At 35.3% G+C, this 72,089-nt stretch overlaps 3 protein-coding genes and 1 pseudogene across 17 annotated transcripts in view; 2 read left to right on the top strand and 2 right to left on the bottom strand.

The window, feature by feature from the left end:
• The first annotated feature begins 31,942 nt into the window (after positions 1-31,942).
• Positions 31,943-33,343, top strand: LOC145607165 (leucine-rich repeat extensin-like protein 6 pseudogene; annotated as a pseudogene).
• Positions 33,344-35,181: 1,838 nt separating this feature from the next.
• On the top strand, positions 35,182-42,097 carry LOC145606616 (glycerol-3-phosphate dehydrogenase [NAD(+)] 2, chloroplastic-like). Of its 15 annotated transcripts, none has more exons than XM_081662414.1 (15): positions 35,182-35,304; positions 35,518-35,652; positions 35,799-35,861; positions 35,947-36,012; positions 36,599-36,843; positions 37,015-37,151; positions 37,235-37,340; positions 38,023-38,142; positions 38,344-38,413; positions 38,726-39,068; positions 39,921-39,976; positions 40,084-40,252; positions 40,496-40,578; positions 40,818-40,991; positions 41,832-42,097. In XM_081662414.1, the coding sequence occupies exons 5-8, from the start codon at positions 36,652-36,654 to the stop codon at positions 38,122-38,124; spliced, it is 537 nt and encodes a 178-aa protein (XP_081518540.1). In that variant the 5' UTR covers positions 35,182-35,304; positions 35,518-35,652; positions 35,799-35,861; positions 35,947-36,012; positions 36,599-36,651; the 3' UTR covers positions 38,125-38,142; positions 38,344-38,413; positions 38,726-39,068; positions 39,921-39,976; positions 40,084-40,252; positions 40,496-40,578; positions 40,818-40,991; positions 41,832-42,097. The 15 variants fall into 15 exon arrangements, with proteins under 15 accessions (XP_081518540.1, XP_081518541.1, XP_081518545.1 ...); XM_081662415.1 differs by having other exon boundaries at positions 38,344-38,445; XM_081662419.1 differs by adding an exon at positions 37,682-37,834 and having other exon boundaries at positions 38,023-38,413.
• Positions 42,098-45,320: 3,223 nt separating this feature from the next.
• LOC145607916 (protein NETWORKED 1A-like) lies at positions 45,321-54,291 on the bottom strand. Its single transcript, XM_081663512.1, has 4 exons — positions 54,077-54,291; positions 53,317-53,583; positions 47,940-52,135; positions 45,321-46,733 (listed from the first exon to the last, which is right to left on the bottom strand). The coding sequence occupies exons 2-4, from the start codon at positions 53,417-53,419 to the stop codon at positions 45,630-45,632; spliced, it is 5,403 nt and encodes a 1,800-aa protein (XP_081519638.1). The 5' UTR covers positions 53,420-53,583; positions 54,077-54,291; the 3' UTR covers positions 45,321-45,629.
• A 13,938-nt stretch (positions 54,292-68,229) lies between these two features.
• The window catches only part of LOC145608578 (protein tesmin/TSO1-like CXC 2), a 5,020-nt gene continuing 1,160 nt past the window's right edge, over positions 68,230-72,089 (bottom strand). Inside the window, exons 2-10 of the mRNA XM_081664193.1 lie at positions 72,004-72,089; positions 71,180-71,891; positions 70,335-70,756; positions 70,159-70,236; positions 69,723-69,903; positions 69,543-69,638; positions 69,379-69,445; positions 69,111-69,264; positions 68,230-69,018 (exon numbers count right to left, since the gene is read on the bottom strand). The exon at positions 72,004-72,089 is cut by the window's right edge and continues 75 nt beyond it. Of these exons, the coding sequence (XP_081520319.1) occupies positions 68,673-69,018; positions 69,111-69,264; positions 69,379-69,445; positions 69,543-69,638; positions 69,723-69,903; positions 70,159-70,236; positions 70,335-70,756; positions 71,180-71,891; positions 72,004-72,089 (2,142 nt within the window). The 3' untranslated portion in view covers positions 68,230-68,672. The remainder of the gene's footprint in view (positions 69,019-69,110; positions 69,265-69,378; positions 69,446-69,542; positions 69,639-69,722; positions 69,904-70,158; positions 70,237-70,334; positions 70,757-71,179; positions 71,892-72,003) is intronic.

Below are 72,089 nucleotides of genomic sequence, written 5' to 3'. Positions count from 1 at the left end.
TTATCCCTAATCGTTGTCCCTAATTGTAATGTCAATTCCACTTCTTATGAGTGCCAAGCATATTCACACATGCTTTTACGTAGGCGCACTTCAAACGACGCCTACAATTTGGCGACTCCACTGGGGAGGATTATTCTTGGTTATTTATCGATTTGAGTGATCAATATTTAATTGAGATGAGTGGATGAGACTTGAAAGATTCTTGAATTGTATTCCTGCGATTTAATTGGCATTGTCACATATGCATATGCATATTAGGTTACCTATTTTTCCACAATAGTACGAATTCTACATACGTGGCTAGCCCGGGGGTTTAAGCTCTATCAACCCAAAAACGCTCATGGCAATAAGGGTTCATCCGAGTTTTTAAATCCACCCAAACCATGGAGTTGAGTTTGATTTCATCACGAACTCGCGGAGCCGCCCGTTGGCATACACCCTCAAGGGAGGCTGCCTTGCTAACACGTCAAAACTCTTAACCATGGTACCCTTTGACACCCAAATAAGCTTGACCATAGTGGAACATAGATCTTTACTTTAGGTTGCGAACTTCATTGCATCATTCGTGACAATGTGCTTATGTGTTCATATATTTTTTTTCTTCTCTTTTTTTCTTATCTAACCCTTCTTTTTTATTAGAGTCAAGTCATAGATTTTTTTTTTAATTTTGAGTCAACCCGAATTTTTATTCCCGTATACTGCACAAGCGTCAACTCTTTTTGGTCATAGCCGGAGTTCTAGAAAGAGTTTCGTGTCGTGCCACCTATGGATCTATAGTTCGGACTTTTGTCTTTCATTTGGCGTTAGTTTCGACACAATCAGAGTCACATATAAAAAGTTATAATCGATATACTACAGTCTGTCCAGTTTAGGTGTCTTGTTAGCGTTCTAACCTTTTATTATTTTGTTTTTTTTTTCTCTTTCTCTTTTCGTGTCAAGCTAGTCTTAGCCAAGTCCTTTAATCCGTGTCAACTCGTATAACATAGGATTATAGATTTTTATTTTATTTATAATTTTTTTTATACCCATGAGTCCTAGCTCTTCTAGAATTCCACTCGTCTTCCTAGTCCTAACATATGAAATATGAACCGTATCGAGATTAAATATGAACACTTGCTCAGAATTATTGGTCATTGAATTATACATAATTAATACTTTTTTTTTACAATTTGATGTTCATAACATGATCATGTAGTGTGTTCATATTAATTATATAAAATTAAAATATATTATGACTCATTATCAATTTGATATTCATATCAAAATTATGTATGTTCATTTAGCAAATGTATAGTGTTCAAAATTGTAGACACCCATTTGTGTCTCCCCAAAACCAAACCCAGTGATACCTTTTGCGTCGAACCATAATCGAATGAGGTGAAAGTGTGAAAAGTCAAGTGTTACGGTTAGTTTTTATTAAAATTCTCTTCTTTCTGTTTTCGAAAACCCACTCTATTTTATGAAAACGTCCATTCCAGTTTAGTTTGGTCCATGATAAGGGTCCAATAATGGTGTACTTGGATGGAGCTTTAAAAGACCTTTCCAACGATATATTATAAGCCCAATTCCGATGAATAATGAGGAAGTTATGGCTAAAATACTAAACTGGGCCCAAACCGGATTTTACCTACGACCCAATGATCATGAGGAGGGTCCAAAGGTTTAATCCTATTCCTAAACTAATTAGGATTGATTAGAATCTTCTATAAGTTTCTAAAATATCTTAATTATCCTTTTTTGAAAAGATAAAATCATGGAATTTGATTTGAATATAAACTTTCCTTTTTTAAAACTTTCCTAATTCTATTCGAATTTAAACATGTTCAAAGATAGTCATATATTATTTTCGTGCCTCATATTTTTATCCAAATTTTATATGGTTGGATAGATCTTGAAATTATCTTTCCAATGATATAGTATAATATTAATTCCGAGCTATAACGAAAAAGATATGAAAGATATACGAAACTCTATCCAAAACTGACACTCTTTCACTATTTCGGCCATATCTTTTTATCTACAAAATATTTTAATCTGATTCTAATTGAATTAGAAAGTAGACTTCAAGAGCTTTCCAACGACATATTATATGACTTATTTGGACTTCTGGATCAAAAGATATGATAAAAACAAAATCCGCAAAAACTGTCTCTGTCGCCAAACGACAGGTTTGTCGCCTCGCGACAAGATTAATTTCTGGCGACAAGGTCGGTTTGTTAGCGACATAGTGGAGTTTTATTCCTTATCAAAATCTATGATTTTCCGGACTGTTTTCCTATAAATAGGGTCCTCGACCTCCGTTTTTATTCATCAATAATAACTCAATTCTCTTTATTCTTTCTTGAGCAATATATGCTTTCTTATTCTCTCTCTTTCTAAGTCAACCTTTTTACAAATACAATATTCCGCATTCACAAGATTTAGGAACACCTAGCCAAGTTCGAAGTTTCCTTCGCCCTAGACGTGAAAGGTTGATAATTTCTGAGGGTGTCAAAACTTTATTTAATTTGATTTCAATTTAATTATTTAATTATTCTTTATTATTTTCATTGAAGTTTACTAACTTGTGTATTTTGTTATTAGAAAGAGGTACGAGGCTTCAAAGTATGTAATCTTATTACCCTCTTTCAATGTAGAAAGCATGTTTATTATTGTTTTATGCTTTCTAGTATCATGTTAGGATGTTTTTAATGCTTTCTAGTATCATGTTTAGGGTGCTTTTACTCTTTCTAATATCATGTTAGTGCCATGTTAGGTTTAAAGCTTTGATCTTTGATGCTTAGTGACATGCTAGGATTTGTTATTAATCTTGTTAGTATCATGCCTAGGATCTTGCTATTATTATTTTAAGCTTTATTATACCTTATCATGATTATTATTATGGTTATTATGATTATTATTATTGATGATTATGATTATGTTGCTTGATATTATTTATATTTATATTGTTATTGCTTGATCACACCTTTTATGCATGTTAAAGGGAATTTGTACTTGAAATCACGCTTAATAAGATAATTATTAATCTTGTTTAGGCTAATGTGATTTTAATTCAAGTGATCGCCAATAATAGTATTATTTGTGCATTAATATTCAACCAACATAGATAAACAGGTTAGGTTTAATATAATGTTTGTATGTTATTCGAAAAGCGCACATGAATACGAGCAGAACAAAGTAGAAGCCTATTTTATAGGGCGGGTCATTTCTTTTGTAGATCGGATTCGTACCCTCATCCCCGAACCCTGTTTGGTTCAAGACCTTATGGAGTTGATGGTCCTTTTGGATTGTCTTTTGGGTTTACAAGTTTCTAAAACTTGTTGGCGACTCTTTTGCTTTCTTTTCTTTCCCTTTGGAACGCCACCATACTTAAGTGTATGATCACAGTGGGGTTCAAGTTTGGGATCATAATGCTTGAAATATTCCCTACAGTTTTTTGGCGACTCCACTGGGGAGGATTTCTATTTATATTCCTGAAATTTATTTTGGCAATTATTTAGAATGAGCGGATGAGACTCGAAAAATTCTAAGTATTTCATGTGCGTAATTTGATTAACAATATTGTCATATGCATAAAAAGGTTCTCATTGGATAGACCAATGAGTAAAAAACATAGGATTTTTACACGTAGGAAATTTGAGAAATATCTTTCATTACTAGAATAAAAAAAACGCTACGAAATCTGGAAAATTCTAAGAACACAGACACTTGCCAAGGCATGTAGGAACTAGTGTCTAGAAAACTGGGCTTGTCGCCTGTAAAGAGCTTCTGTCGCCTGGCGACAGTTCTGTCGCTTGGCGACAGGGGTTCTTTTGCGGCGACAGTCCCTGTAGTCTGGCGCCAAGTTCTTCCAATACCGAGCCAGGGATCTGCCTTCTTGTTTTGACCATTTCTAGTAATGTTGGCTCGATTCTACTTATTGATTGAGTCCTTTTCTCACTTTTCTGAACCCATATGTGTTCTACATATGGACATAACCCTCTGGGGGTTCCTGCTTCACCTGCCCAATTGAATATCCACTATATGTGCAACAACGGGTACGTGCAAAGTTTGTGAATCCACCAAACCATGGAGTCGAGTTCGATTTCATCACGAACTCGCGAGGTCCCGTCCATTTGCACCAACCCTCACGGTAGGCTTGTGTGCAATGCATACGGACTCATAACCATGGACCCTTTTTGACTTAACCCATATCCTTGAACTTTAGAGAACTAGAGCCATGGTTAGGTTGCAAACTCATTGCATCATTTTGTGACTATGTGAACTACTTGTGCATCCTTGTTTGTGCATATTATATATGTGTTAACCGTTTGTTTGACTTGTGGTTAAGACTAAATAAATTGACTAATGACTAAAGGACTTTGTTTAATTAATTAATTAATTAATTTGAACTAATGAACAAGTCTAAAATCGAGTCATAATTCCTTTTAGTCAACCCGGATTTTTATTCTCGTATACTGCACATGCGTCAACTTGTTTTGGTCATAGCCGGAGTTTTAGGAAGAACCACGAGTCGTACAACCTATGGATCTGTAGCCCCGAGTTTTATCTTTAATTTGGCGTTGGTTTCGTCCTAATCAAAGTCACAGATTAAAAGTTATGACTAAAATACCACAGCCTGTCCAGTTTAATGCATATACGTGAAGTCTTAATTTAGTCTTTGCTTAAGTCTAGTCCCATAGTCTAGCCACATGGTCATGACACAAGTCTTAACATGTCACCTACACTCACTAGTCTTAGCACACACTTTGTACATGTCACCATGACCATGTCTTAGGTCCATGCATGAGTCGTTTTTCCGTCATTTGAGTTAGGGTCCATTCTATTCCTAATTCTTCCATATTTCTCCATCTACATCATCTTTCCACACTCCACATACTTTCTCCACATATATCACTCCCTTCATTCTTTCATGATCTCTTCCCATCTATGCATGTTGAATCGAGTTTGAGTCAATTGATTGACAAGAAAAAGAGTAATGATGAGACAAAATACAAGGCAAGCTTCTCACTAAGATTTCATGCTTTCTTCTTCGTTTTTCAAACCCTTCCCCAATAAGTCTAGCATAGGCACCCTTTGTCTTCCTTAGATTTATTACATAGGTTTTTTCTTTTTCCCTTTTAATAAAATGAGCATTTTAATTTCTTGCATATGATCATTGCATTGCATTGCAAAAAAAAAAAAAAAAAATAAAATAAAATAAATAAATAAATAAATAAAAAATCGCTGAATTAAGCACAAGGTATACCAATGATTTAAGGCACCCCTTGTAGCCCATCATATTACCTTCACCCTTCAAATATACAATCCTTTTTTGATAAAACACTTTGAGCCTCGTCTAACGATAGACCTTTCTTTTTTCAACCTACATCTACTTAACCTTGGGATGGGATGGTGTGTAACTTATGCAAGTTCTAAATATGAAAACTTGAATAATCTCAAAATAAAAAAAATAATACAAAAATAATAAAAGTGTACAAAAAGGCAAGTGTTCCAATGTCTTTGATATGAAAATATCTTTGATAAGAACATGTCTCAGATTGCGTTTCTTATCGAGTGCTCGGTACCGTGCCTGAGAAACATGAATGCCAAGTGAGTGATAGACCGCATGATCGAGATTGCCCACACTTATAAAAAAATGTGAATATGAAAAATGCAAAAGCAAAAAAAAAGAGTAAACAAAAAAAAAAAGAGAGCTAAAAAATGAGAAACCTCAAGCATAAAAATACAAAGATTCAAAAGCAAGGTTGCACACCTTGGGGGCTTATTTAGGGTCTTGAGCCTTTATCCCCTTCTTCTTCTTCAACCTTTAGCCTAACCACGTTACAACCCTTAAAAGACCTTTTTGAGGTATACACACACTTGTGCGAGGTTCGGCTAGAGCTACGTTTGGCCTGATTCCTAACGGATACGTAGGCAACCTCATATTGAGGTGCGGCCATAATAAAAATGCATTCATTTTCACACACACACTTACACCATGATCATGTCAAGGGATCTCCAATGCTTATCCCTATTCACTTAGAGCTAGACTTGGGGGCTTGATCCTTACATCATTAGCCTACCTAGCCTAAGAGTCATCATTATTTGACTCTTATCAAATAATACTTTTCCATACACTTAGCCTTTGCAGCTTAACTTTAGTGTCACTTTCACACACATCACGGATACATGACCAAATAGACTTCCAATTAGGAACCTTTTGTCATGAAATCTTAACATAACGTTAAAGAATGCTTTCTCACATCACTCATCACTTATAATCATCATTGTATCAGGAAGTATAAAGTGCTTAGCCTCCATGCCTAAGTTACCCAAATACTTTCATAATCGAGTCAACTAAGATAGTTTAGGAGGAATTAATCCTTGCAACTTGAGGGACAACATTGAACGCATATACTTGATTAAGCTCATTCAACATGCACCATCAAACACTTCGATTCTTTTTCACGTCTTTCTTTTTTGGGAGAAGGTTGGTACCCTCCACAAAAATGACGACAAATTTTTTCTTTTTTGCATTTTTGAGTCGCACATCACACACGAGTCATGTACATTGAGTCATGTCGTGTCAATTCACCTTGGGTCAACCTCAAGTCAGTCAGTCACATTGAGTCAACCTCAAGTCAATCATTCACCTTAGGTCAACCCTAAGAAACACATCAAGACTTAGGTCAACCCTAAGAAAAACACCAGCAAAGTCTTTTGGCAATTCTTTTGATTTTTACAGGATACAACCATTCACCAAAGCTCCTGTTCGCAGCCAACCGAACGATCGCAACAAGCATTCAAGTATCAAGCTCTTTTGTTCAGAGACGCGTGGACGTATCATCAAAGCTCTTTTGTTCAGAGACGCGTGGACATATCATCAAAGATCTTTTGTTCAGAGACGCGTGGACATATCATCAAGCTCTTTTGTTCAGAGACGCGTGGACATATCATCAAAGCTCTTCTGTTCAGAGACGCGTGGACATATCATTCTATCAAGCTCTATTGTTCATAGACGTATGGACATCTCATTCTATCAAGCTCTATTGTTCAGAGACACGTGGACATCTCATTCTATCAAGCTCTATTGTTCAGAGACGCGTGGACATCTCATCATCAAAGCTCTTTTACTCAGAGACGCGTGGGCATCCTATCAAAAGCTCCATTGTTCAGAGACGAGTGAACAATCCACAAAAAAGGCTCCATTGTTCAGAGACGAGTGAACAATCCTCAAAAAAGACTCCATCAACAACAGCAAGATGGCGTTCTTTAGCTTGTGGAAGGTCGTCAAAACAACAAAACGGTTACTCCAGAGATGTGTGCTCGACGGTGCAAGATACGCGTTTCTTAAACTCTTTTATCTGTTTTTACTAATGATTAGTTTGCAGGTATCGGCGTTATAAGAATGATTTGGAATCGCAGAACGTTCTGAATCATTCTCCGTCCCTATTGATACTTTGACTTTTGTTTTCAAAACCTAAGTTTCTCCAAACTCAGTCAAAGTGGGGGCTTCTGTAGACACCCATTTGTGTCTCCCCAAAACCAAACCCAGTGATGAATACCTTTTGCGTCGAACCATAATCGAATGAGGTAAAAGTGTGAAAAGTCAAGTGTTGCAGTTAGTTTTTATTAAAATTCTCTTCTTTCTGTTTTCGAAAACCCACTCTATTTTATGAAAACGTCCATTCCAGTTTAGTTTGGTCAATGATAAGGGTCAAATAATGGTTTACTTGGATGGGGCTTTAAAAGACCTTTCCAACGATATATTATAAGCCCAATTCCGATGAATAATGAGGAAGTTATGGCCAAAATACTAAACTAGACCCAAACCGGATTTTACCTACGACTCAATGATCATGAGGAGGGTCCAAAGGTTTAATCATATTCCTAAACTAATTAGGATTGATTATAATCTTCTATAAGTTTCTAAAATATCTTAATTATCCTTTTTTGAAAAGATAAGATCATGGAATTTGATTTGAATATAAACTTTCCTTTTTTAAAACTTTCCTAATTCAATTCGAATTTAAACATGTTCAAAGATAGTCAGATATTATTTTCGTGCCTCATATTTTTTATCCAAATTTTATATGGTTAGATAGATCTTGAAATTATCTTTCCAATGATATATTATAATATTAATTCCGAGCTATAACGAAAAAGATATGAAAGATATACAAAACTCTATCCAAAACTGACACCCTTTCACTATTTCGGCCATATCTTTTTATCTACAAAATATTTTAATCTGATTCTAATTGAATTAGAAAATAGACTTCAATAGCTTTCCAACGACATATTATATGACTTATTTGGACTTCTGAATCAAAATATATGATAAAAACAAAATCCGCAAAAACTGTCTCTGTCGCCAAACGACAGGTTTGTCGCCTCGCGACAGACTCTGTCGCCTCGCGACAAGATAAATTTCTGGCGACAAGGTCGGTTTGTTAGCGACATAGTGGAGTTTTATTCCTTATCAAATTCTATGATTTTCCGGACTGTTTTCCTATAAATAGGGTCCTCGACCTCCGTTTTTATTCATCAATAATCACTCAATTCTCGCTATTCTTTCTTGAGCAATATATGCTTTCTTATTCTCTCTCTTTCTAAGCCAACCTTTTTACAAATACAATATTCTGCATTCACAAGATTTAGGAACACCTAGCCAAGTTCGAAGTTGCCTTCGCCCTAGACGTGAAAGGTTGATAATTTCTGAGGGTGTCAAAACTTTATTTAATTTGATTTCAATTTAATTATTTAATTATTCTTTATTATTTTCATTGAAGTTTACTAACTTGTGTATTTTGTTATTAGAAAGAGGTACGAGGCTTCAAAGTATGTAATCTTATTACCCTCTTTCAATGTAGAAAGCATGTTTATTATTGTTTTATGCTTTCTAGTATCATGTTAGGATGTTTTTAATGCTTTCTAGTATCATGTTTAGGGTGCTTTTACTCTTTCTAATATCATGTTAGTGCCATGTTAGGTTTAAAGCTTTGATCTTTGATGCTTAGTGACATGCTAGGATTTGTTATTAATCTTGTTAGTATCATGCCTAGGATCTTGCTATTATTATTTTAAGCTTTATTATACCTTATCATGATTATTATTATGGTTATTATGATTATTATTATTGATGATTATGATTATGTTGCTTGATATTATTTATATTTATATTGTTATTGCTTGATCACACCTTTTATGCATGTTAAAGAGAATTTGTACTTGAAATCACGCTTAATAAGATAATTATTAATCTTGTTTAGGCTAATGTGATTTTAATTCAAGTGATCGCCAATAATAGTATTATTTGTGCATTAATATTCAACCAACATAGATAAACAGGTTAGGTTTAATATAATGTTTGTATGTTATTCGAAAAGCGCACATGAATACGAGCAGAACAAAGTAGAGGCCTATTTTATAGGGCGGGTCCTTTCTTTTGTAGATCGGATTCATACCCTCATCCCCGAACCCTGTTTGGTTCAAGACCTTATGGAGTTGATGGTCCTTTTGGATTGTCTTTTGGGTTTACAAGTTTCTAAAACTTGTTGGCGACTCTTTTGCTCTCTTTTCTTTCCCTTTGGAACGCCACCATACTTAAGTGTATGATCACAGTGGGGTTCAAGTTTGGGATCATAATGCTTGAAATATTCCCTACAAAAATATACATGTTTAAAATTATATTAATTATACAAAATTATTAGTTTGTTTTTTTAATTTAATCTTTAATATCAAGATCTTTTATGTTTATTGTATACATCAACTGTATATTAATTTTATATCAATATATTTTCAAGTTGCTGATTTTTTAAATTTATTAAAATACATGTTCATTATCACAACATATAAAGTAATGAGCCAATAATGGGAAGACACATTGCCATTCCAAAATACAAAAAGGGTAGGAAGAGTGGAAGACATGTGTGCGATCATCTAAAAAGGATAGGGACCTCCATCATCTTTATTTCTCGAAGATGAGAAACAAACAACATATGAGAAATCCTCTGTATGCATCCCTGATATGCCCTTATTCTTAAATTTGATTCTTTCTTTGTCCTCTTCCTATTCCTCTCATCATTTCAATTCAATTTTAACAAATCAAATGCAGAAGTCGTTTTTGAAATTTCCAACAAATCAATAGATCCTTCCAAATCAATAAGAATTACTAAGCAAATCTAATAGAGTTTCATCAATTTCAAGCTCAACCATATCCAATTCGCCGAAAATTTCACAACAACATTGGATTTTAAATAAAGTTGCTGAAAGAGAAATATTATAGATCAGAAAAATGTAGGGGTTTATAGGTACTACGCAGCGGAAATAAACATGAATCATATTCATACAGTACCTAAACCAAGGATCATTGCATAACACATAAAGAACACATAATTATACCTTTGAAGCGTGATTCCACGTGCGATCGAGCAAGAACAATGGGAGATAAAGAACCCCAAGCGTGATTCCTCTACTTGGTCCACGGGCACAAGTTAAACCTCCACTAATGCTAGTTAGTCGTGATTGAACGCTTCAATCAACCTTCAAACGAGAAGAGAGACACGAGCTAACCACAAACCATCACGACAAACACCACGAGCCACCATGAGGGGCGCCGCACGTACGGACGTGAAGGGGAGAGAAGAGGGCCATGAGTGAGGAGAGTGTTTAGGGTTTTGGGGCTTGGTTGCTTCTTTCACAATCTACTGTATGTTGATTGTTACTGCTTGCTTGCAACCCTAGGCATGGATCTTATTTATAGATCACATCTCTAAATAAGAGCCCATGTCAAAAGCCCAAAACCCTTATCCTAAACACACTACTCTAGCCCAACACTCTACATGGTATGTCATAATCTCATGAGGCCCATTAATGGGCCTCTTACTTGTTTAACCCAATACTCTTGCTGTGTGACCTCATAGGATCCATTCTATAAGGCTTTGGTCTATTTAACTAACCCAAAGATCAATTATCATATCTAGCACCAGATATTGACGACCCTGTAGAATGAACTTATTATCTCCATAATAGTGATCCTTGATATATCTAGTAATTGCACTTATCAAAGACATAATTCCTTCAATCTCCCACTTGTCTGAGACAAGTGCACAATATTCAAATTCCTTAAGTCAATGTGTGTCGATTTGATAATATGATTGCATCTCATGTCGTGATCATATTAATCTACAAATCTTTCTTGAAATCTGAGTTAGAATTACAAAAAAAAATGGTTACAATGTAATCCATTTGAGCACGGCCATGCATTTTCTGAATTCTCCCTCTTCAAGGGGCCAAGACACATTCCTAATTAAATAGGTAGACTCTATCCAATCTTGTGGCAACCAAAGCTCCCACTCAACTCATGAAGTAACCAAGAAACATCCTTTATAATCTCCAGTTACGGCTAGACGTTTGAATGTACCACAGTTAAATCAATCATTGAATGGAATCAGTGTTCCACTCATGTCAAAGGAATCCACTAATATATCTGGAAGCTCTATACTTGAACTTCAAAGTAGGTCTATAGTTCGATCATGCATCATTCATGCATGTCCATGTGATTGACCGAGCATCACTAAGCTCCTATAGCCCATGAAACTGCGCTATCCAATCAATCTTAACATGCTAGTCCATTATTGGAAGTCAGTTGTGTCCAGTTTAATGATTCCGAACTAGGAACTTAAATAATATATGAATTTAGTTCACCTGTGGGGTTTCATTCAAAAGGTCATCAACCTAGTGAGCCCATCAATTCATAATTATTTTGGACATTTTATTTAATCTTGAAACCACGATTAAATAAGATTGAAACTTTGTTTCAATTAATAAACATAATTCTGCAAGCTAATGTATTTACTTTTGTAATATGCTTTCTCAAAACATACACAACTAAAATTACATAACTTGCTTCAATCCAAAAACCTTAGTATGACTCTCATACCTTGGTCATGGAAGGGGTTTAGTAAGTAGAGTTCATGAGACATTCTCATAAACATGAATTTTGCAACTTCTAAATCTTATAATCATTTTCATCTCCATACACTAAGAATTTTCCTTCGCCCTTTTGCAAGGAATGAACTTAGGAATTTCTAATTTGTATTCCAACGTCACATTGGATTTCGATTGAAATCTATCATCACTTGTTCTTAAAACACGTGAATCAAATGGATGAGTATAGTCCATGACATGCATGATGCATCCTTTGCGAATTGCATAAGGATCATCACTTACGACGTGGTTCCGGTTCTCAATCGAGAGACTCGCGCCGAGAGGACGAGCCTACTAGCGAGGGAGAGGACGTGCCTTCCACTTCCAGGCTGGGTCTCATGGCAGATTGGGACGAGCGTACTTTGTTCCATGCACCGGTTCACCATCTGTCGGAGCGAGTCCGACGTGGTCTTACGAGCGGAAGGACCCGTAGCCACGGCTCGGGTAACTCCACCATCAGTTCTCTTTATGACAACTTCATCAGTCGTGATGAGGGTCTTCGTCGTCTTTGGGAGTCATGTGGGTTGACTCCTCTTCTACTGGCCACCCGGGCCATGTTTTCATACGATGGGGGTAACCTCGTCGTTCGTTCTTTGGTGGAGTTCTTTTGGGACACCACCAACACTTTTCACTTTCCTTGGGGTGAGATGACGGTCACTCCAGCTGACTTCAGCTTCATCACGGGGTTAGAGTTCCAGTCTACTCCTCTTCCGTTCGACGCCGGTGTCACTGTCTATTCACCGGAGGTTCAGGAGTTGTTGGGGCCGATTGTTGTTCGGGCCCAGGCTGAGGCTCAGTCGGGACAGCTGAGTTCCCAATGTATTCGTCGCTGCACACTGGCTGCAGCTTTTGAGGATGATGCCACCACCCGAGAGCAGCGGGTGCGCATCTTTGTGCTGATTCTGCTGTTAAGGACGTTTTCCCGTGATCGAGGTAGTAGAGTACTTCTTTACTACCTCTCCGCCGTTCGCGACCTTCACTTGGTCGGGACATATGACTGGGACAGCATGGCCTATGCGGACTTTCTACTGGGCCTGCGGCGTTCTTGTCGTCACAAGGCCTTATCTGGAGAGGTGGCCCTTTCCAGCTTTTGGAGGGTCGTAGAGGTACATCTCTTTTCTTTTTGAGATTTAACTCTAGATTAGAAGTATAATCTTTATTGATTTTTGCCTTTTCATAAAGATCTGGTTCTACGAGTATTTCCCCTCACTTGCGCCTGCGAGGCCTTCTCCTCCTGTGCTCCCCGTTGCTGGTAGTTGGGGAGGCCGCAGAGGTCCACCAAAGGTGCTACGCCTTCGAGAGGTGATCCTCTCGGTAGGTTTCTATAACTTGTACTTTCTCTTTTATCACCTTTGGTATTAGTTCCTTATGTAGTGATTTCTTTGCAGGAGCCCAGCCCGGTCTATCGACCTTGGGCTGCTTTTCCTATTCCTGCGCTGGCGGCGCAGTACACTGCTGAGCGTCGTTACTTTCGGGGGACGTACGACGCGGTGGTCTACCTAGGGGAGAGGGTAGCCATTCAACACTCCTCAGACGTTTTCGTAGTTCCTGCTCCTCCACCTCGGCATATGTTTCATTATTCCATGCAGCGGGATCGTGCCAATGGACCCTCTCGGGGTACTCCTTGGAGATCCTATGTTCTCCTCGAGCAGAGTTATGAGGAGGACCTGCTATCGTTGCTAGCGCCGGCTCCTGTCCTTTCAGAGGAGGCAGCGGTATGCTTTTATTCGTTTGATTTATCTTTCTTTAGGTAGCCCCCAAGTATTTTCCTAACCTTTTATTCTTACCAGGCCGGTCCTAGGGAGTTCATTCCCCCGAGGATGTCCATAAGTTACCAGGGCATGTATGGGCCTATCGAGGAGCTCATTCCACCAGCTCCAGAGGGGGAGCAGTTTGTGGAGCGGTCTATTCCCCGTCACAAGACTCGAGTAAGTAACTTCACATATCTTGTCTTTATATTGGCTTATAGTTGTTACTGACTTAGTTACTTTGACAGTTTTCTCGCGAGGTGGTGACAGCTATGGCTAGGTGCATAGACGCCTTCCGCAGCCAGCTCGTGAGGTTGCGGAACCGTGCTACCTGTCGTAGCAACGACGCTGAGGAGGTATTATTCCTTACATTTAGCATCTTTGTCTTGTCTTTTACTTTCATTTGCTAACTTTGATTTACTTTTGCAGGGACAGCCTGTTCCTTCTCCACGCACTCGGTCGAGACCCGAGCCTAGGAGAGAGACGACTAGGTCCGACTCGAGGCGTCATCGGACTACTTCCGATGGTCGGGGTGGTCGTTCTGAGGCCGCCGCTGTAGAGGACTCGGCGTCATCTCCTGAGGACGTTCCGACTGGGCCTACCAGCCGAGGTGGGATAGGTGGTGGGACGTACGAGTTTGGCTCGTCGTCGCAGCAGCCTTTGCAGCCCCAGCCTCTTTCTGTCGGGTACCAGGGTGAGGTTAGGTGGCCTGGCCCTAAGTTGCAGTTTACGCCGCCTGGTGGTTCGGGAGATGGTGATGGACATACTCCATGGAGTAGGACTTTCTATGATACTTTTGGTGTCCCTCACGATTTACGACCTCCGGCACCGTAGTTGTACCTGTATTTTTATTTATTTTGACTTTGTAGGACTTCGTTTATTTTTATTTACATGACTCGTGTATTAGACACTTTGTATATATATGCACTTATTATTTATTAAACATTTTACTTTCCTTTTTTTTTTTTATTGATCTCTCCCCCAAAAAAGAAAAATGAAAAAATGAAGGAACAAAAGTATAATTACTGAAAATAAGCCTAAAATTAATTAAGCTTAATAAAATAAAATAATAATAATAATAATAATGATAATAATAATAATAAGGGTAAAAAAAGGTGTAAGGATAAGAAAGGAGAAAATAATAAGGATAAGTCAAGTCAAAGTCGAATTCGAATTCGAGCAAGTAAAACACGGTTTTCAACGCGTAATAGCTGTCGCTGCTAAGAAAATACTGGCGCCACGTAATTAAACCTGTCGCCACGCGACAGACTTGTCGCTTGGCAGCAGAGTCACTTTTCCTATTTCTCACAGGAGTTGAATTCTGCCGTGAAAAAAGCTTATAAATAGCCCCCGAATCCTTCGTTTTCTGCATAATTTAACCAGTTTATTAATTAATTAAATTAACTAGTAATCATGCCTTTAGCTAAAAGAACTTTTTGTGGATACATGAATGAGTGGTGTCGTCTTTTAACTTCTAAAGAGAAAAAAGAATTAGACTTTTTCCATATGGGGGGTATGTATGGTGTAAAAGGGGTGAGTCTTGACCTAGACTTCATCTATTCTGTCATAGACTATTGGGACATTAATACTCACTGTTTTAGATTTTTTCATGATGAAATATGCCCTTTACCGGAAGAATTTGGAGCCATTATAGGCTTTTATTCCACAGATCTTGCGGTAATGCCTAGAGTAAGTGAATATTATTATAAAGATTTCGAACGTTTCTTTGGTCTAAGGGGTATGGATTTAAAAAATATAGTGCATGGCAATGTAGTTGATTTGATAGAATTGGCACGTTATTATTTTGACAAACCTAACTCTGGATTTCATGTCTATAAAAGAAGAGCTTTCCTCTTTTGCATGTTTAGCCAACTTCTTTTAATTAGTGGTAAAGATAATGAAGGCCAAGCAATAATCATATCTGTTATAGAACAAGTTGAATCCGGGAGAAACCCAATGCCACTAGTTGTTGGAGAGACTATGTTGTGGCTAGATGCAATGAGAAAGAATCCAAAGGCACCTTTTCGAGGTTCTCCAATTTTATTACAGGTATAAAATAATACTATTCTTAATTACAAGGAATTAAAAATATTTTTACACTGTAATACTAATCAAATATATGTTTACAGATATGGCTCATGGAGAGGTTAAAATTTATTAATCCTCCTGATGATATACACAAATACACTCCCAATTGCGTAGTCCGGCGAAAGAAACGATTCTTGAGGATAGGTCGCCGTGAGTGGAGCAAAGTGTTTGCTGCTGGTGATTTTACTATAAACTGGGTCATCCCTTGGTGGAAGATTGAGAAGATGGTTGGTTGTAATAGCTAAGCATACTGTCGTCTCCCGAGCTTATCAAAATTGACTTTTTATTTCCCTTGTAGAGTTAAGAGACAATATGGTCTTGCACAAACTATCCCTACAGGAGATCTCCGCCGTCCTTATGAATTTCCTATGTCACAAGAAGTTGATCGTTTTGACAAATACTGGAGTGGTAGGCCCTTATGGGAGGTGATTACCCACAGGGTTCCACCTTGTTTGTCAAACAGTGTAAAGCAATGGCTTGATGGAAAATCTCAGAAATCCCAAGTCAAGGTTGAGAAGACCGATGTGAAGAATCGTCTAGGTGACAAAAAGGTCCCTGCCAAGGAACGCCTAGGGGAAAGGAGTGAATTCAAAACTCCTTTTATTCCAAGAAAGAAAAGTTCTAATAAAGACAAAGGAAAAAGGAAAGTTGACTCTACGGAAAAGAAAGCTTGGGTGGAGAAGAAACACGGGGTCTTAGCGGAAGGGGAAACTATCTATACTAAAATAGAGTGTAGATCTTCTAATGGATGTCTCCTAGCAAAGGCTATGGATGAAGAGGAAGAGAATGCGGACAAAAATTGGAAAAGAATTACGAAAGAGAAGAAAGATTAGAGCATTGCTTTTCCTTTGATTTATTAGACAATATTAATTTGTTTTAGTTAATTTTTTAAGCTTTTATTTCATCAATAATGTAACTTTTTTTATTAATTAATAAAATTTCAGCTTTTATTTAAATTAACTTTACAATTAAAGCAATGAAAACAATTACAACATTTATTTTTCGGAGAATTAATTCGAGTACGGAAGTCGAACAAATTTCCAGAATACACAAAATTTGCCCAAACACTCGCAGAAACTTGGCGCTGTTATCAGAATGATTGTCGCTGCCAAGTTGCCTCTGTCGCCTGGCGACAAAATTGTCGTCTGGCGACAGAGTCCTTCTTCTGGCGCCAGTCTTGCAATTTTGTAGACATGTATTTTTTAACTCTGGGATGCGAAATTTTGAAAAATTTAAGTGGCCGCACCTTGTCGGGGTTGCCTACGTATCCTTTATTTAAGGAATTAGGCCAAACGTAGCTCTCTTGAGTGTTTTACTCAAGTAATTATGGGTAGTATTTCTTAAGTTGGTCAAGATTTGTCATGTTTGAAAACTCGTTACCATCCATATCAGTTAACTTAGCCGCGCCTCCTGACAGGATTGTTTTAACAATGTATGGTCCGGACCAATTAGGCCTAAATTTGCCTCTTGGGTCCAAAACATTTTTTCTTAATGCTTTTAATACCAAGTCCCCAACCTTGATATCTCTAGTCTTGACCTTCTTATTGAAATGTCTAGCCATGCGGGTTTGATAGCATTGGGTATGATGTAGAGCCTCTAGTCGTTTTTCATCGAGTAGAATTAACTCTTCATACCGTGTTCTAGTCCATTTGACTTCATCAAGTTTACTTTCTAACGCAATGCGTAGAGAAGGTATTTCTAACTCTATAGGTTGTACGGCATCCATTCCATATACTAGGTTGAATGGCGTATTTCCTGTTGATGTTCGGATTGACGTGCGATAACCCCACAGTGCGAAGTGAAGTTTGTCAGGCCAATCCTTATAATTTTCAGTCATTTTTTCGATAATTGTCTTTAAATTTTTATTAGTGGCCTCAACTGCTCCATTTGCTTGAGGTCTATAAGGGGAAGAATGATGATGTTGAATACCATACTTTTGTAGCAATTCTTCACATTCGGCTTGAAAGTGAGTTCCATTGTCACTTATCATTTCATGTGGGACTCCGTATCGACAAATTATGTTTCTTCCGATAAAGAGTGCTACATGTTTGGCGGTGAGTTTAGCATATGATTGTGCTTTTACCCACTTTGTGAAGTAATCTATTGCGACTAGAATGTATTCATGACCTCCTGTTCCGGGAGGTGTAATTTTTCCAATTATGTCTATTTCCCATGTAGAGAAAGGCCATGGTGAAGTGTATGTGTAGAGGAGAGATGGTGGAACGTGTTGCAAATTTGCATAAATTTGGCATTTAGGACATCTTTTTACATATTGATGACAATCCCTATTCATGGTAGTCCAATAATACCCTTCTCACATTATCTTTTGGACTAGCATTTTGCCATTAACATGTGTTCCACATATCCCTTCGTGGACTACTCTCATAGCTCTTTGAGCGTCCTTTTTGCCTACACATAATAAAGCTCGACCTTTAGGTACCCTTTTGTGTAATTCATTTCCTATGAGTACAAACTGGGAAGCTAAAAGTCTTAGTGCTCTTTTTGCTCTTTTGTCAGCATGAGGAGGATATTCTCCTTTGGTGACATAATTTAGTATGTCTGTAAACCATGGTTCTTCTTCATGTTCTTCCTCTTAAATCACTTCATCGTCTTCTATAGCTTGAATATATGCTGGTTTATGCCTTTTTTCTATAGTCAAAGGCATTTGCTCAATTTCCTTAGGAATCCTAACCATTGAGGCTAGTCTTGCCAAGGCATCGGCAAATTGGTTTTCCTCTCTAGGTAGATAAGTGTACTCCACCTTTTCCAACTGATCAGTGAGAGTTTCCAAATATGTTTGGTAGGGAGCTAAGCTTTCACTCCTAACCTTCCATATCTTCGAGATTTGATTAATGATCAATGAAGAATCTCCAAATCCGGAGTTTCTTTACTCCTAAGGCTAAAGCAGTTTCGAGGCCTACCACGCATGCTTCATATTCGGCTGCGTTGTTGGTAACGTCGAAATCTAACTTAATGGATATAGGAACATGTTCTTCTTTAGGTGATACTAGTAAGACTCCTACGCCGCATCCCTTTTGGTTTGAAGCTCCATCAAAATATAAAGTCCATGTATCATCCTCTGCCATCATTAAGCTTTCATCTGGAAATTCGTTCTCTTCCAATGGTGTCGAATCTTCTATTGGAAAATCTGCCAGAAAATCCGATACCACTGATCCTTTGATTGCCTTTTGAGGCATGAATCTTATATCAAACTGGGCCAAATTTACTACCCACCTTGAGATACGCCCGTTAAGTGTAGATCTTTCGAATAGATATTTGAGAGGATCCATTCGTGAAACTACGTAAACGGTATGTACAAGAATGTAATGTCTTAATTTAGTTGTGGCCCACACCAATGCGAGGCACAACTTCTCCAATGGTGTATAGCGTGTCTCGTACTCGAGCATTTTCTTACTTAGGTAGTAAATAGCATTTTCTTTATTTTCTACCTCTTGTGCAAGCATGGCTCCCATTGTTTCTTTTGTGACGGTTAAGTATAACCTTAGGGGTATTCCAGGGAGTGCTTGAGCTAATACGGGGGGATTCAAGATATAGGCTTTGATCTTTTCAAAGGATTTTTGGCACTCGTCGTCCCATATAATTGGTACATTCTTCTTAAGCTTCTTGAATATTGGTTCACATATTGTGGTTAGCTTGGATATGAACCTACTTATGTATTGCAACCGGCCAATAAATCCCCGAATTTGCTTTTCGGTTTTGGGCGGTGGCATGGACATGATTGCCTTGATTTTGGTGGGATCTATCTTTATTCCTCTAGAGCTTATGACGTATCCCAAGAGCTTTCCTAAAGTTACTCCGAAAGCACATTTGGAAGGGTTTAACCTCATGTTATATTTTCTTAGCCTTTCAAAGAACTTTTTTAAGGCTACTGGATGTCCTGGGCGATCTTTGGATTTTACGATCATGCCATCCAGATAAACCTCCACTTCTTTATGCATCATGTCATGGAGTAGGGCAGTCGCTGCTCGTTGGTAAGTGGCACCCGCGTTTTTCAACCCGAATGGCATTACCGTGTAGCAGTAAGTACCCCAAGGTGTTATAAACGTTGTCTTTTCCATGTCTTCTTCAGCCATAAGGATTTGGTTGTATCCCGCGTACCCATCCATAAATGAGAGAAGCGCATGATTTGCTGTATTATCTACCAAAATATCGATGTGTGGTAAAGGGAAGTCGTCCTTTGGACTTGCCTTATTTAGATCTCGATAGTCAACACACATTCGAACTCTACCATCTTTTTTCGAAACTGGGACGACATTGGCGACCCATTCGGGGTATTTAGATACCCTAATAAAACCTGCAGTTATTTGTTTTTGTACTTCTTCTTTTATTTTAAGAGCTACGTCGGGTTTCATTCGACGTAACTTTTGTTTTACAGGTTTCATTCCTGGAATTAATGGTATTGTGTGTTGAGCTATCTCTCTATTAATGCCTGGCATATCTTCGTATGACCAAGCGAATACATCAATAAATTCTTTGAGTAGATTAATTAAATTGGTTCTTTCATCTTTACTTAGTGTTAGTCCGATTTTAACTTCTCTTTTAATGGTTGGATCTTTTGAGATGTCAACCGTTTCTATATCCTCAACTATTGGCGTTTTATTTTCAAGTGTTTCCATTGCTTGAATTATTTATTTGTCATTTTCATCATTAGTTAAGCAATGCTCGTCATCTTTAGATAAGGAAAAACAAGAGGAATACGGGGAAGAAGACATATTATTGAATTCTGAAATCATTACATCGAATAAAGAGATGTCCGTTGGGACTTGATTGCTAACTATCCTAGGAGTAGAAATAGAAGGTGAGGGTTCTACAACTAAAGATTTGGAAGACTCGATAGGGGAAGACTCTGACTCGGACTCTGACTCAGACGATTCTTCGAACATTGGCCCTTGTCCTGTAGTTACTGAAATCTTCCTTCCATTTGTAGTGGTTATCTTCACTGTTTTGCGCCATCCTCGCTCTTGATCTTCTATTGGAGTGATGAATTTCGAGGGATCAAAGCTTTCACTTTGAAGGACCGTTTGAATGAGCGAAGAGTTATCTTTCGTGTATCTTGGCTCATTCTTTTCTCTTCCAAAGAGGAGTCCCATGACATTAAATTCAAAGCAAGGGGGCGCTTTCTCCTTATAAATTGCAGCTGAGATCTCGTCTAGGAAGTAACAATCCAAAAAAATCTCGAACCCTGGTTGTCTTATGCCATTTACAACGAAGGGTTCAGGAAATTCATGACAAGGATAATCCTCTCCTTCCCTTATAAATTGTCCATTTAGAGTGAGAGGATATTGATCCATGGGTATTTCCCTCTTTTGTGCACGAGCATTTTTCCGTGCTTTCGACTTTTCCTGGGCCCACTTAAGATCTTCGCGAGTTGGTTCAAAACCAAGTCCGAAAGTATCCAACTTAGGGAGGCCAAGTAATCCCATATACTTAGCTATTCCTTTCTTCTTTCCTAGAGTCATTCCAGGAAAGTGTCCTTGTTTTCTCAGAATAGCATTAGTTACCATATTTGAGTGGAGGTCGTAATGAAGAGGGGTCCTTTCATCTTCCTCTATTAAGGAGACCTCTTCGCTAAAGCCCCACAAGTCTTCATCATTTTCATCGTGCTCTACATTGATTAGCGGATTTTCCACCGTTTTGATCCTCATAGATGAAGCATCGATGGTGATTGAAATTCCTCCAACTATGGCTTTCACTTGCTGGTGAAGAGATGAAGGGACGGCCTTTAGATCATGAAGCCAAGGGAGTCCCAATAGTAAGTTAAAAGATGCTTTAATGTCCACTACTTGGAATGTAGTGGCATGTTCAATTGCATCCGCCGTTATGTTCATGGTGATTGTTCCTAGTGCTTGACGACGTGAGTTATCGTAAGCCCTTATCCCTTGAGTTGATGGGGATAAATCTTCATCTCTTATTCCTAACATTCTCGCGGTTCTAAGTAGGAAAACATTAATTGCCGAACCATTATCCACAAGAGTCATAGGGACGTTCATCCTTTTACATATTACTGTGAGGTTTAGAGCTTTGTTGTGTTTGTCACCTTCCGGTGGTAAATCCTTATCCGAAAAAGTGACCAAGTTGATTGGACTTGGAAGATCACTCGTGAGGAAGTTAACAAGTCCCTCAGGAGTGGTGTCCGAATCTATGCCTACTTTAGCCAAGGCATCCATGACTGCAACTCTATGCTCTCGGGATGTGGCTAAGAGCTTCCATACGTTCATTTCAACCTTAGTCTTTTTTAGTTGTTTGACAACATCGTTGTCTTCTATGATTGGTATGGGAATTTACTGGATAGTGGGCATAGGTTGTGTTAAAATGGGAGGTTGCATTCTCCCGGACCTGGTGAGGACATCTATGGGCGAATCTTCCTCGTCCCAAATGTCACTTACTGGGTATATTGTTGATAGAGGAGTCTCTTCGATATCTTTGAGGTAGACATCCTCATCATCACTGTCCCATACTCCATTGATCGTAGCATCTTGTGGAAGTTGAACCAGTTTCTTTTCATCAATCAATCGTTGAACTAAATCTTTGAACTTGAAGCAATTCTCTATTGTATGTCCCCCTGATTGATGGTATGAACAATAGTATTTGTCCATCCTTTTTAGTGACTCAAATGGTCTCGGTTCGAGAGGTTGAATTTTACCATTCTTGGAGAGAATTTTGAACATATTAGCGTATGACGTCCCAATTGGAGTATAACATTTGTTATTTTTCTTGGGAGTGTCAATTACTCGAAGAGAAAAGGGTTTCTTCTCCTTGGGTGGAGGTCTATTCTTGAGTAACTCATTTTTCTCCCTTAAAGCCTCATAAGTTTGGAACAACAACTTGTACATTTCTGACAATATTAGTGTTAACACATAGACGTCTTGCTTAGTTGCAGGTTCTTGGTCATGAGATTCAAGAGCATCTTCGAAGATTTCTTCTTCAATAGTCTCGATAGGCTCTATGAGACTAGATGGGTCCACTTGATTTTCTTCGTCAAAAATAGCCAAGGAATCCGACAGCGGTGCGGTGTTGATGCTTGGCTTCTTGCTTGCAAGGGGGCAATGGAAGCTTGTTACTATCGATCAAGTCTTGAATGGCTTCTTTTAGCCTCCAACAATTTTCCGTAGGATGGCCCCTGCCTTGGTGATATTTACAATGTGCATTTGGGTTCCAGCTAGCCGTTCTCCTTTCGATAGGTGGGTCCCCAAATGGTCCAATGGGAGTTATAAGACCTTTTGCGTGTAAGCGGTCAAATGCGGTGTCATAACTCATACCAATAGGAGTATAGTTCTTCCTAAATGGTTTCTTTTGTCCTTGATTGTTGTTCATTGCTAGGACTTCATTTAGATTAAAGGTGCTAACATTGTTTGAGTGGGTGGATTTAGATGAAGAAGGATTGTCGTTCTTCTTATTCTTCCAGCCACTATTTGAATTACTGTTAGCAGCTTTTTGTTTGGCCAGGTCATCTTCAATATTAATACCAATATCATAGACGGCCTTAAAGGTATGTAGATTGCTTTGGTACCTAAGATGCTTAGAATATTTTTCTTGGAGGTTCTTAATGAACATCCTGACAGATTCTTTCTCACTAGGTACTTCAACCATTTTTGCAGTGGTTTCCCTCCATTTATTAAAGAAGGAAGTGAAACCTTCATTTTCTTTTTGCTTTAGAATTTCATGCTCTCTATGATCAGTTTCAATTTGGATATTGCATTTATACCTTTCAATGAAAGCACTTACAATAGACTCCCAACTAGAGGTCTTTTCTTTATCAAGTTAAAAGTACCACTGTTGACATACAGCTTCTAAAGATAAAGAAAATATAGAATGAAATGCTTTCTTATCTATCCCCTTAATATTCATTATAGTTTCAAATGCTCTTAAATGAAAATAAGGGTTATCCATAGCCTTAAATTTAGGGATGTCGTTGGGATTGAACTTCTGCGGGAGAAGGTCCTTATCCACCGAGACCCCTTGTGAGCTAATCCCTTGGAATCTAAAGTCGTTGGACAGCTTGCCCAAGCTTTCCTGGATTAGGTCCATTTGTTTCTGTCTTGCAGGGTCACTTATTTGCAGAGATAAGTTTTGCAATGTCTCAGCCAAGTTGGCTACCTGTCCCTTGACCTCATTAAGTTCTTCTTGACTAGCCATTGCCTTCTTAGCTTTCCTTTTCCTACTAACTGGTTTGTCAAAAAGTAAGACTTGTACGAAGGTGTTGTCCTTGATCAAACGCCCTTCCTTTCTTGTCCACGCGCTGTAAGTTAAACCATATTTGTTTTAATACTTGACTTTATGGTTTAAAATTAAAAAGAAAAGGCAAAAATAGGGTATATATTTTAAGGGAAAATTTAATGAAGTTTTAAAATTAGAGGATTAATATGCGACTTACCCCCCTAAAAAAAATGACGGAAAATACGCATGCAAGACTCTCTAGATATGGTCATAATGTGACAAACATGTTATGTGTGTGCTTTATGGATGTGTGTGAGTGACATGCTTTGACTCTTAGTGTATGACCATTGGACTTTAAGTACCTAGACTCAATTAAAGACTTAAACGTGGTTTGAACCATTAATAAATTGATAAACTGATTAGCAGACTGTTAATTAGACTCGTCGTGATGACTCGAGCAAGAAAACTGGACTGTCGCTAAAATGACAGGACTGTCGCCACTGTTTAAAGCCTGTCGCCAGGCGACAGACATTAAACAGCAGCGCCACAGTCCAAATTTCTGCGCCATTGCTGGAACATCAATCTGGACTGCTTCCAGTAATTTTACTCTAAGTGGACATGCCAAAAGTCGTACTAAGTCAAATTGATTAATTTATTAGCCTTTAATTAATTCAAAATTAATTAATTAGACAAAGTCCTTTTAGTCATTAGTCAATTTATTTAGTCTTAATCACAAGTCAAACAAACGGTTAACACATATATAATATGCACAAACAAGGATGCACAAGTAGTTCACATAGTCACAATATGATGCAATGAGTTTACAACCTAACCATGGCTCTAGTTCTCTAAAGTTCAAGGATATGGGTTAAGTCAAAAAGGTCCATGGTTATGAGTCCGTATGCATTGCACACAAGCCTACCGTGAGGGTTGGTGCGAATGGACGGGACCCCGCGAGTTCGTGATGAAATCGAACTTGACTCCATGGTTTGGTGGATTCACAAACTTTGCACGTACCCGTTGTTGCACATATAGTGGATATTCAATTGGGCAGGTAAAGTAGGAACCCCCAGAGGGTTACGTCCATATGTAGAACACATATGGGTTCAGAAAAGTGAGAAAAGGACTCAATCAATAAGTAAAATCGAGCCAACAATGCTAGAAATGGTCAAAGCAAGAAGGCAGACCCCTGGCTCGGTATTGGAAGAACTTGGCGCCAGACTACAAGGACTGTCGCCGCAAAAAAGCCTTTGTCGCCAAGCGACAGAACTGTCGCCAGGCGACAGAAACTTTTTACGGGCGACAAGCCCTGTTTTCTAGACGCTAGTTCCTACATGCCTTGGCAAGTTTCTGTTTTCTTAGAATTTTCCAGATTTTGCATCGTTTTTTCGATTCTAGTCATGAATGATATTTCTCAAATTTCCTACGTGTAAAAATCCTATGTATTGACTCATTGGTCTATCCAACGAGAACCTTTTAATGCATATGACAATAATGTTAATCAAATTACGCACATGAATTACTTAGAATTTTTCGAGTCTCATCCGCTCATTCTAAATAATTGCCAAAATAAATTTCAGGAATATAAATAGAAATCCTCCCCAGTGGAGTCGCCAAAAAATTGTAGGGAATATTTCAAGCATTATGATCCCAAACTTGAACCCCACTGTGATCATACACTAAAGTATGGTGGCGTTCCAAAGGGAAAGAAAAGAGAGCAAAAGAGTCGCCAACAAGTTTTAGGAACTTGTAAACCCAAAAGACAATCCAAAAGGACCATCAACTCCATAAGGTCTTGAACCAAACAGGGTCCGGGGATGAGGATACAAATCCAATCTACAAAAGAAAGGACCCGCCCTGTAAAATAGGCCTCTACTTTGTTCTGCTCGTATTCATGCGCACTTTTCGAATAACATACAAACATTATATTAAACCTAACCTGTTTATCTATGTTGGTTGAATATTAATGCACAAATAAAACTATTATTGGCGATCACTTGAGTTAAAATCACATTAGCCTAAACCAAATTAATAATTATCTTATTAAGCGTGATTTCAAGTACAAATTCCCTTTAAACAAGCATAAAAGGTGTGATCAAGCAATAACAATAAATAAAATCAAGCAACATAATAATCAAAATATAATCATAATAATCATAATAAAGCTTAAAATAATAGCAAGATCCTAGGCATGATACTAACATGATTAATAACAAATCCTAGCATGTCACTAAGCAATAAAGATCGAAGCTTTAAACCTAACATGGCACTAACATGCTATTAAGATATTATAAATAAGTAAAGGCACCCTAAACATGATACTAGAAAGCATAAAACAACATCCTAACATGATACTAGAAAGCATTAAAAGCATCCTAACATGATACTAGGAATATTAAAACAATAATAAACATGCTTTCAACATTGTGAATAAAATAGGGAGTAAGCTAATCTACTTACTTTGAAGCCTCGTACCTCTTTCTAATAACAAAATACACAAGTTAGTAAACTTCAATGAAAATAATAAAGAACAATTAAGTAACTAAAATCAAATCAAATAAAGTTTTGACTAGTTTTGGACCAAACCCTCAGAAATTATCAACCTTGCACGTCTAGGGCGAAGGCAACTTCGAACTTGGCTAAGAGATTCTAAGTCTTGTGAATGCGGAATTGTATTTTGTAAAAGCTAGTTTAGAAAGAGAGAGATAAAGAATTAAGCTATATTGCTTAGAGAGAGAATAGAGAGAATTGATAGTAAGAATTCATGAATGAAAACGGAGATTCGGGACCCTATTTATAAGGAAATAGTCCGGAAAATTACAGAATTTGATAAGAAATAAAACTACACGCTGTCGCCAGGAATTGACTCTGTCGCGAGGCGACAGACTTGTCGTTTGGCGACAACCTGTCTAAGCGCGTTTTCTCCACGCGGAATCCGATCTTTAATCAACTTGATCTACGGAATCCGTACAGAAGATAAAATACGTAATAATAAATAATAATAATAAAATAATGATGTTTTATTCCAAATAAAAGTCCATTTTAAAATAAATAATTATTAAATCTAATAATATTAGAATTAAAAAGAACCTTCTAGAAACTCCTAGAAAATTATAATTAATCCTAATAATTTTAGGAATAATAATTAACATTGGGCCCTCCTCTAGATCATTGGGCCGTATGTAAATAATTAACCGAGCCCAGTTTAGTATTTTGGCCATAACTTCCTCAATATTCATCGGAATTGGGCTTATAATATATCGTTGGAAAGGTCTTTTCGAGCCCCATCCAACTACACCATTATTGGACCTTAATTACGGACCAAACTAAACTGGTTTGGCTATTTTTAAATAAATAGAGTTATTTTCAAAAACAGAGAGAATAGAATTTTTAATAAAACTAAACCGCAACACTTGACTTTCAAATACTTTCACCTCATTCGATTATGGTTCGACGTGAAAGGCATTCATCACTGGGCTTGGTTTTGGAGAGACACAAATGGGTGTCTACAATACCACTGTAGGGTTTATAGGTACTACGCAGCGGAAATAAACATGAATCATATTCATACAGTACCTAATCCAAGGATCATTGCATAACACATAAAGAACACATAATTGTACCTTTGAAGCGTGATTTCACGTGCGATCGAGCAAGAACAATGGGAGATAAAGAACCCCAAGCGTGATTCCTCTACTTGGTCCACGGGCACAAGTTAAACCTCCACTAATGCTAGTTAGTCGTGATTGAACGCTTCAATCAACCTTCAACGGAGAAGAGAGACACGAGCTAACCACAAACCATCACGACGAACACTACGAGCCACCATGAGGGGCGCCGCACGTACGGACGTGAAGGGGAGAGAAGAGGGCTGTGAGTGAGGAGAGTGTTTAGGGTTTTGGGGCTTGGTTGCTTCTTTCACAATCTACTGTATGTTTATTGTTACTGCTTGCTTGCAACCCTAGGCATGGATCTTATTTATAGATCACATCTCTAAATAAGAGCCCATGTCAAAAGCCCAAAACCCTTATCCTAAACACACTACTCTAGCCCAACACTATACATGGTATGTCATAATCTCATGAGGCCCATTAATGGGCCTCTTACTTGTTTAACCCAATACCCTTGTTGTGTGACCTCATAGGATCCATTCTATAAGGTTTTGGGCTATTTAACTAACCCAAAGATCAATTATCATATCTAGCACCAGATATTGACGACCCTATAGAATGAACTTATTATCTCCATAATAGTGATCCTTTATATATCTAGTAATTGCACTTATCGAAGACATAATTCCTTCAAAAAATTGATGAGATTCAGAAAACAATTACTTGATGTATATTTGACAATTTATCTTGAGGAAGGAGGCAAATGGAGTTTGAGAAACAGAGATGGAGGTGGAATGGGAAATGAAATGGTGAGAAGTACAGGAGAAGAGAAACTAAAGAGATAAAAATATTTAAAACGGTGTCGTATGCGGATGGTCCACCTTATAATTTGCGGATATACCGAGGCATTGGACCAAGTGATTAAATCCCCAAGGAGGAAATTTAGTTTGGGCAGTAGTTAATATGCCCAAACAAGAAGTCCAAGTCGCCCAAAGAGTCATGCCTCGATCAGCCACCTTGCCCTAAGGCGCAGCCGGCCGGGCAGGGCGGAAGAACTAAGTAGCAGCATCCATCCTTGTCTCGCGCCCGACCAGGCGTGAGAGAAGTGTACACGAAGAAAAAGGCGGGCCTGATCGGGAGGTGCCTCGCCCGATCGGGCACGTGTATCTGGAGGAAATTTAAGTGTCATTTTACTTCGTTTAAGCTTAGGATTTGTTAGCTTAGTATAATTACGCTTTTGTTAAGCGAGTTTAGCACTTCTCTTTATTTCTTCTTACTCTCTTTCTCTCTATAACTTTTTTTCTCTCTTTCTCCTCTTAATTAAACTCTTAGATTTATCTCTCTCTCGTTTCTATCTCTACACTCTTGGTTTATGCAATTTCATACTTCCTTCTTTTTGTACTATCTCTTCTCTCCTTTGTTACTTATTTTCTTTTCTTTGATCTTAATTATTATGTCTCCTTTAATTGCTTTGTTTAGTTTAGATTTAATTATGTGCGAGTAGTTTATTTCTAGGGTTCTTGGGGGATCCATAATTAATATGAAGGGATAATTTGTTATAGTTTATTATTGATATTGCATGATAATTTCTTATTGAATTGTTTGAACGCTTTACAATTAGATTATGAGTCGAGCAGATGTGATTGATTGTAAAAATACAGCAATATTGAATTGATTAATCGAGCAGATTTTAATTTGATATTAAAAGCTATTTTCAATATGAACTTATATCTAGTAAATTGCGAGAGCCTGTTAGATCTATGTTGATTAATAAATTGCGAGAGCCTATTAATCATGTTATTTGTGCAATGTTAATTGTTGATTGTTATGTTTTATCCCGAAATATTAATTATTGGTGAACCTGTGACCCTAGGCCTTTTATTATTGATTTCTCCCTACTCTTAATCTCCGTAGTTTTAATCCTTTTTACAACAACAAACTGGTTACTTAATAATTTAGATTATAATAATTAATTAGGATTAGAAGACTTGTTTTCCTGTGGATTCGACTCTACTTCCCTTGGGTTTTATTAGGATTTGGCTCCCTTTATGCATTGCTTTTCTCTCACATTTTCCCAAATATTTCCTACCCTTTACCCTAGCCTTACACTACAAGCTTTTAAAGACCTTCCAATCGTGTGCATAGAGTTGTGCGAATGTGAAAGTGTTGCCTATCAATGCAAGAAATGACTTGACATATTCCGCGTCGACTATTAGGTTGAGTGTATGTCTTTTTAAACACATGAGAGTGTGAGTTGGGAGGGCATTGTTCACATATAAAGGGGTTTGGATGGAGAGAAATCGAGTACATCTTTTACTCGCCACATAAATGAGAGTTGAGTTTGTGAGCACTAGTCTTGAATTATATATGCTCTTGTGGTTTGCTCTACTTGACAATTGTTAGGGAGGATGAGTAATTGGATGGATGAGATTGGTTGATGTTGAAACATGTTTGTTAGATTTGATTGGTTGTTCTTGATATTGATTATTTGGGTGAGGCATGTTTTATTTATTCACTGATGAGCTCTTTGCATAGGGACGAGCAAAGGTTTGACTTGGGGGAGTTTGATATGTCTATATTATATAGTGTTTTACCCTCGTCCTTTGGTCATAATTAGTAGTGTGTTTGGCTCTTTAGAGCCACTTTTTTTACTAATTTGTGTTTTCGTAGTTTTGGTTGAGTTTTGTAGGGGATTGCACATTTCGATCATTTTCCCCGGATTATTTGGAGCAACTACGAGCATTGGAGGAGCACGACCATCCTTCGTCGCCCAAGGCCAGTTAGAGTCATCAAACCGGTGATTAAGGGCTCGACATATGAGATATCGAGGCATTGGACCAAGTGATTAAAGCCCCAAGGAGGAAAGTTTGGGCCGTAGTTAATATGCCGAAATAAGAAGTCCAAGTCGCCCAAAGAGTCATGCCCCGGTCAGCCACCTTGCCCTGAGGCGCACCCGACCGGGCAGGGCGGAAGAACTAAGTAGCAGGACCCCTCCGTGTCTCACGCCCGGAAGCGTACATGAAGAAAAAGGCGTGCCTGATCGGACGGTGTCTCGCCCGATCGGGTGCGTGTTTTTGGAGGAAGTTTAAGCGTCATTTTACTTTGTTTAAGCTTAGGATTTGTTAGCTTAGTATAATTACGCTTTTGTTAAGCGAGTTTAGCACTTCTCTTTATTCCTTCTTACTCTCTTTCTCTCTCTAACTTTTTTTCTCTCTCTCCTCTTAATTAAACTCTTATATTTATCTCTCTCTTGTTTCTCTCTCTACACTCTTGGTTTATGCAATTTCATACTTCCTTCTTTTTGTACTATCTCTTCTCTCCTTTATTACTTATTTTCTTTTCTTTGATCTTAATTATGTCTCCTTTGATTGCTTTGTTTAGTTTAGATTTAATTATGTGTGAATAGTTTATTTCTAGGGTACTTGGGGGATCCATAATTAATATGAAGGGATAATTTGTTATAGTTTATTATTGATATTGCATGATAATTTCTTATTGAATTATTTAAACGCTTTACAATTAGATTATGAATCGAGCAGATTTGATTGATTGTAAAAATATAGCAATATTGAATTGATGAATTGAGTAGATGTTAATTTGATATTAAAAGCTATTTTCAATATGAACTTAGATCTAGTAAATTGCGAGAGCCTGTTAGATCTATGTTGATTAATAAATTGTGAGAGCGTGTTAATCATGTTATTTGTGCAATGTTAATTGTTGATTGTTATGTTTTATCCCGCAATATTAATTATTGGTGAACCTGTGACCCTAGGCCTTTTATTATTGATTTCTCCCTACTCTTAATCTCCGTAATTTTAATCCTTTTTACAACAACAAATTGGTTACTTGATAATTTAAATTATAATAATTAATTAGGAATAGAAAGACTTGTTTCCCTATGGATTCGACTTTACATCCCTATCTATTACTTTGTATTAGTTAGTGGTTTAAGGAATTACTTTTGATTAGGTGATACGAATTTAGTCTATTAATGTTTATTCATTTTGACTCATGTTTATTAAGGATTTGTTTTCTTTTGTCTTAGTCTTAACTATTTTTATTTTATTTTTATTTTTTTCAAAAAAAATGAAAAGTTGACAATGAAAACTCACGTATTAAAAAATAAATTACAGTTGTTTTACTTGTATAAAATAAACCTAAGATATAGGGAAAACATATTATATCATATGCATAATTATTTTGCTTTATTCTGTATTTCTGTTGCATGCGAGCTTTCGTTGTACTTAACATTTCAAGTCAAACTTGTTACACAAACTCCCTCTATATATATCTGCACAAACATAGAAATTCTTCATCCCAAACATTAATCTCATTATAATTATGAATTATTACTTAAAACCAACATTAATTTTAGCCCTTTGGGCTACTAGTTTTGTCATAATTTCCCTCCCAACTCCCTCACTACAACAACAATCTTCTTCATTTGAACAATCTTCATCAAATCGAACAAGTTCATCTTCATCATTTAATCAAAATGGCTCATCATTTGAACAATGGTCATCTAATCAAACTAGTTCTTCTTCTTCATCATTCAATCGAACTACAACATTCCAACAATCTTCAGGAGGTGTTAGGCTTCAGAATGCACTCACTGCTCTGCAAGCATGGAAGAAAACTTTCACCTCTGACCCTTTCGGGTTTACCTCAAATTGGGTAGGCAGCAACGTGTGCAGCTACCAAGGTGTATTCTGTGCACCAGCACCCGAAAATGGTAATGTTATGACTGTTGCAGGAATCGATCTTAACCATGCCACAATCTCAGGTTCATTACCTGATAGACTCGACCTTTTACCTGACCTCGCGCTCCTTCACCTCAGCTCAAACAAATTTTCCGGTAATATCCCTTCCTTGTTTTCGCGGTGCAAGCTTCTCTTTGAGCTTGACTTAAGTAACAACTTGTTCCGTGGCCCTTTTCCTTCTGTTTTCCTAAATCTTCCATCTCTCAAATTCCTCGACATTCGTTACAATCAGTTCGAGGGTGTAATCCCTCCTCAACTCTTTAACTTAAAACTCGATGCTCTTTTCTTAAACAATAACAAATTCTCCTCACCACTTCCTAGTACCATCGGAAACTCCCCTGTTTCCGTGCTCGTTGTAGCTAACAACAACCTTAAAGGGTGTTTCCCATCAGAAATTTCCAAAATGGGTAGAACCCTCGAAGAGGTTATTCTCATGAACATAGGGCTAAAAGGTTGTTTACCTACAAGTATTGGGGGGTTGAACCAAGCAACCGTTTTCGACGTAAGCTCTAATGATCTAACAGGCACATTACCTGAAAGTATGGGAAAAATGCAGAGCTTAGAGCAGCTTAATGTTGCTAATAATAAATTTTATGGGGAAATTCCAACCAGCATTTGTAATTTGCCTAAGTTGGAAAACTTCACTTATGCTAATAATTTCATTACTAAAGAACCGATTCAATGCTTAATGATTATGGATAAAAATGATGAGAATAATTGTTTAGATTTTTGGATGTCACAAAAATCTTCTTCAGAGTGTAAGGCCTTCCTATCCCACCCTCCAAGTTGCAACTGTGTACCACCGCGGCCACCACCTCTGCCGCGACCATCACCACCTCCTACAAAATACAATGCTCCACAAGTGCCGGTGCCTCCACGGCGAGCACCCCCACCTCCGTCAAAAAATTATGCTCCATATGTGCCTGTACCTCCGCGGCGACCACCACCACCTGCGCCGAAATATACTCCACCACATGTGTAATCACTAAAGTTTGTGCATGTGTATTTACTACTGGTCCTGCTACCTAGCCTCAGCATGGTTGATGCGAATAATTCGGTTATAAATTTTTTTTTTAATTATCATTTGTTTTCAAACTTGTATTGTTTTTTTTTTTTTTTTTTTTTTTTTTTTTTTTTTATGGAGGAGAAATGTGTTGAATTAAATTGACCTTGACCAAATAGATTATTACTATATTAGTGAGCAAATGTAATAAAATGAATGTCAATGTGCCAATAATAATGTTACTTTTAGCATTACTACTTTGGCCATGTACTTGTATTATTTTCATGTGCTGCGAAATTTAATAAATTTGACTATATAACCTCAGATGTTTTTTTTATAGGACACCATTTTGGATCATCTGAGGAGTATTTCATTTCTTGCTTATTTAATTTTTGAAGAATCTAAGTTTCAGATCTTTTCATCATTATATAATTAGAACACCTTATCATATTTAATTCGAGGCATGCATTAAAATATATATGGATGTCCAACAAGATGTTTTTTTTTTTTTTTTTTTTTTTTTTTTTTTTTTTTTTGAAAGATGTCCAACAAGATTATTTATATGTTAACAATGTTGTTATTCTATGATTGGATTTTTGATGTTACTAATGAAACTATGATAAGTGCCTTATGGCCTGTTCTGATTTACTAAACTAAGCTGAGCTGAGTTGAACTGAACTGAACTAAAATTAAGCTGAAGATAACAGGCCCTTAGTATATATTTTTATGAGAGCATTTTGATAAAACTAAATAGAATGTGTCTTGCTATTTGATATTTTGATCCAAATTATGTTTATTTAGCTTCTAGTCTTCTAGAAAATACATATCAAACCTAACTAGGAATAGAATGTGTCTTGTTATTTGATCCAAATTACTACGTATGTTTTTTTTGCTTCTACTAAACACATATCAAACATAACTAGGAATTTATCTGTACGTAATACATTGACAATAGGGGTGTCCATAATTCGAATAAAAACCGAAATCCAATCCAATCCAAACCGAATTATCAATTCGGATCGGATCCGAACTTTAAATCGGATTGGATCGAATTGATATTTTTTGGAAATTCGGATTTTCAGATTGGATCAGATTTACCCTAATTGGATCCAATCCAAACCGAAAACCGAATTGTAAAATTAAGCTTGTATAAATATGGATTTCTTTATTTTTTGAAGTTTAGCTCAAATACTTACTACTACAAAAAATAAATTAGGGAGACTTTGTATTAATTAATTAATGACTTGACGTTGAACTATTTATTTTACTCATTATTTCAAAGACTTTTATTTGTATAAAAGCTTTATTTTTATAATTGTATTAGGAGCTAAAAAATAATGTATTATAATTCGGATTTTCGGATCGGATCCAATTAACCGAATTTTAATTCGGATTGGATCGGATTGGATCAAGACAGAAATTCGGATCGGATCGGATTGAAAAATTGAAAACCGAATTATATTTCGGATTGGATCGGATTTGGACTAAATCCAAACCGAAAACCGAACGGACACCCCTAATTGACAATGTAAATACATTACTACATTACAACTCCATAGTAATGGCCCAATCCTACACCCTTATAGTCTAAAGGTGATACTACCTCTGGTAATTTGTAGTTGCAACAAAGAAATTTTTTATATCTCACAAATAATACTCTTTATCTATATAACTATTAAAAGTGAAAACTTGGCAAGTTGAAAACTCCTTAGTAATAGTGTGATGACAATTTTGCCCCTCAAAAAGTACATTTACTATTTTGCCCTTATTAAGCTAGCTGGTGATCTGTTTGCTCCTTTTCTTTTGCTTTTTTGCTTGTTGGTGATATGTTCCCCACCATTTCTCTCTGCCAAAATGCTTAGCCGGTGTTTTGTTACCTGTTGATTACTTTTCCTCTCTCTCCTCAGTCTTTACCTCAGATTTCAATCTCTTTCCTCAAGGTGAGTTCTTTGATTTTCTCTTAATTAACGAATTGTAATTCTTGTAAAATTTTGATCTGTTTCAATAATTTTTGCTTTTGATTTTCTGCTCGATTTTGCTTTTGTTAAATTCGTTGTTTCTTCCAATTTTCATTTTCGATTTTCATGTTTGAATATTGATTTCGCTGAATTGTAGCTACGTGACTTTTTTATCTTTTTTCTCCATTGAAGCAGCTTTCGAGCCTTATCCGTTCCTCCATTAAAGAAAATTCTGAGCTTTCCCCTTCACTTAAGCAGCTTACAAGGTCTATTAAAAAAAAAAAAAAAAAAAAAAAAAAAAAAAAAAAAAAAAAAAAAGCAGCTTACAAGGTAATGTGATTTTGATTTTCAATCATCAATTTTCCATTTTAAAATCGGATTTACTCTTTGTGAATTATTATCAGATTTACTTCGATCTAATTTTGAGAAAAAAATGGAAACCAATTTTATTAATTTTTGTGGGTTGAATATTTTAGGGTTCAATCTGATCGAAAATTAATGTCGAGATCTCTTGATCGATTTGCTCACTTGCATTCTGGGTATGTCAAATTCTGATTTTATATACTCCATTGAAGCATACTCTCAGTTTCCCAAGCGGCTAATGTTCTTTCTCCTCCATTGAAGCAAATTCAGAGGTGATTTTAATTGCGGTTTTTGGCCTTTCTCTCCTCAAGTGAAACAAATTCAGAGGTAATATTTTTTTTTTTTTGTAATTAATCATCGAATATCAATTTTAAAATTTAGGTTTGTATTATTTCAAATTGATTCTAAATTTTGTTGATTTTATTTTTATTGGATTTGGAGCTGGTTATGTTGGTTGGATCGGGAATTTGATCTTGAAATTATTGGGTTTTATGTTTTCGGGTTTGATGATTTGAGAGTTTTTGGTGAAATGTGGCTTTTGATTTTCGCATTTTCTTTTGATTGATTGGTTTATACTCGGTTATTTGGGTTATACTGTTGAATTATGTATAGTCAATTTGGGGTTTTCGCTTCTATTTTCATTGTTTAATTCTAATTGATTGAATTTGGAGCTGGTTAAATTGTTTGGATCGGAATTTGATCTTGAGATTTATTAGTTTTTATGTTTTAGGATCTGATGTTTTGGGAGTTTCTGATGAAAATGTGGTTTTTGATCTTTTCGTTTGCATATGAATGATTTACTCTCGATTTTTTGGGTTATAATGTTGAATTTTGCGTTTTTATTGTTTGTTTTTAGTTGAAATTGGAGAGCTTTGAATTTGGTAATTGGCTTGAGTTTTGTTTTTATGGACAGATTTCTGGGCAATATAAGGCAGCTGCAAATATGTCCTCTACATCCATGCACACATGCTAATTCACCCCTCAAGTTCAGGAAACCTAAACCTTTTAGCAGTACGGAAGACCCTTATCACTCTCGATCTTTTGAGGAAGGCCATCTCCATCTCTCTTGAGTTGAGGAAGCCTACAAATAACTTTTCGACATTACTCGCATTGGAGCAGCGTCTGGGTTTTCACTGCTCCATTAAAGTAGCTTCTGAAGTAAGTACAAATTATGTAAAAAATTATACTACGTATATGTGGTTGATTCTTGTCAACTACGTTCTTTTGTTTGGTCTCACTTGCAATCTATGCTGTAATTCCTTTTTAACTTATAATATTTTTTTTTTTGAATAGTTTTTAACTTATAATTTAGTATTGCCTTATTAATAGGTAGTGGTGCTTGGAGGTGGCTCATTTGGTACAGCTATGGCCGCTCATGTTGCAAATAGAAAAGCAGAAATGGAAGTCAGTATGCTCATGCGTGAACCTCATGTTTGTCAATCTTTTAATCAAAACCATCTCAATTGGTAAAGCCTTGGCTTGATTCGCTCAAAGACTTGGCTCTCCACAGGAGTATTTTGTATTTAACCTTTTCATGGTTTCATTGCAGTAAATACTTTCCAAATCATAAGCTACCAGAAAATCTTATTGCTACAATTGATGCCAAATCTGCTCTGCAAGGTGCTGATTTCTGCCTTCATGTTGTGCCAGTGCAGGTTTCTAATCTTATATCCATTAGTTTGTTATTTCTTAGTAAACTTGTATGTCGCGTGCAGTTGTGTTTGATTGAAGAGTGATAATGCATGGTTTTATTTCTGCTCTGCACATGTGGCCTAATCGGCTTTTGTGTTTCAATCATACAAGTTCCAATACGGGAAACTAGGAAAGCATTAATGAAATATAAATCAACCACCAAAGTTGATCAGTAAAAATCCAAGATTTCGAAAAAAAAATCATTTATGATTCTGATGCTTGACTTAGTAGTATTGAGCCTTAGTATTGAGCGTTTAGTCATCTACCTCCTCCTGCTCCTACACCTCAAGTAACTGATCATTAGATGAAGGTTGTTTTGACAACGACAGCAGCAGTAGCAGCAAATCAATGGTGGATTTCGATCTGAACCAGAACGATTCATCATCATTATCACTGTCACTTTCTCTCTCCATGACTTCATCGAATTTCGCGAATTCGAGGTAACCTGCGTTTCAAGGTATGCAAGGGTTCAAAAATGGAGATTGTAGTATAAGGGTGGCTTAAATGGGGATTATTGGATTTGATTATCATTAATTATAATCAATGTTGTTGATGTTTGTGTTTTGTGGAATTGGAATTTCACTTTGATTTATTGAGAAACAAGATCAGTTGAAGTTGTGCAATTTTTTTGTGAAATTCGAACAGATTTGTAGGTGGTTTGGCGATTTTTTTTTTGGGTCTGCAGCAAGATGGCGAGACTTCTTTAATGGAAGCAAGAGGGTTTTAATTCTCCTCCCTTTTCTATGATCTGGGATTTTTTTTGGGGTATAAGGCTTTAGAATTCTTTTGGTTTTTCTGGTGTTTTATTTTTGTTTTATAAAATAGTTAGGATTTGGGTATTTTATTTTCAGTTTGATTTAGGAATTCTGATGATTTTTATAGATTACCTAATTGATTAATTTTGTTTTTAGTTTCTCGAATTTAATTGATTTAGGGTCTCTGATGAGTTTTGCTTTTGGATTTCAGCTTATCAAGACCAGTTCTGCCTAATTCATGTGATGAAACTTGGAATAGGCATGCGAGCAAATAGATGGAGGTTGGTTGAATCCGGAATATGGCACCAAAATGGTGCTGCCTCAGTTCTTCTACGGTTCTACCTATGTTTTTCGTTTTAGATTAATTTATTCTTCCAATGTTTAGGGTTGAATATTTTAGGGTAATTTTGCTCTTACTGCTGAAATTCTGTAATTAAAGATCGTAAAGGGTATACCAACAGTTGAGGTAGTTATAATCGGTCGTTTACATACAAACAATTGTGCGCATAATAAAACACAATGCTTGGAATGTTATCTTTCTGATGGTTAGGATGGAGATTATCTTTCTGACCCTTATTCCGGTTTTTCTTCAGAGGATCAAAAGTCTATTTCAATTCTCTTTACTAAGCATGACCAAATGGATTGGTGGAGATGTCTGATCAAAGGTGAGCCTGAAATTGATATGTAGAAAGCTGAACTTGAAAGCAGTAAGCTTTCTGACTTGGATCCTGAAACAAGATCAATTGTGGAGAAGATGATGGTAAGACTACAACTCTGAACTATTCCATCAAAATGAAGAAAGCTTCGATTGTTGAAATCTTTCGATGGAAGAAAAAGAAGCTCCTGGGGGTTTCAAATATTGAATCAAAGGAAGCTAATGTTAACAATCAGTGGGATTTCGAGGTTTTAGTTGGAATTGCTGATTGTGTTTTATTGGTATGGTTAGTTTACATTTGTCTATTACTTTTTTGGTACATCATACATTATTTGAATGGTTAGGATATTAAATGTAAAGGGTTGCATTGGATTTCATGTGTGATGTTTTTTTTATTAGCTTATATGTTTAATGACTGATAGGAGGTGGGGGTTAGATTTGGTATTGATAGCAGCAAGTTATTTTATTTTTTTATTTTTTTTTTGGTTTGGTCCATAGCTCTAGCAGCTTTGGATTGATTAGTTTGGGTGTCAAAGTTGTTGCTATTTCTTTACAGTTGGATTGGTTATCAAAGTTCTTGATATCACTTTCTCTTATTACACACCTACTTGGAGTGTTTTACTTAAGTCTAATATTTGAGGACCTCCAACAACGTATATATATCCTTATTAAATCGGAATATCGGATTGATGTTGCAAATCAAAGAGAGATTGATTGATGAAAAATTGTCAAACAATTTGTTCGATCCATCTCTCAATCACCCTCTTCCTTGCCATTTTCACACTGCCCATTTTGGAAGTGTTAAGGTTCTGCTAAATTATACTGGGTTTATGCTCTTATACTTTCAATAGTCACAGTTATTTAGAAAGGTGCATGACCACAATGTACTTGTATTGCTTGGTGGCTTATGAATTCTGATTGCATATCAGTATGTGTGAGGCCATGAGGGGAGTCTAAATTGGTCTGTGTTGTTCTCATGGGAATGGGAATAGTGTTCAGCAGTTAATAGTTGGTTTGTATTTTTTTTTTTTTTTGAAAAATAATAGTTGGTTTGTATTGTTCTCATGGTAGTGTGACTTGCTTTATTTGATTTCTCCTGAATTGCTTTATTTGATTTCTCCTGAATTGCTCAGTTTTCGGTGGGTTGCATTCCTCCCTTCTTGAAGAAGGGTCTCTTTGCTCAGTTGAGGTACCATTTGCTCTATCCTCTTTCTTTTTAAAAAAATTATTTCGATTATTCCATAATAATTATTATCGATTTCACTTAATGTATTGTTTTGATGATCCAATTTTCAGTGTTCTTGGTCGACTTGTCGCTCATGGATTTTCGGGTTTTGGGCCAACTTTACGATTCCAAGCCTTTGATACAGTCGAGCAATTGAAAGACAGGGAAAACCTCTTTTTCAACAATTGAAAGAGGGAATTTGAAAGACAGGGAAAACCTCTTTTTCAACAATTAAAAGAGGTAAGTTTTCTTTTATATTTTATTTCGCATTGTTAGTATTTTTAATATAAAGTTTTCTTTAAAATTCTTACAGTTTGAGATTTTTTGGTTTTTAATGCTGTTGAAATCTTTTTTAATTTTTTTTTTAATTAATTTTTGGTTTAGTTTTGATTCTTACAATTTGAAGATTTGAAGGTTATTTTCACCCTTTAATTGCTTTTGCATTTAAGAAAGGTTTTTGTTATATTGTTGGTAATTTTGCAGGTTTAGATTTTTTGGGTGGGAGATCTATTGTTAGCGCTTATTGATCATTACTCAGTGGCTCATGCTGGCCCTTGAAAGTCGAGGTCATAAATTTCTATTTTTATCGTATATTCTTATACAAGTATATTATTAAAATTAGTAATTGTGTGTTTACCACTTTTCAACTTCTTTGTAATTATATGATTTGAATTGCGGACTTTGTAATACTAAAGGTTAAACTGGCAAATACTTGTTGGTTTGCTGTAAATGTATCATGTATGCTCTCAGGGCCTTTCGCCTTATGCAGAAGATACTAATTAAGCTATGATTCTGGTGTCTGTAGGTGCATGCGGTGGGATTAAATCATGGCTAAGTGTAATTTTGCTCTACTTCGTAGAATTTCAAGGCATAAGAGGAGATTGAGAAGAAGAGGAAGAAGATGGAGCTTTGTGAGCGAGTTCAAGCTCAACTCGGTTGAGTCAAGGAGGAGACTATAAATCATAATAGATACTGTAAGGTGAAGTAAAACTCTTCCATAGATTGAAGTATTAGACATATGTACTACTGTAGTCGTTGTAAATTGTTTAGTTTGTAAGGTTACGTGTCTTTGTAAATCGGAGAATTGAATTAAGCCTTGAGGTGACAACTTAATCTCTGCATGATAAGGTGATAGTTGCATTGAGCACTTCCTTTCACATGCATAGTCTAGGATGTTTAAGAGGCCAATCATACATGGTTTTAAAATATACACTTTTCGATTTAATGATTTTTATTGATGGCTCCTACATGTTTTTCTCTTACCCATTTGTAGTCCAAAGAGTTGACTAGATTGTGCCAGCTGGTTGAGGAAAATATTGCCTATTGATTAAGGATTTCTGATGGTTAAATAGTCCTGGGTTCAAATCTCCTTATCCTTATATTTTTTAGAGGTTTAAACAAAATTAAGTTTGATTTTGGATTTCTGATGGTTTTTATAGATTACCTTTATTGAAAATTCAAAGGGGAAGCCCAGTTCAACGTAAACGTGGACAATGTTTGTTTTTGTGATCAGTTCATACTTTATTGCATATTATTTCTCTGATTTTAATTTGTTTGGGTTACCTAGATTTGGTTGTTGTGTAATGCTTTGTCGACGGTGGTCAGCAATCTTCACTTTTTTTGCTGAATTTAATGAGAGGGCTAAACAATTCAGTGGGGACAAGGACAAAAGATGCTCTAAATTTGCATTTCGAGATGTATATTTAAGTTTGAAGAATACAGGAGAGCTCGTTTTAAGACAAATTTAGTCTTTGATTAGATTGAATTAAATCTTATGCCAAATATCACATTGTATTTAATCATTTACATTATGTTTCAGGGAATCTTTAACTTGCTACAGAAAATCAAAGATACCACAAGAAAACAATTGGAAGTAGGTAAAACAAATCAACAAGAAGAAAAGTTAACAAGAAATTTGGGGATACAATGCCGAAAAGAGTTGAACAGAGATTCTGTAATTTTTTTTGCATTTGTAATGGAAAATCTTACTACTCTTTTGCATTGTACTCATATTCCTCTAACATTAAGTAAACTCTTGTAATTTAACCTCTGTCCATCGGATCAAAAGATACACTTTTGTACCTATATTATTCTAAAACCCTTTGTTTTAATTTGAGCATCATAACATAATAGTATAATATCAATAATAGTTCATGCTATTTTCTTGAGTAATGAATCATGATCTTACAAAGTTAATTTCGCCAATTTTCATGCCTTATTTTATTAATAATATGCATCATGGGAACACAATGTAATAGATTCATCGAGCACAGCAGTGAGCCAATGATGGAGCTAGATAAGCTATACACTTATACTAACCCATGAATCTATGATACAATTACCAAAACTTGAGCTATGGAATCACTAACAAACATTGATATCTTCATTAGTTCATGAGTAAGTGTTTTTTTATGTGTATACAACCACAATGAGAGAAGGAGAGAAAGGGAAAGGGAGGTAGAGAAAAAAGAACCAAAATGGAGAGAATCATCGAGAGAGAGAGAGAGAGAGAGAGGGAACTAAGAAAGCGAAGAGTTTGAAGAGAAAGACAAAGAGGGGCTAAAAGATAGGGCAGACCGAAAGATAGAGATACCAGTTCAAAAGAGATAAGGGGTAGTCTATAAGAAGGGATAAAGGCCAAGAGAAAAAAAAAAGTTAGAAAAAAATAGGAGAGGTAGAAATATGGGTTATGAAAGAAAGAGGATGAGATAGAGAGAGACTAAAAAAAAGATATAGAGACAGGAGAAATGCAAGGGGGTTGGAAAAGAAATAAAGAGAGTGATAAATAGGGAATAAGAATGAGAGGATAGGACAGAGAAAGAGTGTATGATATAATAATAAAGAACGAAGGAGAAGGCTCGAGGGAGAGAGAGATAGGGGGAGGGGGAGTAAGTACGACCTATAATTTTGGATTATTGTTTTATCATTTATCACTTATTTGAACTCGATTTTGTCACAACATATATTATCAAACAAAATATTTTTGGTGCAGCAAACCACACTGTGTGATAGGGGTTACCCGAGTTATTTTGTTAAGGGTTATCCGAGTTATGTAATCAGGGGTTACTCGAGTTACTCGGTTAGGGGTTACTTGTGGGGTTCATATAGGGGTTACTCAAGAGGTGCACTCGGTTAAGGGTTACTTAAGAGATTACTCAATTAGGGGTTACTCGAATTACTCGGTCAAGGGTTACTCGCAGAGTTACTCGGTCATGGGTTATTCGAGTTACTCGGTCAAGGGTTACTCGAGTTACTAGGTAATGGGTTATTTAAGGAGTTCGGTAAGGGGTTACTTGAGTAATTCGATCAGGGTTACTTATAGAGTTCGGTCAAAGTTTACTCGGTCAGCGGTTACTTGAGGGTTCATTCATGGGTTACTTGAATATTACTCAGTCCGGGGTTAGTCGGTCAAGGGTTACTTAAGATAGAGTAGGAGAGATAAGAAAGAAGGAGAGAAAGGGAAAGGAAGGTAGAGAAACAAGGGCCAAAATAGCTTAAAGAGAATCATCGAGAGAAAGAGAAAGGGAACAAGGAAAGTGAAGGGTTTGAAGAGAGAGAGACAAACAGGGGCTAAGAGATAGGGCAGACTGAAAGATAGAGATACCAGTTAAAAAGAGATAAGGGGTAGGTTATAAGAAGGGATAAAGGCCGGGAGAAAAAAAAATTAGAAAAAAAAATGGGAGAGATAGAAATATGGGTTATGAAGGAAAGAGGATGAGATAGAGAGAGGCTAAAAAAATATATAGGGATAGGAGAAATGCAAGGGGGTTGGAAGAGAAATAAAGAGAGTGATAAATAGGGAATAGGACTGAGAGGATAGGATAGAGAAAGAGTGTATGATATAATAATAAAGTACGAAGGAGAAGGCTCGAGGGAGAGAGAGATAGAGAGTAAGTGCAACCTATAATTTTCGATTATTGTCTTATTTTTTCTCACTTAATTAAACTCAATTTTGTCACAACATATGTTATCAAACAAAAACTTTTTGGTGCAGCAAGCCACACCGTGTGATAGGGGTTACCCAAGTTATTTTGTTAAGGGTTATTTGAGTTATGCAGTCAGGGGTTACTCAAGTTACTCGGCCAGGGGTTACTTGTGGGGTTCATATAGGGGTTACTTGAGAGGTTCATTCACTCGATTAAGAGTTACTTGAGCGATTACTCAATTAGGGGTTACTCGAATTACTCGATCAAGGGATACTCGAGGATTTACTCGGTCATGGGTTACTCGAGTTTCTCGGTCAGAGGTTATTCAAGTTTCTAGGTAAGGGGTTATTTAAGAAGTTTGATCAGGGGTTACTTGAGTAATTTGGTCAGGGTTACTTAAAGAGTTCGGTCAGGGGTTACTCGCTCAGCGGTTACTTGAGGGTTCATACAGGGGTTACATGAAAAATTACTTAGTCCGGGGTTAGTTGGCGGGAGTTACTTAAGATAGAGGAGGAGAGGAAGGGGAGAAGGAGAGTAAGGGAAAGGGAGGTAGAGAAATAAGGGCCAAAATTGAGAGAATCATCGAGAGAGAAAAAGGAAACTAGGAAAGCGAAGGGTTTGAAGAGAGAGACAAAAAGGGGCTAAGACATAAGGCGGGCCGAAAGATAGAGATACCAGTTCAAAATAGATAAGGGGTTTGCTAGAAGAAGGGATAAAGTCCGGGAGAAAAAAAAAGTTATAAAAAATGGGAGAGATAGAAATATGGGTTATGAAGGAAAGACGATGAGATAGAGAGAAGAAGAGAAAGAGAAAAAGAAAAATTGGAGCATCAACCATACAAAAAACACAATTTAACCCAAATCTAAATGCACATTGATCAGTTCCGGCTAAAACAATTCATAAATTGCAAATATAATTCTATCAATTTGAACATGAATAAAATTAACAAACAAATGATAGATATCAAGTACAAATGTATCAATTTAAATATGTATATTATCAATTTGAGCATGTATAAAATTTTAAGATAAGCTAGGCTAAGCCCAATTCAACCTACAAATCAATAGCTTAATAGCTGGGCCATAAAATCATCTTTTGTTAATTTGGTACAACAATGACATTACTAATCCATATGTAAAGTAACATTATATTTGTAGATACAACGAATAATATGTAAAAATTCAACAAATTAATTACACTTTTACCTTAAGTGCTATGCAAAACTATTTTGATTCGCCAAATGGAGCGCGCGCATCGCGCGCGCGGAAGTCCATAACTAGTAGCAACTAAAAATTGACGGATGTACTATGAGTTCGTATAATTTTCATAAATAGGTAACTAAGTACCTCTAATACAGGCTTCTGCAGCACAACACACATAAATTAGGCTGTTCATTATCCCCTTTATTCATATACTGAACAATGATATTAGTACGTAAATCAGGGGTAGAAAACACAATAGTCATACATTAGGGGAGTTTCAATTGCTACAACACTCATTCATAAACTAGGAATTAAAAGCTGTTCAGAATCTAATACAATTAGATCAGAATGTTTCCTGACTCTAATCCTAAAAATTGCAGGGTATCCCAACAAAAAAGGACTGATCCTGCATTGTACAGTGAGCAGCGACTCTAGGAGCTCGAGTAAATTGCTCAACCAGCTCAACAACATATACTTCACAAGACTGCCTCAGTTTTTCGTAGCTGTAGGTCTCAAGCAGCCACAGAAACGGGGTTTCTTCTGCTTTTTATTCTTGCGCACGCGGCTGTAGAAAAACTCCCTCAACACAACTGATGCACTGCTTCTGGAAACATTCTCTTTGCCTTTGCTCTTCTTTTCGTCCTTCAGCCTCTGCAGCACGTACTGCATTCTCTGCATCTCTACCTCTAATTTCCCGATATTTTCTGCCTCCTTCCGTACTTGCTCCGAGACTCTCTTTTGCCAGGTACTCTCAGCCTCATCTGATATTCTCTCACCCCTCCCCTCTGTAGTGACTGAACGCTCCTCGATGCACCTAATCAACTCAGCATTGACATCCATTAAGTGGACGACAGAATTCTCCACGTCCTGTAATTGCCCCCTGAAAGTGTCGTAATCAGCATCTTCACCTTTCTTCCTTCTCTTCTTTGGCTCCATTGTTTTCTTTAATTCTTGGACCGAAACCTGTAACCCTGTCAACTTCTGTGCATCAGAAGAAAGTCTCTCCAAGACCTTTTTCTTCGTTCCTTTTCTAGTCAACTGAGCACCTCTATTTGACAATTCTAGCCTATCAACTCCTAATTCTTTCTCAAATTGTGATTCCGGAGTTGGATTCAAACTAGATTGGTTCACAATTTCATCTTCTATGGTATCAGTTCCTTGTTCGAGCACTTCGCCGATCACTTGATCATGGCAGCTGTCTTCTTCTGCAGCTTCCCATAGCCCAAGCATCTGGTCATCGGATCCGCCACTGCCTCTCTTACTGACGCTCTGGAATGAACGGCCTGATGCTTGGTCAAGGGGTATATCCTTCATCTCTTCCCCAGTTTTGATTTCACAAGCTTCCGATATGGAAACCCGGCTACTGCGCCGATGCTCCTCCTGGTAGTGAGAGTTAATTCTTGATTTCAATTCTTTAATCTCTTTAAGTGCAGCTTCAAGTCTGACATTGTTATTTGATTGTTCCTGCATGGCAACCATTTCCTTTTCTTTTTGCAATATGTCTTCTATCACCTTGATTCTGTCCTGCAGTTTCCGCAGCTCAAAATAGCTACTTGAAGATGCTGAACTTTCTTCTGTCTGGTCCAAAATTCCCTGTATACAAGAATACAAATTAATGCAATTTCGACATGCATATTTTAACGTACAACAAGGAATTACTTGATTACATGACACTAATGTATGAATATCATTCATAGTATTGTACATTCATGATTCATCGTCCTGAATAACAACCAATTACAGATTACTGCACATCCCAAATGAATAGGCCACCCACTACAAAGGATTTAATGTACTAATCCTATTTTCTAATGTTTCTAACATTCACTGTTTGCTAATTAAGGAAAAGGAGAGACTGTAAAAAATTGGGTAGTGTAGAGGAAAAAAAAAAAAGAAAAAAAAAAAATTGGATAAAGCCAGGGATTGGAAAAGGTGAGTGGGTGTAACAGAGTGAGTGAAAAGGTCTAAATATTGTGAGGTAAGAGGGGAAGTGTAGTAAAAGAGATTTGTCAAAATGTAATAAAGTAGATATGTTAAGAACATCATGAAATGGACAAAAATGAAACATATTCAAAACACTATGAAACTGAGGTAGTATATTTTTATTTGCGTCTTTTCTATTGACTTCACTCTATTACCTATCAATTGTCCCATGAATAAACTAGACAGGTTACATAGACAAAACCGTTTGTAATGTCTTTCATGAAAGTTTGATAGTTTGTAAACAAAAGATCACAGGAATTGTACGAAAAAGAGTTTCCAAAAATGAGATGATAAATATAGATGTTTATAAGTCAAAGGCCAAAGATTTTGGTCAAAAAAGAATAATAGCAGAATTGAAAATTTTAATAGTTTTTGAACAAAAGAGGCCTACTTGTAGTTAGCTTGTGTCTACTGTCAGTTACAATGAATGTTAGAATATTGGGCAGATATTACTTCATATCAATGTACTTGTCTATCAATCCAGCAATTTGCAACATGCATTCTATTCCTAGACAGCTAACATAAACAATAAATAAGAAACAAAAAAAAAATAAACAATAAAAAAATTGTAAGTTGATAAACCTTAATTTTATAACCTCACACTATACTAGTAACCTATCTGTTAAACCTTAATTTTATTAATATTCCTTTATGACAAAACGCCAATCATAAGATACAAAAGCATTAAGCAGTTAAGAAACAAAACTTTGATTAAAGAATGTTATAACAAATTAAAGATTATTAGGACCATAAGCAATCGTTAATATAAGGTATAGAGAAAACATGAGATAAGTGAAGGAATAATAAGATCAATACCTGTGTTTCTGCAGTAGTATGTAACTTGGACTGCATGAGTGGATTTTTCTCAAGCAACACAATGCTATCCTTAAGAGAGGCTATAAGTGGTAGGCATGTAGTAAGCTGGGATCTGAGAGCCTCGGCTTCATTTTCCAGTGAGGTAACTCTTCGTTTCATGGTCTCAACCTCTAAGCTTCTTTGATTGCTTACATCTTCAAGGCACACACATAAGTTGCTCAGATCATGAACCTTGTTCTCAAACAGAACTTCGCGTACAGAAGAAATCTGGAGATCAAAATAGAAGGAATCTGCCTCAGCCTCCCAGAGTTCAAATTCATTACTCCTTTCATGCAGCTCTGAGGCCAAGATCACTTCTCTTATCTTATATTCTTCTATCTCTTCATGTAGCTTGCCTACTTCAGACTCCAAGTTTCCATTAGCATCACGAAGAGAAACAATTTCCTTCTCCTGGTATTTGTTATCTTCGGAAAGTTCAACCATCTGTTGCTGTAAAACTGTCCTTTTAACTTCTAAATTTTCATAATCCTTTTCAAGATACTGAACAGTACAGCACAATTCTGCATTTACATCATCTGCTGCTTGAAGCTTTAACTCGAATTCTGAAAGTTCTCTATCTTTTTGGTTTACCAACTCCCTCTCATCAGAAATTTCACGTCTCAACTGATCATTACGAGCACTGAGTTCAAGTTGCATATCCTCCAACTCCTTCATCGATGCTTTCAGGGCCACATTCTCCATTTCCTTAACTAACAGATTTTCCTCCAATTTTATGGATTTACTTTCAAGATCCTTGAAAGCTTTTCCCAGGGAATTCATCTCTTCAAAAACTTCCTCCAACTCCCAAGATTTCTCAATACCATAGTTCTTCAAGATCATAGACTGATAATTGAAAGCTAGGGCCTCAACAATGATGTAACTACTTTCCTCTTCTAAGATGTTCTTTTCCATCTTAATGTGCGATAACTCCTCCTGCAAACAACTGTTTTCGTCGAAAACAGACAGATTTTCCTCCTCGAGTGAAACATATGCACCTTGTAGTTGTGTTTGCTTCACATGTAAGTCCTCCACTTTAGCGTTCAAGGCTTCTTCCCGTTTCTCTCTATCATCTAATTCCATACTCAGCTGCCTGCTCCTCTCCAGAAGCTGATGTTTCTCATCTTCAACCATCACAAGTTTTTGAGCCAATGTTTGAGACTCCTGCTCAAGGATGGTCTTCCTGGATGAAAGTTCTGCGCATTCAATATGAAGCTGCCCAAGTATTGTTGTTAGAATGGATTTCTCAAACAATATCTTCTGATTCTCATCCTTGCTTTCTGACAAGGAGTGTTTGATGTTTCTAATACTGGCAAGTATACATGGAACGAAATTTTGCTCGGCTTCAATTTCACTACCATATTTGATCTCAAGAGCTTTCAGAACTTGATTGATTCCTGTCCTCAGTGCTCCGATTTTGTCCAACAAGAACTCAGCTTCCACTTCTCGAATCATGTTCTCACTCTCTAGTTCTGTAATCAGCTTCTCAGAAGCTTTATTAGCTTCAATATGTCTCTGGCACTCAATCAGAAGCGAGTAGTTTTTGTCTTCCATATCTTGAATAAATTTCTGCAAGATGAAAATCTCAACCTGAGCATTGACAGCTTTCTCCAGCTCCTCCTCGAATTCCTTCTTCCTATACTTGTTTTCTTCTTGCAAATCATGGATGCGGCCCTCAAGTCCTGATAACCTTGATTCACTTGTCAGCACAAGACTTGCACGTTCTTGCTTTTCAAAATCAAGTGAAATCCTTAATTCATCTACTTGACTAAGCGTTGATTTTTTCTCCTTTTCAAGATCCATATACTTGTCTTCTAAGTTTGTGAATCTTATTTCCAACTTCTCCAGCTTCTGTTCCACGATCTCCAGCCGAGAAACCAGGCCACTTCTCTCATCCAGAAGATTAGATTTTTCACTAGAGAGTAGCTGGCAAAAATCCTCCAACCCCTTTGATTTAGCTCGTAAACCTTCCAGTTCAGCATTCGCACTTGAGAAGGAATTATGCAACAAGGTGTTTTTCTCCAAGAGATTCTGCATAGTTGCAGTGATTGATTGTAATTGGGAAAGAAGGGCAGCTTTCTCAGCAACCATGGATGACTTATCTTCATTAAGGTCATGGCAAGATTCCTGCAGAGCCTGCGCCTTCTCCTTGGATCGTTGCAGCTCGGCATTTACCTCCAACAATAAGGTTTCTAAATCTGCATTTTTTTTAAGCAGCTCTTCCATGTCTTGCAACTTTTTGACAAGAGCTTCTCTATCATTCATATCCTTCATAGACAAATCCTTAAGCCTCGAATTATCATCTTGCAAGTCCTTGACTGATGATGCAAAGCATTCTGGATCTAGACCAACAGACTGCACTTGTAACATGAGAGTTTGATATCTCTTGTACAAGCCCTCCATTTCTTCTTTTAAATTGTGAACTTGAAACTGGAGAGCATCACTTTGATCGGCTTGATGTTTAACCTCAGCTTCAAGTTTCTCTTTGACTTCCTTTAGTCTCAACATCTCATCTTGGAGACTGTTTTGTGAGATAGAGGAGGAAGAATTCAAATCATTCAGGGTTTGGTTTTCATCCTTCAGTCGCCTAACCTCTTCTTCGAGATCCTGTTTGCATATCTCAAGGTCATTCATCATTTGAAGCCCATTTTTGAGTTCCGATGTTAGAGCATTCTGCTTCTCTTGGGATTGAGCATGTAGATCCTGAAGACTATGTAGAGTAGCTTCTACTTGAACAAATCGGGAGTGCTCCTCTTGTAAGTTGGTCTTCAATTTTTCCAATTCAGTCTCCTTTTCTGAAAGTATCTGGTCTGCTGCTGCTATTTTCATCACTAACTTTTGTGCTTCTGACTGTAGAGTTTCATTCATTTTGTCCAACAGATCACACTTATCCTCAGCACCCCTCAGTTTAGCAGTATTCAGCAAGATCTGGGAATTAAGCCGAATATTATCTGCCTGAGCTTCAGTCAGCTCGAGCTGCAGTTTAGAAATTGTCTCCAAGCTCTGTTTGTAACGAAGAGCGACTTCATCTTTCTCTCCAATTACTCTGTCAACTTCTTCCTTCAAGGACTTTACTTCACTCTCGGCCTTTTCAGACTGCACACTGAGTAGTTTCAAGCTCTCCAATGCTTCTGCAAGTCTTTTCTCTAAAGCAGCTATCTTTTCTAGACACTCTTTGTACTGAAGCTCAGCAGCTTCTTTCTCAGCTTGTAGTGTTGCAACCTCTTGCTTTAAATTTTGACATTCATGTTCTGCGTCAGCAGCCCGCTCAGTCAACCCCTTCGAATTGTCCCAAGCTTGAGAAAGTGAACTTTCAACAGCAGCTAAATTTTCTGAAGCTTCTCTGTATTGCAGAAGACTTGAATCTCGTTCAGCTTCCATTTTTGTAAGGGCTTCTCTCAATGCTTGAATCTCGACCTTAGCTTCAGACACTAACCCATCAATATCTCCAGAGCTTTTTTGGGCATGATTAAGATCTTTCTCCAAACTAGATATGTTATCCAGAATCTGCTGGTATTGGAGGAAAATAGAATCTCTTTCGGCTTCAAGCTCAGCAAGGGTCTGCCTCAAGCTCTCCAGTTCACTTTCAGCTTTACTTGCTCGCTCAGATTCATTAAGAACCTGGCTCTTCAACTTCTGATTCTCCTTTGTTAACTGAGATAAAATGCCACCTGAACTCCTCTCTTTTGTTCCACTGTCATGCCAATTTTGGCCACCTTCAGGCCTACTATCAGCAGTACTTGATTCTTCTGGCCCAACTTCAGCTGAACGAAACATATCATTAAGCTGTTTCAGACCCTTCCTGCTGGTTCCACTGCCTTGTGAACTGGAAGCTGAGTGCCCCTGAAAATTATCCGAATCAAATGTAGACCGAATCGGATGTGTTTCAGATGTCTCCGACTCAGAACTCGAGGCAGCATCATCAGCTAGTGCAAATGGTAATTGGTCAGGAAAAGCTTGTGCCATCGTTCGATGAGCATGGCGGAGCTCTCCAGTGGCATGGTTATATCTTTCAGCCAATGCGCGATAAGCTCTGTAGAATTCTTCAACCAGTTTCATAAGCTCAGGTCGTTTCTTATAGTACATCTCAGCCCTCCTAGCAAATGAATCAGCATCCTCTTCTATGAGCTTAATCATCGCTTTTACTTTGGAATCCATGTCTGGCCAAAAAAAAAGGAACATGACTTAGACAAATAATTGGTGATAAAAGAAACTACCAAACCTTTATGATCGATCCGTTAGTGCAACAAATCAGCATAGAAACAAGAATTTTCATGGAGGACACATTTTAGATCAAAATTAAATAGATGCAAATCTACATGAGTTTACAAGATATTACTTGCTTCATTTTCTACTGGAATATAAGATAGCTGCATACCTCATGATACTTATTACCTCTGTTTCTGAATGATTTCAACACTTCTCATTTCAGTCCATTTCTAAAAGTTCTTAACATTAGCATTCTGCTATTTTCGGCAAATACATTTTACCCTTTTACCACAATATTTGCACCTTTTCACTTTCTCTTAATTTATCTATATTTTCCTTATACCAACTTTTTTACAATCTCTCTTACTTTACCACCTTTATTTCACCACATCAACACATTCTCTCCTATTATGTTCATAAATGCACAAACTAGTATATGTTAATATCAAATAGAAATGGAGGATACGTTGTATTTCCTTTGATTCAAAAAAATTGCAATACTTTGACTAGCATGATTGCACAACTTTGCCCATGATATCATGAAAAATACAATAAAACTAAATCAGAAACATTTTACTAGATAACATTTGCTTTCATTAAATTACTAAAATATGTGGTAAAAGTCAGGATATATTGCAAAAACTAAAAGTGTTGCTATTATTTTAAAATGAAGGAATTACCCTTCATCAGAATATCAATATTGATCACTACACAAGCTCATACACTAAAATCGGCTAGATATAATGTAAAAATAATTACCAGAGCTTCTGAAATGCCAGCTCTACAAAACCAAGAGATTTTCACAGCTAAGATAGTGCTCGTAAGATTTCACGAAAAAAAAGTCTTGAAGATTTTGAAATTACCAGTAACCACATGATTTTGAGTTGAGCTTCAAATACAGTTATTAAATTAAAAATCTCAATGCTATTCAAATCAAACATGATAGAAGACATCGCAACCCGACCACGACAGGAGCAGCACATCAAAATAAAAGAGACACAACAACAGAATCGATGAATCAACAAGCAAGTCAAAAGTTAATATGACATATTTTACACTTAATGTATTTCAAAATGCAGAAAAAACAATGTCAAAAAAATCATATTTGAGCAATCTAGTAGAAAATATGTACCTTTAAGATTTTCCTGAAGCCATTTAGAGTTCTTGGGGCTAACATGGCTATCCCACCACCATGAATACAACCGCCTCGACTCTGAATGCAATAAGGTCCCCATGACTGCTGCCACAAGCAGCCAAGCGGCGGGTTTCGACCTTGCTAGAGGCTGGTCTCCACACCAGTAATGAAGGTTTTCCCAGGCCAGAATACCAGGAAACAATCAACCCTTACACTCCCAAAGCAAATTACACCACTTCCAAGTTCCAAACCTTACTTTTCAATCTACAATGTGAAAAGCAAACTAATTAACTTGCTATAAATCCAATTCACACAGCAAGAAAATTCATCCGATGTTACTCGGAATATTCATTTATCTCAAGTACCCGTGTCAGATACTCAACATTGGAACATAGCCAAGTTAGTTAGAGCCTTCATTTTTTACCAAATCCATTGAAATTTTTCACAAAATAGCCGAGTTAGACACTTGAACATATACCACATGGGTACTCAGTCCGAGCAACATAGATTTATTATTTGATTAATTTCAATTTGAATCAACATCAACCCATAAAATTGATATCCAATTAGGATCTTCAAAAATCAACCCAAAATGTAATACTCGAAATAATTGCAAAACTAACACCAACCCATTAATCCAAATCATAACAAAAATACATTTATACAATCATCATGATTCAACCAGAAAAAACACCCAAAAAAATGAAATCATGAATGTATATTATAAAGTTGATTGACATTAAAAATAAAAACTTACCAAACATTAAATTAAAACACAACCAACTACTAAAACTTGTGGATTAGCAGCAAAGAAAGGGTACTAAAACCCAGCTGCATTTCAAAACCATTCATTCATCCCATTTACATGCCTTTTTCTCTCTCTAAGTCTAGGTTTGTTTCTCTCTCTCTTTCCAATGAGAGTGAGTTGAAGTTTTAAGTCCAATGAAATGATGCACTGGTAAGTGTCAGAGATGGAGGAGAGAGAAAGAGAAGGTAACGTACATTATAACTAAAAAAAGTTAAATTAAATGTCGGCATTTTTAAAATAAATTTTTTTTAAAAAAAAAAAAAAAAAAAAGTATTGAAGGGTAGGAGAAATTATTGCACATGTGATTAAGTCAGAAATCGGAATTACTGAATATAGGTGTATAAACATGTACCAAATCGTGTGTGTCCTGCTGTACCATTTTAAGACTATGGCTAGATGTTTAGAAATTAATAAAGCCGTGTATAGGTAGAGGTCACTATTGGGTCGGTTGACTAGGACCATTCCAGTAATCCTAATTTATTTACCTGTGTTGTACACTCGTATGTGAATGGATCAACTGAATAAGTTTAAATTAGATTAGATTTAAAAATTAAGTTTAAATTAGATTAGATTTAAAAATTAAGTTTAAATTAGATGGATTAGAAAAAATTTGTTTGAATCGAATCAAATAAGTAAGAAAAGTTCTAATCATATTGAATAAGGAAATCAAGGTAACCTAAACAGAATCTTAGTGTTCTCAAATCGTTTCTAACCTCAATAGTACTTGACCTAGGTCAAATCATTAAAAGTCTCTATTAATAATTGTTTTTCTCATTAATGACGGCAATTAGTAGTGATATTTTAGGATTGTATGTCAATAATTACTATTAACAACAATAACAATAATAATTATTCACTGATACCTTTAGACTTCATATTGGTATAGGCATGAGGATCAAGGAGTGGAGGGATGGTTAGTCCCTCCATCTCCCCCCGGTGTGACCAGGGTTCGATCCTCATCCTCATCTCTCATGTGATAGGAGGGACATCTCCATATCTACCGTATAAATAAATATTTGTATAGACATTGTACTAACATGAGATTAAAAGTAACATTAATCCTGTCATATCGTACGTGACTCATTCAATCCGTCTTACTTTAATTGTCACAATTTATTTTGACACAAACTTAAAATATTATAGATGGAACAGAGATAAATGGGTCAACTTCATAAAAATGTGTAAATTATTGTAAAACTACGGGGCAATATTCCGTAAGATTAATACTTGTAGTAAATATTCATAATTATCTCATCAATCGTTAGCAAGCTAGTATATTTGTCGTGTAACCTTGCTCCTATGAAAAGAACAGGATAAGTAGTTTTTTATTTTGATCTCTCTTTTGTCCTTTCCATAACAGTATAACAGTACGGTACCCCGCTTGATGTGATGATTCAGTGATCTACAAATACATTAGTTAATCATAGAATGCCTAATCTAACCTTGCTTTTCTTGAAGATGTTTCTCTTTGGGTTTGGCAAATGCAAATACTTTATATTAAGGCAAAAGCATATTATTTACCATTTCTTGCTCCTTATTTAATGGGGTTAGCATATCCATAAAGTAAAAATGAATTCTGGAAAATATCATGGATAATTGCTTTATACCATTAAATCTGCATCTTGAATTGACCTAAACCTAAATTTCACCACACTCCATTTGTGTTGCTCCCAAGGTAAGGTTAATTGTATTGGATGCTAATGAAAATGGAATAATTTTATCGTACTTATATCCTTAATAGTGGCGCTGTGGCGCATTAAAATATTTAATGGGGTCAAAATACATTTGATAAATTTTTGATGGGGTCAAGTGGGTAATTTTATTGAAAAAACTCAAAAAAGAATTTAACTAAAACTTTATTTTATAGGACAAAAGTTTATTTTTTCATGTCCAAGTGGGGTCTAGGGACCCCGCTTATTGCTTGTACATGCATCCGCCACTTATCCTTAAGATCTTAATTTATGTTTGAGACATGAATATGATAAAGGTTTATTCTATGAGCTACATGAATATGTCTTGAAATAAAAGTAAATACATGTGTAAGATTGATTTTTGATGTACAATAACTACAAATGACAATGGTATGGGCAAAATTTGATCTCAGATATAGGGTATTACCCCCAAAAACTTTAACCAACTAACCCAGTTGACATTTGCATGTAACTAAGTTATTAGTAACAACTAACAAGAATGGTTTACTAATTTCCATTCAGCGATTGGTGACACGAGAATATTCACCAGCCTTGATTAAAAATATGCATACACATAACAATAGTAATTGTGTATGCATATTTCTTTTTATTCCCCAATAAAATGCATATTATTAAACCAAAATCTTGATTGTCCAATCCGATTAGCCCTTTAAAATATGCTCTGTGTAAGAAATTCTTAAATCAAGTTTTAGCTTGCGAGGGAGGTACCACTCATAATAATGATTAATTCGGAAATACTAGTGGTAATTCTTGTGGAAAGATTAGCCCTTCCAAAGATTAATGTATGGTTGAGCAATAATTCGTATTATGGTTGATTGGTTTGTAATTAATTGAATATTGTGTGTTAGTTGATTAGTTGGTTAGTCATTATTGATCTCTCTTAGCATTTACCAACTAGATTGATGTTTCTAGCAAGACTTCAAATCTTTTCTTTTGTTACTAATTGAAACACTTTGCAAGTGTTACAAAGCTGATAATGATGAGGTTGCTAGCTAATAATTAACTAGAAGACACTATATGTTGTCAATTTGGTAAATATAAAGTATATAAATTAAAAATATACTACATATATAGACATATAGTTATATACATACTCCTTAGTCCTAACATCCTTAGTATTATAACGGGATAACAAGATGTGACAAAATTGGATAGCCCCAAAGGTCGAAATCATTTGACCAAACTCAAAATGTACCCAAAACTTGATGACTCAAATTTTTACCCTGACCAAAGATCATATAACCTTACTTAAGCCAAATTGCCAATTGTATTCAATGACTGAAATATATTTTCTCAACATTTATATAAGTAATTGATTATAATTTTGAAACTAAAAAAGAAGATTATCAACGACCCCTTTTGATTTATTACAATCTTCCAAAACTTAACCATGTGGCCAGCTATTATGGGGGTTATTTCATTAGTATTATAGGGGATACTCGATCAATGTTACAAGGGTTACTCGGCAAGTGTCACAAGGGTTACTCGATTAGTGTTACAGGGGTTACTCGGTTAGTGTTTAGGGTTACCCGATCAGTATTACAAGGGTTACTCATTCAGTGTTATTGCAGTTACTTAGTCAGTGTTATAAGAGTTTCTTTACTCGTTTACAAGCGCGCGGTTACATGGTTTGTCCAACCGCACACAAAACGCGCTGAAACTAAATTGGATGAAATTGAAAGGGTTCTCATTTTATTATTAATTAATTTAATGCTACTACTAATAAAGTACTCCCATAGCCCCATTGCAGTTTAATGCATCAAAATTTGACCATAAATTATCACATATTTGTAAGAATATTTTATTAATAAGATTTGTAAATTCATTTCAATTATTGTCTACTTTAATAATATCAAATTTTTATAATTACATGAATTTCGGAATAAAAATATTTATATCCTTAAACACATCTTGGAGATTGTTAAAAGTCAAATGAGACAATATTTAATAGACGAAAGAAAATACAGTATTTGATGTTACTCTTCACCATAGTGAGTTGCCATATGCTTTAAGCACACTCACCACGGCCACACACCATCGACAATATTTCTGTCTTCCGCTTGATGTCATCATCAAACAACACGTACAACCTTGATAAAATATTTGAAAGACAACTCAAGAATCATATATATTATCATATATTATGATCATCATATAAATTAGACCCCCCACCAACTCTTAAAGACAACCTTTGTGAATGAAATCTTTAAAAGTTTTTATAGAATAAAGTAGAGCATGTAAAAAGGTGAACACTTTCAAATGGATCTTCAAAAATATGAGCAAAAATAATGTGTATACTTGTTAGTGATGATCGGATCTAAGTTTTGTTTGCAATTTTAAATGTCAAAGTTATTATTAGCCAGCTTTTATAGGACATGACTACATCATTCCAAAAGGTGGAATGATCATTCAAGGAAAATATGGAATTATGAGGAGTTGTTGGTTTTATTGATTATTTAGGTTTTAATTGTTTCTTTTTGCTATAAAGTCTAATTAAGAGATTGTGTGAACATCTTGCCTATCGTTTATCATGTTAGGAAGCTATAAGTGGAAGGGGTGTAAAAGCATATGGCCCTTATATGACCCCATATCCATGTGATGATGTTTCTTATTACTCACATGAGCATAGGCTCAAGAAGTTATTATCCGTTTGGTTGACGATAATATATGGTGGTAATGACGTGAAATTTGAAATGTGGTTCGTAAGAAAAATGAGGAACATTATGTTTTACTGGTTGAGTTTGGTGCATTGAGCAACACCAGCTATGAATAGTAGCTAGAAAAATATTAATTTTTTTTAGTGGGTACAGCGGGTGTCATATTTAACGACATGATGAACTTATAAACAAGTAAATATACTTTGTGTTATTTTGGATATTAGAGATAGAAATTTATGGCACATTGTACGTATTGCAAAAATTGTTGGTTGCTAACTAGTAACTACTACTCATTGGTGGTGCTACTAACCCACCCAAGGCATAATTGGTGCTAGTAAACCCAATTTTCCCTTAACTTTTAAACGTATTATACTTTGTATTTTATTCGTATTTATAGATGAAGAACATGTAAAAGCTTTTTAATTTAAAAAAATAGTATGAATAGGGGAATTAATATCTACATTTTTTATACTATATACTAAAGTAATCACCAGAGTTATCCCTTAAGTACACATGTCACATTCACAACAAAAATTTTCCCACCCAAATATTTTTTAGCTTTTTTTAAAAAGAAATTTCTTTTTTTTTCCCCTTAAAAAATAACATGATAAAAAAATTTAATGAATAAAAACTTACAATAATTTATAAAATATTTTAAATTATATATCTAACCATAGAATTTTAAGGATATCTCTTCAAAAAAAAAAAATTTTAAGGATAGACATGATATGAATTCAAATTCAAAAATAAAAAAAAATGTTATATATAAGCAATTTCATTTAAACTAACTCCATTTTAATTGACTTTTATAATTTTCAAGTCTTATTATTATGAATCCGTACATTTGCACGGGGATAAAACTAGTATATATATAAGTAACCATCACATAGGACACTTGGTATAATTGTGAAAATCATTTCCTCCAATATAAGGAGTACTATATATACATTTTTTTTTAAAAAAAAAAATCTATAAAAAAAATCATTCAAAAATCTTTAATAATTAATTCTTTTTTTTACAAATGTGTAACAAATAAGAAGTTTAAGGGTATAATTAAATAAATTCAAATATGAAAAAACGGTTACATAAGTAATCTATATTAATCTATTTTATTAACTAATACTAAAACAAAATATTGCTGACAATATCTACCCGATACTATCCTACATGTCGTTTTCTAAGCGAAAATTTTCTCTCCGATTTAATTTGTGACTAGTTAATGTCCGAGCTATGCTCGGGGTTTTCATTTAATACATGGTTGAATTATATTTATGCATAATATAGAAATTTAAATTTTCTTTTTTTATGATTTACATTTTTGTAAGGATGTATAACGATTTACTTAGTCGATCAACAATTGGATATTATCAATATTAAGACACATTTCATCTTTTACTCAGTAAAAATTGAATATAGGATTAAATCTAAAGATAAGAATTTTTTTATCTTATCTTTTTCCTTATTATAAAACTAACTTTTAAAATTATTTTCGAGTTTTATTTTATTAGAATTACCAAAAAAAAAAAAAAAAGGTTTTTGGGCTGGGATTTTTTTTTTTTTTTATGAGGTGGTGACACGTGTATTTTGTAAATATTTTTGAGGATTACTTTAGTATAGTATATATATAGATGTCATCCATGATTTTAAACGTATAGTATAATTTATTTTTTTTCGTATAGTATATAGATGTTAAAAATAAATATTATCTGCACTTTAAACGTATTACTTGGATTAATGCCAATATAATCTATGTTTAACTCTATCTTTTCTTCAGATTTCATTAATATACTTCCTTAAATTATTTCTTTTGACTATTTTAATTATAAACTAGGTGTGAAGCCCGTGCGTTGCACGGCTTTGTTTTATTATTATTATTATTATTATTATTATTATTATTATTATTATTATTATTATTATAAATGGATAATGTGATAAATTAAAAGACATTTATTATTATTATTATCAATGGTAAAGTATTGCAATTATTACCCAAAAAAAAAACAATTTGTGAGGTTCAAAAACACTTTATTCTTTTTCCGTAATTCTGTTTTATGTATCTTGGATCCCCTGTGAATGTCGTTGACAGGATTATCCTATTCCCTTTTTCAGCCCCAATTATGTAGTGTGTAGAGTATATCATTTCTTTGTAATTCTGATGCATATTTCTTGTGTCTTCTATCAATGTCGGTGACAAGATTAATTTTTTTCCATCTCCAACCTTAGTTGTATCTTTGTTTACCATTGCATCTTCGAAGGTATTGTAAATTTCACTTTGTGCAGTCATGAATCTTGAGATCTCCAACTATGAAAAGAAACAATTAATAATTTTCTATGTACTTTGTGGTTAATTGGCACTTGGCAGTGCATGTATTGTGAATTAAATTAAGGCCTTTTTATAAGGAAATACAATATATCATATCTTCTCTACATAAATTTTATCATTCTTTATAAACTAATCCTTTTTACTTGTTATCCATATCCTTTTTTATTTTGCTTCGTTTTTTTTGTATATCATACTAAGTCTAAGATTTTTAGATATTAATAATTATCATAAATGATTTTTATATACAAATACGATTTTATGACTACATTAACTATGGGCATGTTCACATTTACTTAATTTCAGCTCAGTTCAGTTCAGCTCCAATCAATTCAGTTCAGCTCCTAATTTCCCTCTCTCATAAAATATTCATTTCAGCTCAGTTCAGCTCCAATCAGTTCAGTTCAGCTCAATTCAGCAAATGTGAACATGCCCTATATTATTAAGGACACTATTTGGAAAAGGTGAACCCCATTATATTGTAACAACTACCCAATAAAGTTGAGAAGTTGATATGGAACAATTATGCTGACTATATTACTATCCCATACGAAGTATCCATAAAAGCAAGGCAAAGTTATTTTACGCTGATTTTATTATCGACACTAATCACATGTATATGCCATGGTAATTTATATTGATAATATAAAATTTTATCACTATTTAGTTGTTATCTATATGAATAATTTTTGAATTGGTTTTTTTTTTCTTTTTTGTTTTAATATATATGCATACTATATTTAATTTTGGATATTAGGGATAACAATAATCATATACTAGATGAATCCCGTGCAATGCACGGTTTGTTTGAATTTTTTTTAAATATATATTTTTTTAATTTATGTGCTAAAATTGGTTATACATTTTGATAAAATTCTTAATATCAAAAGATAATATTTTATTTTTAATTAATTTAAATTTAAAAATCTCATTCGCTAATTTTGCTTACATGGCATTTGAATTATTTAATTATGAAAGATTTTAATAATCACTTATTTAATTGGCTACTAATAAACTTTATAATCCTACATGGCACATTAAGAAAATTAGATCTCATGTGGCTCTCTAAAAACTCGGGAAAAAACTCCCCTTTATATATATATTAGATTAGATTATGATTTTTTTAATTATATATTTTTCTTAATATCATATTTTTGAAAGCCCATGAAACTTGTTAATGGTTTATGATGTGATTGTATCATTATCTTGTTATCGCTCACAACACGATATTCGTTCTTGTTAGGTACAACGGAAAAATATCGAATTGTGTAAACTTTGCCTTCAATTAGTTTAGAACGAAATTGTTGGACAAATTTTCCTTTGATTGAAGCATTGACATAATCACCCTACACATGCAAAAAATATGGTAAGTTAAAATAATATGGTAAGCTACACAATAAATTTACAAAAAAGAATTATATATTATTCAATGAATTTAGAACGATAAGTATGATCAAATTTAAAAATAAAATTAAAGAGATATCTTTTCCTCAATTAAAACCATGTCCAAACTAATCAAACTATTATGTTTCCGAAAGTTCAAAACATCAAAAAGCCTTGATACGCGTACTTTAATTTTTCAATCATTTTTGGAAGATCTCGAATCGACAAAGTAGACCTAAGAAAACAATGCAATTAAAAAAAGTAGTTAAAAATAATATTACCAGTAACTACAATTTGAAGAAATTTGAGTTTAAGGAATTAGACGTACATTTTCTTAAACCACAATATAAAATCCTAAATTGCTTTGTATGAAATATTGTGTGATTCTTTGGTGGTCCATGAATTATATTAATGTCTATTTATAATAATAACAAATCTTAAGCTAATTAAATCAATTCATATCTTTTTCTTAACTTAAAATTTTATTTAAATGATCAATTTTTTAAGATTTATTTTATTTCCATTTGGTGTTTTAGTTAGGGAATAAAAAACCCCATGAATGGTGTTTAAAAAAATTAGTCATAAGGAAAATATAAGCTTTTGTTGGGTTCGAACCACAGTACGTGAATATTGATTGGATTTATTTTATCATAGATTATACTACACATTTTATTTGAAGTAATTAGATAGATCATTAGAAAAGTATGATAATATTTATTTTTATTTTGTTTTGCTGCTTAAATTATCATTTTTTTTTTATGTTAAGCTTACGTAGTAGTTGATGAATTTGGATTGTTATATTTCATCTTGACTTTTTTTTTAATAATTTTATTATTTTAAATTTTTAAAAGTTATTATCCTACGTGGCACATATCAAATTGCAATCCTACATAGCGCATTTTAATCCTACATAGCGCAAAATCAGATTTCTACGTGGCGATCTATTTTTTAAAAAAATAACAAAATCCTATGTGGCTCTCTAAAAACTCAGGAAAAAAACTCCCCTTTATATATATATATATATATATATATATTGATTGCAATTTGTATAGATATAATAATGTGGTTCATATATATATTCTTTACTGTAAAATATTCTAATATCTAAATATTTATTTTATATACAATATAATACAACATAACATAAGTTATATGGAGTAAGAAAAATTAATACTAATTGTGCATTGTAAGGGATTAACCTACTGCGCCTATTCCATAAGAAGAAGAGACCTTAGCTTGTTCCACCATTTAGCTTCCCCACACCATATTTGAGCAAATACTTCCTTCAGTCTCAATTAATTGCAACAAAGCCCGAAAAGACCCTAATTATATTTATCTGTTGGGTTAGTGCAGCCTAAATTCCGTAACCCAACTTTTTTTTTTTTTGACGAGACATGACCCAACTTATTATGGTTCAAGGCTTCTAAAAGTTTGTAGAGATTTTTAACACGCACGTTAAGAAAATTACTGGGAAAATTGTGGAAGAACCTTGAAGAATTGAAGGATACCCAAGATGCTTACAGATTTGAATGTATGTTAAGGCACTTCTTCCACCTCCATATCTCATCTATAAATATAAGTTTGGACATTATTTGGTAGTGTGCATCCACCTACATCACCATCTACTGCTTCAATTCCTTCATACACTCTATGAGTGAGTGTTCCTACATACATATAGTTTGCATTTAATCAACAGTACCCTACAATAAAGCTTTTGGTAGGAAAAAAAAATTATGAAATTTGTCATATTTCAGTGCCAAATATCACAAACAAAAGCATTTTGGTAGAATTTTGAACAAATTTAGGCATGAAGAAATTGAAAGTTTCCAAATTAAGTTATTCAAAAAAGGATTAAAAATCAAGATAATGTATATTAGAGAACCTTCTTGCCACAAATAGAAAACTCAAACAAATAAAATAGGTCAAAAACTCAAATAAAAAAATAGGTCAAAAACTCAAATAAAGTAGCAATCCATCATCTATTTTGAGATAGAAAAAAATATTAAAAATCATACAATCAATCAAACAATATTGAGGCAAAAAATTGAATAAATTGTAGAATTGTCAAATGAAAAGAGAGAATAAGATATAGCTTTTTTTTTTTTTGGGTTAGAGGTAGGTAACATAATTTGTATCCTTACTTCACCAGTAGAAAATATGACTTTTTTTTATTGATTTTGGTTCAAAACCGACGTTAAAATTGACTTTTTTTCTCCAGTTTCTAAAACCAAAGAAAAAAAAAGTTTTATTTTTTTAGGTTTTTTTTAAAAAATTTTAAAGTTAATTTAATGATGAAACTAATTTATCAATATGTTATACTAATAGACCAGCGAATCAATGTGTAATAATTCGTGTGTCTAATTTATAGATGTAAAAAACTTGACATATTAGTTTACATAAAAATTTTTGTTAGATTTTATCATATAAATCATATTGAATTTAAAATGATTTTTATTGATTCCAAATTATTTAGTGAATTTATATATGTTAATAATTTATGTAAGATGATTTTTTTTGTCTAACATGTAAATCAATCTTATACATGTTTTATTGATTTTAATCAATAACATAATACTAAAACAGACACTAGGAATGACACGTGTCAATTCCTGATGTAGTTTTTTCCCTCCAAAAAAACCTTTCCTTCTTGCTAAAATTTTCTTTGAGAAGTTTGGTATATATAACTATCATAATATTATTTCAAATATATTCCTTTTAGTTATTAGTCAGATTTTCATAACTATTACCCTGTATGACAAATCTTTAATACATCATCATTTTTTTCACTCATTTGTTTAATATAATTTTAAATTATGAATCTATTAAATAAAAGACTTGCACTACACAAATTATTATTAAATGGGAATTTTTTTTTGTAATATTTTAATTGGTTTCTCGAATAATTCTAATACGAATAGCCTAATAAAAATATAAAGAGATTTTAGCAACATAGCATAACATTATAATCACTTTATCTATACATGTAATCATGTCAGATAATTTGATTAAGTTCTTTTTATTTATATCTCCAATACTTTTATATAGTATCATAATTTAGGGAAAAAATTGATTAAATATCAAAAAGGAGTTATCATTCCTGTCAATTAAGTGTAATAAACAATTTTAAATAATTTTTTGATTAATAAAAAGAAAATTTTATACTAATTTATCATTGAATTTTTAAAACACTCATATGGTCTAACATGTAGATGTAGTTTTAATATACTCATTTGTCTAATTGACTCTTTCGTTATATTTCATCTTTCATTTCATTATACACGCAAAATAAGAAGATAATAAATATGTTATAGATGTATTTTATCTAGCTATTTTTTAATACAATTTTTTTTTTCTTTTATTGATTAAATTTTGTGAAATAACTGTGCATGGCACGGGACCTAATCTAGTTGGATTCTAATATTGTGTATTGATTCTAATAGGAATACCTCATTTACTCATCACCGTAATACTTTGCTATTTAATCAAATACCTTATACAAGAAGTAAGGTGGTCACACCATGTCTCTAGTCATATATAAAAATTTGTGAATAAATAAAGTAGATAAGTATTCGAGCACTCCATAATTTAAAAATCAATATTTTACACATCTCTAGATCCCTCATTCCCTCCCCTTCACTTATACATTTAAAATGAGTATCACTGTACTAGTAAGGAAAATCATTAAGGGCCTGTTCTGATTGACTGAACTGAGCTGAATAGAACTGAACTGAATTTATTGGAGCTGAACTTAATTAAACTGAATATTTTATGAAAGAAGGAAATTATGACAAGAACTGAACTAAACTTATTGAAGCTGAACTGAACTGAAAATAAGCTGAAGAGAACAAGCCCCTAAGGGTCTACGCCCACAGTGAGCAATTGTAGCAAATAGAGGCAAATGAGGTACAATATATGAAAAAACATGGGAGAAATGGTTAGAAATTACTAGTTCATCCTTGTGCACGAACAACTACTTATCACATTATTTTGGGATATTAAATTATAAACTATGATTGCTAATATAAAATTAGAAACTATAATTGATTGTCATTCACCTGAAAAAGAAGAGACTTGCAAATTTGCAATTGGAAAGTACAACAAGGAAACAACAACAATAAAAGAATGAACAGAAAACCTCCAATCAGCCCAACAGTTAGCAAAGAATTAATTAACACAGTGAAAAAACTAAAGCTAATAAGACTAGAACCATTAGTTAGCCACAAAAAAACAGCCCCTGTCATTGTCGTGGGCCATATTAATAGAATAAGGATTTGAAATATGGATCATGAGGTCCTCCTCCAAGATAGCCAAGTGATGGGCAAATGTTGATGGGCTAGTAGTGTCATGTGCAAACACTGTTGGCCTTCCCTCCTTTTGTTGGAAGATACAAAACATTACAATCCCTTACATATATAGACAGAGGCGGTAATCAGATCGTTCGGATCGAGTTTATATATGATCAATTCAGTTGGGGTCATGTTTGAACTAAAATTTCTAGGGTTAACAATCTTATTAATGTCTATAGGCTTATTTTGATAAATTAATTAGTGAAGTATTATACACTTTTGCACTTGGTTCTGATCAAATCAAGTCAAAATAAAGTCATGTAATTTTAAGTACGTAGAGTTTGGGTTTCAATTTGGGTATTTTTGTTGGATAATTAGGTATGGCGGATTTAAGTTTGGGTATTTCAGTTGGATAATTAGGTTTGGCGGTATGAGCCATTTTTATCTTTTAGTATATACTAGTGTATGATCTCGTGCAATGCACGGAGTAACAAAAATTTGTATTTCAATAATTTTTTAATAATTTTTTTTTCTTTATAAAAAGTATGACAAAGGTCAGTATATTTTTTTAAAAAATGTTTTGCTGAATTTAGGAGAGAAAGAATATATTAGTAAAGTAGGAAATAAAATTACAGTGAATTTAAAAATTCCTAAGATAATTTTGGCAAAAATGTAAAAACAAAAATTGGCGGAAAATTATTTAACCATATTTTGACAAGTGTCATGTTTAATTTGCTTTTATTATATAGTTATTGATTATTGATGTAGACTTATATTTACTCACTTTGTCCTTATTTGATATGTCACATTTTTATTTAGAAGTGAACTATACATAACTACTTACATTGTCTAAAGTAAAACGATATCATCCCTAAACTTGTATTTTTCTCTATAAATGTCCATTATCTCCCAATACAGTATATAACACCCCCACAAATGGTAATTGAAGGTAATGAAAGTTTTAGATGAAATTAATTCATTTGGGATCCAAACTGGCCAATACTATTTACATCAAAATAAAGGTAAAAATGTAAATAAGATCCCAATAAAGGAAAATTGCACAAACAGAGGTGTGGCAATTCAGGTCAGCGGATTGGGTTCGGGTTAGATTTTGGGTCATGCTTAGAAACTATCAAAAATAGGTAAACCTTAATATTATTATGAAATATGAAATTTGGGTCAAATCGGGTCGAATTCGAGTTGTTCGGATTCGGATTCGGATTTCTCTCTGTTACTTCGGGTCGGGTCAGGGATTGTCAGCCCCCGTGGCATAAATGCCATCATCACATATTCACATATCTCTCCCACATTTATTTTCTAGAATTTCACAATTTATTTCACAATTTGTTACAATAGAAATTTGAGGAATATAGTTGGTATCCCTTACATTAGTCCCATACTTTATTTAGTGGAAATCGGAAAATTGATCCTCATAACATGTGATACGGCCACCAGAAAAATCCCTATTTACTTATATTAGGCCATACCGCCATACAATACTTGGAGATTTTAGGCTGCCTTTCAAAGCCAACCTGTTTTTAGGTGTTACCATTACAATTGAGGACTATTATGGGAAAAAAAAAAAAAAAAAAAAAAAAAAAAAAAAAAAAAAAAAAAAAAAAAAAAAAAAAAAAACCAAACCTTAAGCTTGATGTATAATGCAGAAATATATCAAAAGGGCAAAGGACACAATGAAATGAGGAAAGAACATATTTAGATTTTATGGTAGTTATGATTTTCTGCTACTGTCAAAATTTATTTACAACATATATAGCTGGGATTTAGACACCCAAGCTTTCATGGTGTTCTATAATCTTAAAGACGCGAAATAGAAAGATACGAGCAATATGAAAAGTATTATAGTTCACTGTACCACCCTTAGGATAGCGCTAGACTACCATTGGGCTGTTACAGTACTTACAAATATACTAACATCCTAAAATAGTCTAATACATTCACATCCTAGTTTGGAACTTAAGCATTATGAAATAGTGAAAAGAATTTCACCTAACAAAAAATTGAAATGAGAAGAAAAAAAAAAATAATAGCAATATTATACAGCTATGGCATAAGGGATTGATAGGTGTGTTATAAGGACTATAACACTAATTAGCACACTTGTAACTCCACCTAGAGAAGTAGAGATGATAGGTGTGTTATTACAAATTTCCATGGTAATTTGCAAGTTCAGCGTCTTGGACTGAGTGAAGGGAACGATGGGATCGACTGCAGGATCAGCTTACGGCTGCTTGTACGTCCGAGGGTCTGTCCATTGGCATGGTGAGGAGGAGAGACCCTCTTACTGTTTGGAGACAAAGTCTTTAAACCACTGCTGGGAGGACTGCAGTTTTGAAGAACTGTAGGAATTTCATCTGCTGCACTTTTAAAATGCTTCTCAGGCCTAGATAATGTTCGAAGAAATGTTGATCTTCCTGGTCCATCAACTTGGTGCAGACCTGAGGATGAAGTAATCATTCCTAAAGAAGATCTTGGCGGCTTTCCCTTCGAGGAAGTTGCCATTGGAACTGATGGTCTGTCACATAGAAAATTACCAAATAAGTACACATAAAGTACAACAGTTCATTGTTGCAATAAGGGTTTGAATTAGGATTTAGAATGTCAAACCTGAAAAGCCTTGATGGTGTCATAGGGATGGCGAATTCAGAATGTTGGTCATCATCATCGTGGAATGCATGTATATCTGAACTTTTATCCTGCATGGATTTCTCAGAGGCTTGTATCTTCTCCATTTCTGCTTCTGTGCCAATCAGATTGGACCCTGCAATATGAGTTAACATCACACAACATGCTCAATCAATTAGTCTCATTAGCAAATCGTGAGAGTCTAATAAATGGTGAGCAAAATTGTAGAGCATAGAATGATCCAACTCACCGTCTTTTCTACCAAATGCATTTTTACACCCCTCACATCTACAATTGATGGAGCATCCAACACCGCCCTATTATATAGTAAAAGAAATTGTTTAATATGATTTGCAATATTGCATTTGAGGACTGAACAGACATCTAAAGAGGTGAAGGACTCAAGGGGCAAACCTGATAACATTCACAATATTTTTTCAGACAATTGGACTTCTTGCAGTTGCATCCTCGCTTGTGACGGGCTGATGCTGGAGTTCGGGATGTATCTTCCTGTTAAGTTGTTTTAATTGAGTCAAAAAAGAGGCCAGGTAAAAAAATGGAGCTAGATTTTCTTCTTTTTAAATATTTCCTTACCCCGACCTCTTGAGCTGAATCTGCAGTCCTGATCACTTTGGGAGCGAATGCTAGTGGGTTACGAGATTCAATCTGCTTACGAGTTGCAAGAACTGTTTCTTCATGAATGGGCTTGTTGAAGCAGTCTTGACAGGAACATGGCTCAACACAATAAACACCAGCAGCGAAGCATTCACAATAGCTGCACCCATAAAGAAATGTCAAACCAAAAGATCATGTGAGTTGCTTGCTAAAGCAAGATGATCCAAGCATTCTTGGGTTGTTTCAACAATTCAATTCAAATTCTTCCTCTTAAAGCATATTACCATACAAAATTTCTACTAGAAATCAAATATGTACAGAAATAATAAATGTGTGTCATGCGTAAGACAAACTTTCATCAACACATACTCTTCCAATTTCTTAGTTTAAACAACACAAGAAATGAACAACTTACAGCTTCAAGCACTTTGATTTTTTACAATTGCAACGTTTACACGACGACTCCGTTTCCCCAATAGTCTCAAATTTGCGCCTGTAACAATTTATACAACATCAGTCAGAAAACTCATGCTTTAATGGAAAGCCTGTCAAGCAATATTCTACTAGAAATCAAAAGTTAACTATACTTGCCTCTTTTTCTTTGGACTATTTGAATTTAAGTCCTCAGTAACTGCATACACTGATGCTTGAGAAGAATCTTCTGCCATATCAGCTATATTTTCAGCAGGACCAACATCTTCTCTTAAAGACGAAGTTAAGGAGTTCATAAAAGGATCCTGAGTATCTGTAGAAAGCAACTCCTGGTTGGAGATTCCACTGCCCTTCGGTACTCCTGCCAGTGCATTTAAATGCAGGCCAATACCTGGCATAATGCGCTTTGCAGGATCAACCCTGGGCGTGATGGGCAGCCTGTTGGAGGATGGAGGATTTTCTTCATTTGGTAAAGAAGACATAGAGCTAGAGAAAAGTACACTATCTATACTCCTCTTTGTTCTAGGCATTTCAAAGGTAAGGCATCGCCGTCGCAATCCCCTATGAATATTACTGGAAGGCTGCAAGTTCAAAACAGAAACATGCTCAACAGGAGTTCTCCATACAGTCTTTTAAAAGAAAAAGGTTTTGAAAGCACTTAACACAACACTTTAACCCTCTATGCAAGAATAAAAAAAATGACAATCACACAGAAAAAGGTAGTATGATTATATGAGCAAAGCTAGAATCAAAGTTGCAAGGACATCACTATAATTAAAATACGAATTTCAGGGTTGAAAATTCAATAAAACCATTTATAATCCACCAAATTTGAGCCAAATACAAGATCAAAGACAAAGTTATGCATCCAAATAGGCATTGTAAACAGATCCAATGTCAGAATAGAGAGCATGTAAAACTTAATAAAGGTGCATGCAAACAAAGTGCAGAAAAACAAAAGGCATATGTTTATGAGCAGATAAGGATAAGGAGGGCTTTATCACCTGCTTTCCTGGTTTTTCACCAGAAAAGAATTCATTGACAGAGGCACTTTCCAAATTCTCTGATGGCTGGTCTATTTGATTCAACTCGGTTGCCTCTGTGGGTTGAGTTGATTGTTCTTTAGTTTCATGTGCTTCATGACAACTAGCAGAACCAACTTGAAGTGAAGTTTGCAGATCATATGCCTGCTCGGATGGAAAGCGTGCCAAAAGAGACACGAAAACATTTGTTTCTTCTTGTGACTTTGGCAATGACCCTTTTGAAGTTTCTGTAACATTAGGTGAATCAAATATAAAAAGGTCACTACTACCAGATATCAGGCTCTGCCAATCACATCCTTCCTCTTCGTTATCATGGTTTGTCTCCTTAGCATTCAATTCTGTCTCAAAGGAACCTCTAACAGAAGGTTCTTGGATAAACTGAATAAGGGCTGCTGATGTGTCTGGCTCACATGTTGTTTCATTGCCAGAGGAACTCACTGCCTCACAGTGGCGAGGACTTCCACTGTCATATTTAAGTTCCCTTGGTAGCTCGGCTGCACAATCTGATGCATCTTCGAGTGGCTGGGCAGAACCTTCACCACCATCACCCCTAATTTGTACATTTGGCAGACTTTCAGAGTGAAGCTCCGTGCTACCGTCTTCTTCTGTGATAGAGTCTTTGTTTCCTTCATCTGATGACAGCTGATGTTTAGTGAGATCTGAAACCAAATGCCTTTGACAGCAACAAAGATAAAAATAACAAGTCAAAAACTGATGAACATTTATTCATTATGATGTTACTGAAACACAGACCTTAATATGTAGTTTATGTACATTAACCCTACCTTCTTAAGAACTTATTATCCTTTTGAAAGCTCACATGGGGTGAAGTAAAAACTGATGGAGGTGAGGTAAAACTAAGCGAGCCAAA

This window comes from Chenopodium album, chromosome 23, assembly GCF_948465745.1.
Source record: "Chenopodium album chromosome 23, dcCheAlbu1.1, whole genome shotgun sequence".
In the NCBI taxonomy this organism is placed as follows: Eukaryota; Viridiplantae; Streptophyta; class Magnoliopsida; order Caryophyllales; family Amaranthaceae; genus Chenopodium; species Chenopodium album.
This window is presented reverse-complemented; position numbering and strand designations above follow the sequence as displayed.

Bases quoted from the DNA above. Each gene is read 5' to 3' on its own strand.
- LOC145606616 (XM_081662411.1), top strand. From the start codon at position 36,652: ATGCTAATTCACCCCTCAAGTTCAGGAAACCTAAACCTTTTAGCAGTA. The intron at 37,306-38,343 runs GTGCTGATTTCT...TTTGGATTTCAG, and splicing joins TGCCAAATCTGCTCTGCAAG to CTTATCAAGACCAGTTCTGC. The intron at 38,446-38,725 runs GTGCTGCCTCAG...GTTTTTCTTCAG, and splicing joins CGGAATATGGCACCAAAATG to AGGATCAAAAGTCTATTTCA.
- LOC145607916 (XM_081663512.1), bottom strand. From the start codon at position 53,419: ATGGGGACCTTATTGCATTCAGAGTCGAGGCGGTTGTATTCATGGTGG. The intron at 52,136-53,316 runs GTACATATTTTC...TTTTTTGGCCAG, and splicing joins GCTTCAGGAAAATCTTAAAG to ACATGGATTCCAAAGTAAAA. The intron at 46,734-47,939 runs GTATTGATCTTA...TCTTGTATACAG, and splicing joins ATACTACTGCAGAAACACAG to GGAATTTTGGACCAGACAGA.